This window comes from Zootoca vivipara, chromosome 12, assembly GCF_963506605.1.
Source record: "Zootoca vivipara chromosome 12, rZooViv1.1, whole genome shotgun sequence".
Taxonomy (NCBI): Eukaryota; Metazoa; Chordata; class Lepidosauria; order Squamata; family Lacertidae; genus Zootoca; species Zootoca vivipara.
In genome coordinates, this window is record NC_083287.1 from 58,117,265 (window position 1) to 58,188,317 (window position 71,053).

Sequence of the window (71,053 nt, forward strand, 5' to 3'; positions counted from 1 at the left end):
AGCGAGATATTAAAGGGCAGCCCCCGGGGAAGACAGGAGCTGACAGTGGGTTGCTTGTGGAGGGAGCTCTGAGCTGACTCGGTTGCTGTGTGTAGCGGATCAGATTTAAGAGAAGCTGATGTTGGCCCGGTCAAGTGCGGCTGACAGCTTACATGGCAAAGATCGGGCCCAGACTATCTAAAAGTAGGAGGCATTTTCTGACATGGTGGGATCCGTGTGATAACCAGCATCCTATAACCAACATGATTAAGTTTAATTAATGCATGAAGGGGTTGATACCATAGAGTAAGCTGCCCTGCTAGGCCTAGCGAGGTCACTTCTCCTTACTTAGTTCGGCTTCCAGTCTACAGGTGAACTTCAGCAAGCGAAGAGGTTTTGAGCTGGTTGCTGCAGCTCAGGTTGCCTGGTTCTTACAAGCCTCTTGGAGTTGTTAACCAATAGAATCATAGAATCATAGAATCATAGAGTTGGAAGAGACCACAAGGGCCATCCAGTCCAACCCCCTGCCAAGCAGGAAACACCATCAAAGCATTCCTGACAGATGGGTGTCAAGCCTCTGCTTAAAGACCTCCAAAGAAGGAGACTCCACCACACTCCTTGGCAGCAAATTCCACTGCCGAACAGCTCTTACTGTCAGGAAGTTCTTCCTAATGTTTAGGTGGAATTTTCTTTCTTGTAGTTTGAATCCGTTGCTCCGTGTCCGCTTCTCTGGAGCAGCAGAAAGCAACCTTTCTCCCTCCTCTATATGACATCCTTTTATATATTTGAACATGGTTATCATATCACCCCTTAACCTTCTCTTCTCCAGGCTAAACATACCCAGCTCCCTAAGCCGTTCCTCATAAGGCATCGTTTCCAGGCCTTTGACCATTTTGGTTGCCCTCTTCTGGACACGTTCCAGCTTATCAGTATCCTTCTTGAACTGTGGTGCCCAGAACTGGACACAGTACTCCAGGTGAGGTCTGACCAGAGCAGAATACAGTGGTACTATTACTTCCCTTGATCTAGATGCTATACTCCTATTGATGCAGCCCAGAATTGCATTGGCTTTTTTAGCTGCTGCATCACACTGCTGACTCATGTCAAGTTTGTGGTCTACCAAGACTCCTAGATCCTTTTCACATGTACTGCTCTCAAGCCAGGTGTCTCCCATCCTGTATTTGTGCCTTTCATTTTTTTTGCCCAAGTGTAGTACTTTACATTTCTCCTTGTTAAAATTCATCTTGTTTGCTTTGGCCCAGTTGTCTAATCTGTTAAGGTCATTCTGAAGTGTGATCCTGTCCTCTGGGGTGTTAGCCACCCCTCCCAATTTGGTGTCATCTGCAAACTTGCTCAGGATGCCCTCAAGCCCATCATCCAAGTCATTGATAAAGATGTTGAACAAGACTGGGCCCAAGACAGAACCCTGTGGCACCCCACTAGTCACTACTCTCCAGGATGAGGAGGAGCCATTGATGAGCACCCTTTGGGTTCGGTCAGTAAGCCAGTTACAAATCCACTGAATGGTAGCATTGTCTAGCCCACATTTTACCAGCTTCTTTACAAGAATATCATGGGGCACCTTGTCAAAGGCCTTGCTGAAATCAAGATAGGCTACATCCACAGCGTTCCCTTCATCTACCAGGCTTGTAATTCTGTCAAAAAATGAGATCAGATTAGTCTGACATGACTTATTTTTCAGGAACCCATGCTGACTTTTAGTGATCACAGAGTTTCTTTCTAGGTGCTCACAGACTGTTTGCTTAATGATCTGCTCTAGAATCTTTCCTGGTATTGATGTCAGGCTGACTGGGCGGTAATTGTTTGGGTCCTCTCTTTTCCCCTTTTTGAAAATAGGTACAACATTTGCCCTCCTCCAGTCTGCTGGAACTTCGCCTGTTCTCCAGGAATTTTCAAATATTATTGCCAGTGGTTCTGAAATCACCTCTGCCAGTTCTTTTAATACTCTTGGATGTAGTTCATCTGGCCCTGGAGACTTGAATACATCTAAACTAGCCAAGTATTCTTGTACTACCTCCTTACTTATTCTGGGCTGTGTTTCCCCTGCTGAATCATCTGCTCCATATTCTTCAGGTCGGGCGTTGTTTTCTTTCTTGGAGAAGACTGAGGCAAAGAAGGCATTGAGGAGTTCTGCCCTTTCTCTGTCCCCTGTTTGCATTTCACCATCTTCTCCTCTGAGTGACCCCACTGTTTCCTTGTTTTTCCTTTTGCTACGGGCATACCCATAAAAGCCCTTTTTGTTGCTTTTAACCTCTCTAGCGAGTCTGAGTTCATTCTGTGCTTTAGCTTTTCTGACTTTGTCTCTACACGTGCTGGCTATATGTTTGAATTCCTCTCTGGAGATTTCCCCCCTTTTCCATTTTTTGTACATATCCCTTTTAAATCTTAACTCAGTCAAAAGTTCTTTAGATAGCCAGCCTGGCTTCTTTAGGCACCTTCCATGTTTCCGTCTCATTGGTATTGCCTGAAGTTGTGCTTTTAATATCTCCCTTTTAACAAACTCCCAACCATCATGAACTCCCTTCCCTTTTAGTATTACTGTCCATGGGATTTCACCCAGCGTTTCCCTAAGTTTTCTGAAGTTGGCTTTCTTAAAGTCTAGAATTTGGACCTTAGTATGCTTGGTTGCTCCTTTCCGCTGGATAATAAACTCCAGAAGAGCATGGTCACTCCCACCTAATGATCCTGCCACTTCTACCCCACTAACCAAGTCATCACTATTGGTTAGGACCAGATCTAAAATGGCTGATCCTCTTGTTGCTTCTCCCACTTTCTGGACAATGAAGTTGTCTGCAAGGCCAGTGAGGAATCTGTTCGACCTTATGCTCTTGGCTGAGTTTGACATCCAACAAATATCAGGATAGTTGAAATCCCCCATTACTACTATCTCACTTCCTTTGGAATGCTTGGCCATCTGTTCCAGGAAGGCATCATCTGTGTCCTCAGTTTGGCTTGGGGATCTATAGTAAACTCCCACAATGAGATCACTGTTGTTTTTCTCTCCCTTAATTTTGACCCAGATACTCTCAATTTGGCTTTGAAGTTTTACATCCTGGATCTCTTCACAGGTATACATATCCCTAACATATAAAGCTACTCCTCCTCCTTTCCTGTTTGGTCTATTTCTCTTAAATAGATTGTATCCCTCTATTACTACATTCCAGTCATGAGACTCATCCCACCAGGTTTCAGTGATGCCTATTATGTCATATTTAGTTTGCTGTACCAAGAGCTCAAGTTCATCTTGTTTATTTCCCATGCTCTGTGCATTAGTATACAGACATTGAAGACCGTTGATCATTCCCCCATGTCTCTTATTTAAGGGTATTTTCGTCCCACCACTAGGTCTGCATGCTGCTTGCTCCATTTGGTCCTTGACATTTGGATGATCATCTTCAGCATTTGATAGACTCCTACCTTCAGGACCACTGTCTCCCTCCCCCACATAAGTCAGTTTAAAGCCCTCCTGATGAGGTTTTTGAGTTTTGTGGCAAAAACATTCCTCCCAACTTTTGTGAGGTGCAGTCCATCACTTGCCAGAAGTCCATCTTCAAGAAACTTCAGACCGTGATCTAGGAATCCAAACCGTTCCTGTTTGCACCATTTGCGAAGCCAGTTGTTCACTTCCCCTATTTTTCCCTCTCTCCCTGGGCCATGTCGTTCAACTGGGAGGACAGAAGAGATGACAATTTGTGCATCTAATTGCTTCAACTTCCTGCCCAGAGCCTCATAATCATTTTTGATCTTCTGTAAGCTATGGCTTGCAGTGTCATTGGTTCCCACATGCACCAAAAGGAAGGGGTATTTGTCGGTGGGTTTTATGATTCCTTGCAGCCGTTCTGTTACATCTTTGATCTTGGCCCCAGGTAGACAGCACACCTCTCGAGACATCTTGTCAGGCCCACAGATCACTGCTTCTGTACCCCTCAGTAGGGAATCCCCTATCACCACTACACGCCTCTTCATAGGCTTGGTTGGGATTCTTCCATGTGCTGTCCCTTCCAAGGTTACCTGCATATTCCCGGAGGACTGAGTTTGCTGCTCGTCTTCATATTCCTCATCAACTGTGATGAGGGAGAGATCCTCAGGTGGAGTCTGTTCCTCGTCTTCCATGAGCACTTCAAAACGTTTGTGTAATTCTAAGCACTCAGAGCGATCCCTGGGCCTTCTACTTCTATGAGTCACGTTCCTCCATACATCTGGCTGCTGTGTTGGGGAACTGACCTCCTCCTCAGGGAGATCCCCTGTCTCCTCCTTGGTGCAGACAGTGTGCTCTGCTGCATCCAAGAAAAGCTCCAGCTCTTTAATTCTCTGGAGCGTAGATACACGCCCCTGAAGCTGCTGCACCTTCTCTTCCAGAAGGGCAACCTTGTTTTCTAGTAGGGCAACCAACTTGCAATTGTTGCACGTGTAGCTACCCACATCCTTTGGCAAGAAAACAAACATTGCACAGGAATTGCAGGTGACAACGGTTGTTCCCTCCACCTCCATCTTGAAAACCTTGAAGTCAAGGGGGAAAGAGAAAGAGGCCTAGGTCCCCCCTAACAAACGTGTGAGACTTGCTGCCCCAGATCAAAAAGATGGGTCAAACCTACAGAGTGTCTCCCAAGCTCAGCTCACCTTCTGCTCCTTCCTCAGTCGTTGCACTCCAAGCTCTGACTAGCTCCGCCCACAGTTAATCACCTGTCCCTCCTGACTCACACTTCTAGGTGAAGGGTCACAGCCAGAAACAAACAAGGTCACAGCCAGAAACAAACACCCACACAAGCCTGGACAGTCACCCAAATCCAAGAGGCAGCAGCCCTAGAAAACCAGCACAAGCACACAAACAAGTAAGAAAACAAATAAGCACACAAACTTACTAACACACAGCCCCAAAAGACAAAGCTACAAAACCTACAGAGTGTCTCCCAAGCTCAGCTCACCTTCTGCTCCTTCCTCAGTCGCTGCACTCCAAGCTTCATTTGGGAACTTTCACCACTTTTCAACTAAGCCAAGTTTTTCTGCCTTTGCAACTTTTCTGACTGTATGGGAAAGCACAGGAACCCGACCTTTGAAGAGTTTGTAAGTAAACCATTTTAAACTTACCAAACATGTGGTCTTTTTCTATGTCAAAGGAAGAGGGGAACTTGGAAGGGCGTATTTTAAAGGTCTAACAGCCACTCTTTACTTTCCTGTATGTTTTGTGATTTATTTTTATTTTTAAAAAGTATTTTTATTCATTTTATAAGATATAAAAGACAAACAAAACACAAGCATACACGAAACAAACAAAATCTTATAACTTTCACATTATTTCCTTAACATTTTGGGGTGACCTCCTCTGATATCTCCCTCCTGGGTTCATTTCTATATGTTTTGTGATTTTAAAGGTCCGCTGGGGTTCTCTCAGCCAAGAGTACTAGTCTCTAACTTGGATCTTGGCATCCCGGGAATTCTCCTTTTTATACCTATTTTTTCCTTGAACCAACAGAACTGAGACACCCCCAACCATTGCAACTGAGAGACCTGACCTCAACAACATTCTCCCCTCCTGTGCTTTCTAGCAACTGATATTCAGAAGCATCGCTGCCTCCAACTGTAGCAGGACTTCAGGTGTGGTCCAAGATTCCATTATGCATTTATCATGGGGCCAGGCTGCCTAACCCCTCTGTCTCAGGAGACAATGGAGGAGAGCACCTTTGGGGGTGAGGTCAAGCTGTTGGAAGGTTGCAGCGCCTGCTGTGGCTGCAGAGACCGATGCGGGAGAGACATGTTTTGTTGCAGCTGGGGCAGATGAAGGCATCCGGTTGTGCTGCTGCAGACGCATCAGAGCGTTTCTTCTCTCTGTGCTCCTCCCAGCGGCCATTCCTCCTCTGGTCACTGCTGTGGATGCACAACATGACTGTCTGTCTCCAAGCACTGGGGTTGTCTGCAAGGGATTCCCACATGACAGGGTTGGTGTTGCCAACCTTCATTTTATGTTTGCAGACATCTATGTGAGGCAGAGTTATTCTGCCCATTGGTCTGGTGCCAGAAGCCAGCTCCCCGTGGAATACACCCTTTGGTGCCTAACACCAAACAAGCATTTATATCCTCATTGGTGCCATCTTACTTTAGACACATGGGAAGATTGGAAACTGCCTAACACTTGGTCAAGCCGTTGGTCCCAACTAGCTCCAGATGCTGTTCAACAACTGACAGCTGTGACTCTCCAGAGTCTGAGGGCAGAAGACATTCCCAACCCTACCTGGAAATGCCAGAATTGAACATGGGATCTTCTGCATATGAAACACGTGCTTCTACACTAGGGCTTTCCTGCGTCCTGGACGCATCTGGGAATCGGGCTGCAAAACAGCATCCAGGTGGATTTTCGCTGAATCAGCAAAATGTCCAGAAAGACCCAGACGTAGGGCAGCCCTAGTGTGGAAGCAAAAACCCTTCGTCGGAATTTTCGCTTTGGGGTATATGGCAACCTTATTCTACGCTCACCTGCAGCCCTGTGCATCTCTCTCTGTTGTCTCCTGGTGCTGCTGCTGCTGCTGGGGGCAGGGGGCACAGAACTACACAGGAGTCAAGGGTGGGGGGGGGAGCCTTTGTGATAGGTTCCTGTCCCACAGGATCAAGGAGAAGCCTGACAGGAAGCTGTATGACAGACTGCCGGGCCCAATTAGCCGGGAGCTGGTTCTGCGGCTGGAAGATGGGGAGTGCTTCCAGGAGGACTGTGCCTTCGTGAAATGGGGCTTCCCCCCCCCCTCCCCATGCTCCTTCTTAACTCAGTGATTTGATCTCTCTTAATGGCACCAGTGGGCGGGAACGGAAGAGCGACTGGGCTCCACAGCATTGCCTCTGCAGGGCTGATTCTGCAGAGTTTCTTTTTCTCCCCAGCTGGGCCTGTGCTTCGCTCTTCATTTCCAAAATGCAGAGCAAAGAGGACCTCTTCCAGGTGAGCACAAGACTACTAATAGATGGTGCAGGGATGCGGGTGGCGCTGTGGTCTAAGCCACTGAGCCACTTGGGCTTGCTGATCAGAAGGTCAGTGGTTCGAATCCCCACGACGGGGTGAGCTCCCATTGCTCTGTCCCAGCTCCTGCCAACCTAGCAGTTCGAAAGTACACCAGTGCGAGTAGATAAATAGGTACCGCTGCGGCGGGAAGGTAAATGGCATTTCCATGCACTCTGGTTTCTGTCATGGTGTCCCAGAAAGCTGTCTGTGGACAAACGCCGGCTCCCTCGACCTGAAAAGCAAGATAAGTGTCGCAACCCCATAGTTGCCTTTGACTGGACTTAACCATCCAGGGGTCCTTTAGCTTTACCTAAAAGGTGGCAGGTGATGCAAGGCAAGGCACTGCTGTCCCGTGGGGCTCCCTGTCTCAGAATCACAAGGGGTCTGAGAGGGGCTCCTCCTGGCGGTGCCATCAGCTGGGGAACTCACTCAGCAGAATGAGATGGAGGGTCCCCAAAGATAGCAGGCAGAGCTTGACCACAGCTAGAAGTGGAATCACAGAGAGGGAAAGGAATATTGACAAGCTGGAAGGTGTGCAGAGGAGGGGAACTAAGATGACCAAGGGTCTGGACATGAAGCCTTGTGAGGAGCTGGGTATGTTTAGCCTGGAAAAGAGGAGACCGAGAGGAGATTCAGGAGCCATCTTCAGATATCTAAAGTCACATACTTGATTGTGCATACTCTTGATCACTCTTGGCCAAAGTGTGGGCATTTTGACTAATGTCCAGCCTAGCTTCCAGTGCAGAGGCATTCCCCCTGAAATGTGTCTGTGGAGTTGTTCACAACTATTCATTTGTATTTATTTATTTATTATTATTTTTTCAAGTCTGTATCCTACTTTTCCATCTCTTGCAAAACACCAGAGGGTGCTAAAAATAGCAAAAATTGCACATGGATTAAGGAATCATAGAATCGTAGAGTTGGAAGAGACCACAAGGGCCATCCAGTCTAACCCCCTGCCGAGCAGGAAACACCACCAAAGCATTCTTGACATATGGCTCCAAAGACCTCCAAAGAAGGAGACTCCACCACACTCCTTGGCAGCAAATTCCACTGCTGAACAGCTCTTACTGTCAGGAAGTTCTTCCTAATGTTTAGGTGGAATCTTCTTTCTTGTAGTTTGAATCCATTGCTCCATGTCTGCTTCCCTGGAAACATTGGCAAAAGCAGCAGGTAAAACCTAAACTGAAAGCACCAGAAATAATAATGTTCTTTTGTACACCTCATTCTCCAGGTGGTGAGAGACTCTGGGGCACCTGTTCAGTTTCCTTGGACTGAAGGTCAGCAGAGTCTGTGGTTTCTGTAGGCTATATGGTTTTATTGACAAATATATATACAACCTGAGCCATAGCTGCCAAGTTATCCCTTTTTTAAAGAAATTTTCCCTTATGCTGAATAGGCTTCCTCGCGAGAAAAGGGAAAACTTGGCAGCTATGCCTGAGCATAGGGACCTGGGTAGAGGGACTCATAGCATTAGCACCCCAGCAGAACTTGCTTCCCCACTAGGCTTCATGAAGAAACCCCACAAATTCACAGCTCTGGATAACTGGATTCATTCCCCAGAAAAGTCTGTTCTTTCCAACCAGCTCCCAGCCCAGCCAAAAACTCCCAGGCCAGAACTTTCCCCCTTTAGCCTCTTGATCTCCTTCGTGGTTCATGTGACATCTAGCCATGTGAGGTGGGAAAGGGCTGTGTCCCTCTTCTCTGGAGAGCAGCATCACTCAGTTGTCACTATGGCAACATGGCTCACTCTTCAAGATGCTGATGAGAGCACTTTGTTGTTGTTGTTTAGTCGTTTAGTCATGTCCGACTCTTCGTGACCCCATGGACCATAGCACGCCAGGCACTCCTGTCTTGCACTGCCTCCCGCAGTTTGGTCAAACTCATGTTCGTAGCTTCGAGAACACTGTCCAACCATCTTGTCCTCTGTCGTCCCCTTCTCCTAGTGCCCTCAATCTTTCCCAACATCAGGGTCTTTTCCAAGGATTCTTCTCATCTCATGATGTGGCCAAAGTATTGGAGCCTCAGCTTCAGGATCTGTCCTTCCAGTGAGCACTCAGGGCTGATTTCCTTAAGAATGGATAGGTTTGATCTTCTTGCAGTCCATGGGACTCTCAAGAGTCTTCTCCAGCACCATAATTCAAAAGCATCAATTCTTCGGCGATCAGCCTTCTTTATGGTCCAGCTCTCACTTCCATACATCACTACTGGGAAAACCATAGCTTTAACTATACGGACCTTTGTCGGCAAGGTGATGTCTCTGCTTTTTATAATGCTGTCTAGGTTTGTCATTGCTTTTCTCCCAAGAAGCAGGCGTCTTTTAATTTCGTGACTGCTGTCACCATCTGCAGTGATCAAGGAGCCCAAGAAAGTAAAATCTCTCACTGCCTCCATTTCTTCCCCTTCTATCTGCCAGTAGGTGATGGGACCAGTGGCCATGATCTTGGTTTTTTTGATGTTGAGCTTCAGACCATATTTTGCGCTCTCCTCTTTCACCCTCATTAAAAGGTTCTTTAATTCCTCCTCACTTTCTGCCATCAAGGTTGTGTCATCTGCATATCTGAGGTTGTTGATATTTCTTCTGGCAATCTTAATTCCGGCTTGGGATTCATCTAGTCCAGCCTTTCGCATGATGAATTCTGCATATAAGTTAAATAAGCAGGGAGCACTTTACCACCCAGATAAGGCATTATCTTACAAAGAGACTGGTTTGGCCAGTTCAACAGGTTCTCCCTCAATGAATTGAAATTCATCTTGTTAGCTTGCGCCCAGTTCTCCAATCTGTTCAGGTCATTTTGAATTCTGATTCTGTCTTCTCCATCATTAGCTGCCCCTCCCAGTTTGGTGTCATCTGCAGATTGGATGAGTCTCTCCCCCCCCCCCTCAATTCCTTCATCCCAGCCATTTATAAAGATGATGAACAACAATGGGCCCAGGACAGAAACCTGCCGCACCCCCCTTGTCACTTTTCCCCAGGATGACGAAGAACTCTGAATGTATTATCCTTGTTTGGCATATTCCATGTGCTACTTTTCTGCTCTTTCTACATCTGATTTGATGTCATTTCCCTTATTTTTAATTTATTTTACACACACAGCTACCCAAGATTAGCCTTTAGTCCCGGGTTACCATTCTTAAGTCCTGGTAATGGCCAGTGAGCTTTGTGCAACACGACAGAGACTCAACATTCCAGCGGGAAGAGGGGTGACGTTGGCAGAGAGCTCGGATATCAGTGCCAAGCAGTGCTTTTTTTCCTTTGGGTGCACTGCTCAAGGCTACGCACCATTTATCCTGAAGAAAAAGCACTGGTTAGAAATGTGGCACTTGCTGTAAAAACTTCATGGTGTGTCCTCCTGGCACCTTTTTCCCCTGGAAGAAAATCATTGGTGCCAGGCAGCCTGCTTTGGGTGCCAACCGAGCAGTGAAGCCTCTGCAGTGGCTGACAAATGACCAGCCAACGCCGCCTGAGTGGCATCAATTTGCATGATCTTTAAATCCTGGAATATGAATGAACGGGACACAAATGCCCAAAGGGAGTTGGCTAAAGCAATTTGTGCACTTAGTAGCATTAACAAACACGCTTTGAGGAATTCACAAGGAAATTCGCTTCCCAGGTGAGAAGTGTCTTTGAGTGCTTCCTTCCTTCCTTCCTTCCTTCTCTCTCTCTCCCTCTCTTTCCCTCCCTGTCTTTGCTAAGCATTACTTCCACCCCAGTGAGGAACATGCTTTGGGAACATTCAGCAGCAGAAGAGCCCTTTCTGATTGCCAGCTTGCCCACGGGCTTTAAGCTGCAGGGCCAGGAAAGAGGAGGGTGGAGGGGTGCAGTGTCTCGGTGTGTGAGGGGAAGGGGGTCAGGAGCGTAACGTCGGTCGGTGCATGAAGGGGCAGCTGAGGCCATCCTGGAACAAGGAGGTGCATTTGCAAATAGGGCAAACGGCTAAATGCATTCTCAACGGGAAACTAAAAGCTGCTTAAAGTTTTGCTGTTAAATCGTTTTGGTAACCGCAACAAACAAAGCTTGCTGGGCAGAGCGCTGAAAGGCAGCAGGAGCAGGTTGATTCCTTATTTCCTGAGAGAGGGGGCAAGACCCTGCTTCTCCCTTTGTACAGGTAATCCCATAGGTAAGGAAAACAGCCCACGAGATCTGCCTTTTGCGTGAGGGAATGGCGCAAGTTTGGCCTGGATAAGAGGTGGGCATCCCTGTTGGGTGAGCAAGGTCTACCCAGGGGCTTTCATTCTAAAGATTCCACCTAAGATTCCACCTAAACATTAGGAAGAACTTCCTGACAGTAAGAGCTGTCCGACAGTAGAATTTGCTACCAAGGAGTGTGGTGGAGTCTCCTTCTTTGGAGGTCCTTAAGCAGAGGCTTGACAGGCATATGTCAAGAATGCTTTGATGGTGTTTCCTGCTTGGCAGGGGGATGGATTGGATGGCCCTTGTGGTCTCTTCCAACTCTAGGATTCTATGATTCTCAAAGAGCCTCTAAGGATGCAATCAAGATCAAATCTTGCCAAACCAGTGTGGGTGGGTGGGATCATAGGAGAAAATTTAAATTAGCAGGATGAGCTAGCTACTCTCCTTAATTTAGACCAGTTCCAAAAAGAAAAAGGAAATGTATTTATACCATGTTTAAGCACATTAATGGATATGCAGATTTGTGGGATTAAAAAAAGGTTTAGAGAACAACAAAGAGAAAGCAAACCACCCTACAGAGGATAAAACAAATCTATATGCAGAGGATGCGTTCTGGATTCGGATACTCCTGTAGTGGCGGCAACAGAAGAACTTCAACCTTGCACCAAAGTCTCCCGGTGTCAAAGGAGTTCAATTGAACAGCATCTCTGGGGAATTACTGTCTCAGGCACACGATAAAAGAAAACTCCTAGATGAAGCTCTTCCTGAAGCAGAGCGCACAATATCTATCCATTTACAATGTCAAATCCCCATTCTACAATCCCCGTAGAGCAGCAGTTTATACAACGAAGGAGCAATTATATACTTGGTCAACAATGCGTGCGATCCTGGACAAGACATGCAGGGAGGAAGGAAGGAAGGAAGGGCTGAGAAGTCAGAGTGAAGGGGAAAAGGGCACGAAAGCAGGTGGGAGAAGGAGGAGAGATGGTGAGCGAGAACAGCCTTCGCAGTGTAGTGGTTAGAGTGCTAGGCTAGGACCCAAAGAGATCTGGGTTCAAATCCCGCTCTCAGCCGCAATGCTGACAGGGTGACCTGGAGGCAGCCACTGCCCTTATCTACCTCGGATATTTGTTGTGAGGCCTCAGTGGTGGTTCTCCGCTTGTGGAATGCCCTCCCCAGTGAGGTGTGTGTCTGTCCCCCTCACTGCTGACTTTCAAGAAGGCTTTGAAAACATCTCCGCTTGGCTAGGCACTTGTTGGCTGAAGGATAATGTTCCTGGCAACCCTGAGATCAATACAGCGGTACCTTGGTTCTCAAACGCCGAAAACCTAGAAGTGTTGCGGTTTTTGAACGTTTTGTGGAAGCCAAACGTCCAATGCGGCTGTTGGCTATTGTTTCTGGGGCGCCTGCACCAACCAGAAGCTGTGCCTTGGTTTTTGAACATTTCGGAAGTCACTTTAGTTTTTGCTATTTATTTTGCGTTCTTGTTTTTAAGACTTTTTCGGTTAATTTGTTTTTGTGACTGGGTGAAACCCAGTTCAGCTACTGATTGATTGTGTGACTGTGGAAGTGGATAAAAGCCCCCCATCCAAACTACTACTATCATCAGTGCAGGTAAGAAATTAAGTTAATTTTAATTTTTATCATCTACAATACTCTTTTATTTATTTTATAGTACAGTACGCTGATTATTGCTTTCATTTTATGGATCAATGGTCTCATTAGATAGTAAAATTCAGTGCTTTTTTCTAAAAAAAAATGTTTAGGGGTACTCTCATTTTCCTACTCATATTGAAATACTGCCCCTCAATTCACAAAATCTAGATTCACCCCTGCATCCCCTCCAGAAATAAGTACTGATGAAATTCATGTTAAATTGCTGTTTTAGGGGTTGTTTTTAAATGTCTACAACGGATTAATCCATTTTGCATTACTTTCTATGGGAAAGCACGCCTTGGTTTTGGAATGCTTTGGTTTTGGAACGGACTTCCAGAACGCATTAAGTTTGAAAACTAAGGTACCACTGTAGTAGCAAATGTTTCAAACGGCTTTTAAGAAATGTTTTGAATCATATTGTTTTAATGATTTGCTCGCTGCCCCAGCAGAAATGACGATAACGAAAAAGGATGTCATTTTTATCCTTTCATCTCCCCCCGCCTTGCTTAAGGGGCGACTCCATTCTGCAATCTCCCTGCCCCCCCCCTAGCCAAAGCCATTTTTCTGCCGTTGCTGGGAAAGAGGTTAGCTTTCAGCAGGGAGGATGGCGTGAGGAATGAATGTGGCATCTCATCCGGGAACCACAAACCCACCTGGATCTAGGTCACAAAGATCCTTATTAATTGCCTCTTCCTTGCAGCTGCCAGCAGCTACCCAGGGCGGCTTATTAGGGAGATGGATGTCTCCGACAATCCGACATGCCGGGAGAGTCGTTCCCAAGAGGAAGCCAGGAAACCCCGTCTCCTTTCCTCCTTCCTATGAAAAATCCAAAGAAGTGACTCAGATGCCACCAGGAAGGTGAGGGCCAGCGCTTAAGTGGTTTCCTAAACTCTCAGGGTGTCAGGAAGGCTGGACTCCTGAGCAGAGGCTCAACCAGACCTGGTCACCCCCGGGGCAGATCTTTTCCTCTTTCTATTGAAACCCATTTTTATTGGTTTTACAAATACAAAATACAGATAAAAAAAAGTAAGAAAAACATATCTATGTGAAGAGATTCTCCGAATCTGAGAAATTCCCCCATCCCCTCCATGGAACCTCATTTTAATCATCTACAACTGCATATTCATCCATACTCCAATTTTTATATCAAACCACAATATCCATAGTATTTTTTACACTACAAGTGAGTAGAAAACCTGCTCTTGTTTCCATCTGCTTACAGTGGTCTCCTATGTAGTTTATAAATTTTTCCTATTCTTTTGTAAAGTCTTTATCCTCTTGGTTCCTGAGTTTTCCAGTCAGCTTTGCCATTTTAGCACAGTCCATCAGCTTGATTTGCCATTCTTCTTCTGGCCCGGACTTTATCTTCTTTCCACCTCTGGGCTAGAAGCATTCGGGTGGCTGTTGTTCCATACATAAAGTGTCTTTTCTTTTCCTTTGGTATGTCAGTACCTGTAATTCCTAATAAAAAAAGCTTCTGGTTTCTTCTTCTTCTTCTTCTTCTTCTTCTTCTTCTTCTTCTTCTTCTTCTTCTTCTTCTTCTTCTTCTTCTTCTTCAAAAAACCCCAGGGAAAGCTCCTGATGTGCCCCCTCTGCATTTCCCTTCCCCAGCCTCCCCGTTGGGGTCTGAAGTGGGGTCTGTGTGGCTGCAATGAGAAGACTGAGCACCCTCTGGCTGGGCAGGTCACCAGCAGCCCCCTCCCCTCCCTAGGGGGCGAGGAGGCAGCACAGCAGGGCAAAGGACACTTCCGCTTGGCTCAGTGGGAGCCTTGAAAGAGCAGCCGGAAGCTGAGGGTCCTCTGAGGCCTCTCCTCTCTCCTGCGCCAGCCCTGGAGGTGCAAGGCATGTTTATTCTGGGAGCGCAGTTTATTATCAGTCTAAGGACTGCTCAAGCAATCAGCACAAAATGCATGTCCAGGAGAAGAGGCTGTGTGGAATCGAGGTCAGGCTAATGAAGGCATCATGGGGGGGGGGGCAGAGAGAGAGAGAGAGAGAGCGCTCCTGCAAGATGCCTTTGCTCATCGGATGACTGGGACAAAGCCACCCCAAGACAAACTCTCCCCAGCTAACCTGAAATACACTACACGGCACAAGCCCCATTGAAAGGAGCCCAGAGAGGGGAAGGCAGGTGGGGAGGCCCCCAGGCAGAGGGCCCTCTTGGTAGCAGCACCCACCCTGTGGAACGCCCTCCCATCAGATGTTAAGGAGATGAGTCATTATATAACATTTAGGAAACATCTGAGGGCAGCCCTGTATAGGGAAGCTTTTTAGGGTTTAAGGTTTTGCTATGTTTTTGATATATGCTGGAGCCGCCCAGATTGGCTGGGGAAACCCAGTCAGATGGGCAGGGAATGAATGAATGAATGAATGAATGAATGAATGAATGAATGAATGAATGAATGAATATCCAGCTGGGGTCATGGAATCATAGGACTGTAGAGTTGGAAGGGACCTTGAGGGTCATCTAGGCCAACCCTGTGCAATGCAGTTGCCCCATACAAGGATCGAACCTGCAACCTTGGCATTATTGTGGGAATGTTCAGGGAGGCAGGAGAGGATATATTGTTTAATAATATCCTCCCTACAGTAACTTGCACTAGCAAGTTCTATAACGCTGCAGAGTTTTAACATCCCCCTTTTTAAATACACATCGGTTAGCTTGTTGCAGGCTAGTTTTAGCCTCTCAATATAAGATTCCTGGTAATTCCCCTTTACTCCCCCTTAAAAAGAATAGACACGACACAATCTTGTGTAAAAAGTATAAAAGAAGTTTACTCACATTCACTCAGTTCACAGATGGATCCCTGAAGGCAGACTTAGGTTACATGTGGAACTATCCCATAAGGGGGTTTAGTCCCTTTGTGCTCTGTTGGCTGGAAGCCAACAGGCCATCTCTAGCTCAAGAGATGTTGCTTCGAGGAATGGAATTCGGGAGGGGGGGCCTTTGCTCCTGGTCCTTTTGTCACCTGGACATGTAAGGTCACGCCCATCTCTAGTCACATGCAAAGGAAGTTTGTCCCAGCCCAGGAGGAAACAGGAAGTTTTCCCTTGAAAGCATCCCCTTGCATGTCCACTCTAGGAATGTAGCACTTGACTGCTATGTGTTTCACATCCCACATTTATGAGCACCATGCTCTAACCAATTGAGTTATCTAGGCAATGACCAGTGTGAATGTAAAACTCTGCAGGTGGTGAGACCACACCAACAGCAGCGCACGGAATGCCAGCCCAGCCCAGGCCATGCACTGCTGCTCAAAAGGGGGGGGCGCTGCACCTGCCCCCCTCCATTCAATGCACCCTCCATGAAGTTTAACGGAGGGCTGAGGAGACCCTTTGCCCAGAGGGGGGGTTAAACTCACTCACAGCAATTGGAAGCAATGGGGGGGGGAGAGAAGCTGTGGGGTTTTAGCAAGGGGGGAAGTAAGGCAGGGGTCGAAAATGGAGTGAACAGGGGCAAATCCCCTGGTGTAGAATGTTTATGTGTGTGTGTATATCTATACCTACATTTCCATACACACAAAATGCAGGATAATAGCATATCAAACTATATTCAGTGCAAAATAAACTAATTAACAGTAAGAACTCAACACAGCAGGGTAGCTACAGAAACTGCTGCTGACGAAGGTCTGGCTTGTTGCATTTTGTTGCTTTATTGCTTGCGGTTAGGTGTTGTGTTGTGTTCTTATTTTGCAAGCTGCATTGTAAAATAGTTTTGAAAGCTGAGAAGTGGAGGGGACTCCCTCGCGAGGAAGTGGACTCTCCTTCCTTGGAGGCTTTTAAGCAGAGGCTGGATGGCCACCTGCCAGGGATGCTTGAGCTGAGATTCCTGCATTGCAGGGGGTTGGACTGGATGACCCCTGGGGGTCCCTTTACAATCCTCTGATTCCATGAGTCTGTGACCTGCTCACAAACAGGGACTGATCACAGCAAAGAGCAGATCCTAACAGAACCCCCCCCTGCAAAAGTCTGCCAAGCAGCGCCCATTCCCACCACTGGACCATCCCAGCTCCTGCCATCTGCTGGCCTGCAGAGGGACGGGTCATTAAGCAGGGAGGCTGCCATCTGGGGACACACTTGGTGGTCAGCAGGCCTAGGGGTAGGAAGCTTCCTCAGAGCAAAGCCAGCCTTACTATGGGGCAGCCACTCCAGACCACAGATCTGCAGAGAAGTGTGTTTGCATGGTACATGGGTTTCCTGCCTCCAACTCTGTGGGTCAGCAACAAAACCTGGAGTCCCAACAATATGCAAAAATGACCACGGCTGCCTGTCTCTCAAGTCTGTCTTTGCCTTTATTTCTCCCCTAACTCAAGGCAAGACCCCTCCCAGAAGAACACACAGAGAGAGACACACTCTTTCCTGTCTTGCCTGGATTGTGGAGTATGGGGCTGAGGATCCCTACCCCCCCCCCACCATGCCCCACACCTTCAACTGCCCTGCCCCTCTTTCGCCCCCCCTGCCAGGGCAGTTCAACCGACTCCTGTGATGCTCTGGACCCGACCTCAGCATGGGGGCAGGGAAAGAGCTTTCCTTTTGACTTCCAAGAAAGAAACGGTTCAGCCGTTGGAAATAATTGCTGCACTTTAGAAATCTTGAAGGATTTCAAGAATAATCCAAGGAGCATGGAAATCCTTTTTGGAGGACTCTCAAGGGGACTGACTCTCTCCTGTTTGCTTTCGCTTAAGCTTAAAAAAGAGAGAGAAGGGGAAACCGCCTCCTGCGGGCGCAGTGACCTCAGAATGCCAAGGACTGGCACCATAGCTGCCAAGTTCTCCCTTTTTTTAAGGGAAATTCCCTTATGCTGAATAGGCTTCCTCGCGAGAAAAGGGAAAACTTGGCAGCTATGACTGGCACTAGTGAGGCTTCTCACTGGCCTCTTCTCCCAAGGATGGTCTGCGGGGGGAGGGGGTCTGCCCCCACTTTGGGGGGAGCAGGGGCAGGATGGGGGGTGGCTGGGACTTCCGCCCAGAGCCCTAAAAATGACAGAGTCCTCAATGCAGCAGAAACAGGGAGGGGGGGGGGCTCAGCCTCGCTTCCTGATTTGCCCACCACCCACCAGCACACACCTTGAGCCCTCCTGGGCACCTAGTCTGACACCTCCTCCTCCCAGGCTTCTCCCTCTTCTCCCTCGCTCACTGTCCCCAGGCTCTGAGCCTTCTTCCCTTGGGGGTTCCTAGCTGGTGCCCCCCCCCACGCCTCTGCGTCCATGACAGTACATTTTCCATGTGGCTGCGGCTGCTGTGCGCTTAGGGCCCCTCCCGTCCCCGCAAGGAAGGAAGGAAGTAGGACTCTAAGGAGGGAGCCTCTGTTTACATCCTGGGCAGCCCCCCCCCCCTTAGACAGAAAGAGAACTGCACATTAAAGGACGTCCCAAGAACGAGCCTTAAATCACTGTTTGCCTAAAACAGCTGGAAATGTGGATGGAGAGAGCGTTTGTGGAACAGAACACAGATTAATTGGGTCTCTCATGCCTTAAAACCACCCCACACATTGCAAGAGAAGATGAAGGGCACCTTGGGGTGCTTTGCTGTGTGTGAAGACACCCCAAGTCCCAAGGCCTTTAAAGCTTGGATGTGGGCCCCTTCCAGAATGTGACAATTTTGCAGGGATGGTCTAATTGTAGGCCAGCAAATTTAAGCTGCACAATAAAAATGGATTTGGCACACTCTTGTGGGAGAACACAGTTTTAAAGTGTGTGTCTACCGTAAGAGAATCCTGGGAATTATAGCTTGCCTATCACAGACAGAGCTGCCATTCCCAGTGTCCTTAAGGAGCTGCAGTCCGGTCCCCAGGATTCTGTGGGGGGGTATGTGTTTTTAATATACCGTAGGGTGTGATCCTGAGCCAGTGCCTCCTTGCACCAGCACCAGCAGTTCACCATTCAGGCACGCCTGCCCTTGTTGATGCCAGCTGCTTCCATGTGCTCCCCATCTCCCCACAAGCCACTTCTGTGTAGCATCTTCACCCCCTGAAGAAACTGTTCTAGCATCCCTCCTTCCTTAACCTCACAATTAATCCAGAATGCGGCAGCTATACTGGTGACTGAGAGTGGCTGCCGGGACCCAGTACGTTTCCGAGCACAATTCAAAGTGTTGGTGTTGACCTTTAAAGCCCTAAACGGCCTCAGCCCAGTATACCTGAAGGTTCTGCTCAGACACTGAGGTCCAGCGCCGAGGGCCTTCTGGTGGTTCCCTCATTGCGAGAAGTGAGGTTACAGGGAACCAGAAAGAGGGCCTTCTCGGTAGTGGCACCCACCCTTTGGAATACCCTTCCATCAGAGGTCAAGGAAATAAGCAGCTATCCTAATTTTAAGACATCTAAAGGCAGCCCTGTTTAGGGAAGTTTTTAATATTTAACGCTGTATTGTTTTAATACTCAATTGGGAGCCGCCCAGAGTGGCTGGGGAGAAGTGGCATGCTGTTGCAGCAGGAGACAAGAGTGTCTTCATTGTGCGCTCTTCTCCCACACTAGAAGGAACATGCTGCCATCTCCAGGCCACTTGAGAGCCCTAAGAGAGGCTGCATTGCAAGAGCTCTGGGCGGGGGGGGGGGGGGAGAGGAAGGGGCTGTGGGAATGTTGAGGACAGTAGGAGAGGATATGTTGATTAAATATTATCCTTCCTCAGGCAAGTGAGCTAGTAGCAGAGCACATTCCCTTGCACATTGCAGGAAGTGAGTTGATGGATTCGTTAGAACCATTTGAGTTAAGCAACCCAGTCTGGCTTGTCCAGATTGGATTGTTCCTGGTAAATCCCCTTTAGTTCCCTCTTAAAAACAATAATAATAATAATAATAATAATAATAAATTTTTATTTATACCCCGCCCTCCCCAGTCAAAAACCGGGCTCAGGGCGGCTGACACCAACAGAACCACAATAAAACATAAAAACAATTAATTAAAATACAGATTAAAATACAGTATTAAAATTTAAAGTGCAGCCTCATTTCAAGTAGGCCATAAGTGGCTGACACCAACAGAACCACAATAAAACATAAAAAAAATTAGTTAAAATACAGATTAAAATACAGTATTAAAATTTAAAGTGCAGCCTCATTTCAAGTAGGCCATAAATCCAAGCCGTGAGGGAGAAAAACACAGGGGTCAGGCTGAGTCTAACCCAAAGGCCAGGCGGAACAGCTCTGTCTTGCAGGCCCTGCGGAAAGATGACAAATCCCGCAGGGCCCTGGTCTCCTGGGAAAGAGCGTTCCACCAGGTTGGGGCCAGTACTGAAAAGGCCCTGGCTCTAGTAGAGGCCAATCTAGCCATCTTATGACTCGGGATCTCCAGAATATTATTGTTTGTGGACCTTAAGGTCCTCCGCGGGGCATACCAGGAGAGGCGGTCCCGTAGGTACGAGGGTCCCAAGTCGCATAGGGCTTTAAAGGTCAAAACCAGCACCTTAAACCTGATCCTGTACTCCACCGGGAGCCAGTGCAGCTGGTAAAGCACTGGATGAATGTGATCCCACGGCCGGGACCCTGTAAGGAGCCTCGCCGCGGCATTCTGCACCCGCTGGAGTTTCTGGGTCAGCTTTAAGGGCAACCCTGCGTAGAGCGAGTTACAATAGTCAAGCCTGGAGGTGATCGTCGCATGGATCACTGTGGCCAGATCGGGGCGAGAGAGGTAAGGGACCAACTGCTTGATGCGGCGGAGATGGAAAAATGCCACCTTTGCTGTGGATGCAACCTGCGCCTCCATGGAAAGGGAGGCGTCAAAGGTTACACCCAAACTCTTGACACAACAGTCTTGTTTTAATAGTAATGATAAGGTTTATTTACATTCAGTTCACAGTATGGTCCTGAAGGCAGGCTTTAGCTTGTAGTTACAGTTACAAAGTACAGTGGTACCTCTACTTACTAATTTAATGCGTTCCAAATGCACATTCGTAAGTCGGGAAAAAAATTAAGTCGAATCCCATAGGAATGCATTGGGAGAAAAAATTCGTAAGTAGAAGCAACCCTATCTAAAAATTCGTAAGTAGAAAAAATCCTATCTAAACCACATCCAAGATGGCGGACGGAGCTCCATTCGTAAGTAGAAACATTCGTAAGTAGAGTTATTCGTAAGTAGAGGTACCACTGTATGCGTTCATCCTCTGTGAGGGATGAGCCCATGTGCTGCTGGCTGAGAGCCAGCAGACAGCAAAAGGCATCGAGTAAGTCAAAAGAGGAAAGGAAGATGGCTGCATGTCCAGCCCTTCTATACGGTCTCCCAGGGTCACACCCACCTACCTGGTCACATGTAGGAGGAGGATGCTCCAGACCAGGTGTGACAGGAAGTCGTCCTGGCTGGAGCAACATTCCCCCGTGTGTCCACTCTGGGCAAACAGGAAATGTTGTATTTGACTGCTTTCTGTGATGTTATATCCCACAGGAGCCAGCCTGCTGCGTTTGAGCTAAGGGGGAGCAGGGAGAGAACAGCAACAGACGGTGCCTCAATATCACTAGCGTGGCTACGTTTTCGGAGAATGATTGGGAAACCTGGTCCAAATGACTGCATTCACACAGTCATAGAATCATAGAGTTGGAAGAGACCACAAGGGCCATCCAGTCCAACCCATAGCTGCCAAGTTATCCCTTTTTTTCAGGGATTTTCCATTATGCTGAATAGGCTTCCTCACGAGAAAAGGGAAAACTTGGCAGCTATGGTCCAACCCCCTGCCAAGCAGGAAACACCATCAAAGCATTCTTGACATATGCCTGTCAAGCCTCTGCTTAAAGACCTCCAAAGAAGGAGACTCCACCACACTCCTTGGTAGCAAATTCCACTGCCGAACAGCTCTTACTGTCAGGAAGATCTTCCTAATGTTTAGGTGGAATCTTCTTTCTTGTAGTTTGAATCCATTGCTCCATATCCGCTTCTCTGGAGCAGCAGAAAACAACCTTTCATCCTCCTCTATATGACATCCTTTTATATATTTGAACCTTCTCTTCTCCAGGCTAACCATACCCAGCTCTCTAAGCTGTTCCTCATAAGGCATCGTTTCCAGGCCTTTGACCATTTTGGTTGCCCTCCTCTGGACACGTTCCAGCTTGTCAGTATCCTTCTTGAACTGCGGTGCCCAGAACTGGACACAGTACTCCAGGTGAGGTCTGACCAGAGCAGAATACAGTGGTACTATTACTTCCTTTGATCTAGATGCTATACTCCTATTGATGCAGCCTAGAATTGCATTGGTTTTTTAGCTGCTGCATCACACTGTTGACTCATGTCAAGTTTGTGGTCTACCAAGACTCCTAGATCCTTTTCACATGTACTGCTCTCAAGCCAGGCGTCTCCCATCCTGTATTTGTGCCTTTCATTTTATTTTATTTTGCCCAAGTGTAGTACTTTACATTTCTCCTTGTTAAAATTAATCTTGTTTGCTTTGGCTGACTTTTAGTGATCACAGTGTTCCTTTCTATGTGCTCACAGACCGTTTGCTTAATGACCTGCTCTAGAATCTTCCCTGGTATTAATTGTTTGGGTCCTCTCTTTCCCCCTTTTTGAAAATAGGGACAACATTTGCCCTCCTCCAGTCTGCTGGGACTTTGCCTGTTCTCCAGGAATTTTCAAAGATTATTGCCAGTGGTTCTGAAATCACCTCTGCCAGTTCTTTTAATACCCTTGGATGTAGTCCAATGCAGCAGCAGAGAAAGTGAATGTTGTGTCGAGTTCTGGGCACTACAGTTAAGATGAATACCAACTGGGACATGTCCAGAGGTCGGCCACCAAGATCCTCAAGGGTCTGGTAACCAAGCCTCTTGAGAAATGGTTGAGGGATCTGGGTATGTTTAGCCTGGAGAGGAGGAGACTGAGAGCAGATATAAGAGCCATCATTTGAAAAGAATCAGTACATCTCCCAGTTGGAGAACTGGGCCCAAACTAAGAAAGTGAACTTCAATAGGGACAAATGTCAGGTTCTGTCAGGAGTATGGGCAGGAGTCAGGCTCTGGGGCCTGTAGTGCTTTGCAGGACTGGGGCCTGCCTCAGCTTGTGCTGGAGAAGCAAGGAGTGGCCACACAGGTGAAGACCTCAGCTTGTGCTGGAGAGGCAAGGAGTGGTCACTCAGGTGTCGCCACTTGATAACTCACTGCACCTGGTGGCAAGAGCTGGGAGGGATAAAAGCTCAGCATTTCCCTTCAGCTCTTTGCCACAGCAACGCTTTCCCTGCCCGGTTGCATCTGGCCTCCTGTTCCTTGGACCCTTGCCTTGCCGACGCCTGAATCCTCGACCCTTGGACCTTCGCCTTGCTTCTTGTTCCTTGAGCCTTCGCCTTGATTCTTGCTCCTTGGACCCTTGCCTTGCCGACGCCTTGATTCTTGCTCCTTGGACCCTTGCCTTGCCGACGTCTTGATTCTTGCTCCTTGGACCCTTGCCTTGCCGACGCCTTGATTCTTGCTCCTTTGACCCTTGCCTTGCCGACGTCTTGATCCTTGCTCCGTGGACCCTTGCCTTGCCGATGTCTTGATCCTTGCTCCTTTGACCCTTGCCTCGCCGACGTCTTGATCCTTGCTCCGTGGACCCTTGCCTTGCCGACGCCTTGCTCCTCGACCCTTGGACCTTCACCTTGCTTCTTGTTCCTTGAGCCTTCACCTTGCTTCTTGTTCCTTGAGCCTTCGCCTTGCTTCTTGCTCCTTGGACCTTCGTCTCTGCCTTGCTCCTTGACCCTGCAACTGCCTGCTGCTGGACCCTCAGCCCTGCACCTGTTCCTGCTTCTACACCACCATCTTGCCTCTGGTCCTGACGCCCGCCGACCAGACCGTGACAGGTTCTGCACATAGGCAGGAAAAACCAGATGCACAAATATCAGGTGGGGCACATCTGGATTGCCAGTGGCATATGAGAAAAGGGTCAAGGGGTCCTAGCAGACAATTAGCTTAACATGATTCAATAGTGTGATGCAGCAGCAAAACAAAATATACAGTAGGATTTGGCGTTATATTCCATAGGGCCGGACCTGGGAGGGGAGGCAAGAGTCGCCACGAAGCTCAGTGTATGACCTTGGGCCAGTCAGCCAGTCTCTCACCCTAAACTACCTCACAAGCATGTTTGTTTGTTAGTGTGGGGGTGTCCTCTTCAAGGCCTGCCACCCGTCTCATCCTCTGATCCAACCTCCAACCATCTCTACTGAAGACGCCACACACCATCTTGGCATACATGACGGTGTATGTTTTCATTCCACAGTGTAGGAAGTGACGGAGACAGGATGTTTGTATTACTGTGTTTCCATGATGTAGGACGTTTGTTCCTTTGTTTTGTTCTCTTTGCTGTCTGATGCTGAAGGAGCTGAGTTACAATGCTCCGAGTGTATATATGTAAAAAAAAGTAGTTTAGCCAAATGCTGTGCTACTGAGTCTGTATGCTGGCTACGCATACTCTGCGGATCCTAAAGTGTGCTGATGTCTCTAAGGCATCAGTCACTGTGATGTTCGGGCTGGAGAAAGATTTTGAGTCTCCCAAACAACCGACCAGAAGGGAGAGATCATGCCAGTCGGGCATGTGTCTCTGCTGGTCTACTCATGTGTAGGGCCTCCAGACAGACACACCCAGGTGTCCCGTGAGAAGAACGTTCGGGACAAAGCGGTTTCCATATCTAGAGAGGAAGAAGAAGAAGATCAAAACTTCCTGGGAGGCACAAGGCCTCCTGTCAAGAGAGTTTCCCTTCACACTGGGGCGGAAGGAGAACAGGGTCATGCGCTTGAGGAATATATGCCAGACCCTGACAAAAATGTCCCCCTGGCCAAGATCTGGTGCTCTGTCCACAAGGCATGGAAAAAAGGGCGCCAGGCGCTGTCGCAGGGGTGGAGTTGCATCTGCTCAGAGCCTCTATTCCATCTAAGGCTCCTTCCCTGTGTTGGACGTGGGGAGAAGAGAAGTGGATTTGGCTGAAGAAAGAAAACTCTGTTTATTGTTGCTCCCAACCACCTTTGATGCCTGAAGAACAGAGAACTCTTTCTTCCTCATGGACACTCCACCCCTTTCCTCAGCAGAGTTTCTTTTTCTTTGAGAAAAACAAGTGGCTCGCTTAAACTCCGCTTTAATAATAAATAAAACTGTAACAGAATGACTAAATACAACAGCATGAAGCACAAAGAGGCCGTTGGTCCCTCTTGCGGAACCCCCTGAAGGGAGGGGCTGGTTCCGGAGCAGAACACACAAGCCCCGCCCACCAGATCCCAAACATTCTACGGATCCAATTAGGCCTCAGTGATTTTGATAAATTCAACACTTGGCCAATGACTTCCATCTTGGAGATCTGGATTCGTAGTATGAAGAAATATTGGGCACCGGGTTTGCACCCCATGGCTCTGAGAGGCAAGACTGACTTCTCTGCTGGGGTTACGAAGCACAAGAACACCGTTGCACTCCTCACCCAAATACTAATTAAAGTCTCTTAAAATTTAACTACTACATAGCAACTGGTGTGTTTTTTTTAAAAAACATTTTTATTAAATCTCCAAAAGTATTTCAGAACATTATATAATATTTTTACCCCATAAATTTTCTTCTTGATGTCCCACCTCCCTTTCCTAATGTTTGTTTTTTGCTCCATTTTATTAGTTGTTTTACAGCACATATGTTTTTACTTTCTAAACTCCAGGATTGTTAATTCTTTCACCTCTCCATTAATATTTCAAATCCTGCCAACACCTTCATGTCTGGTTCATACAATATATAATCCATCAATGGTCTCCAATCCTCCTTGAACACTTCATCATTATATCCTCTTAATTTGGCAGTTAATTTCACCATTTCAGCACAATCCCTCAGTTTCAGAAGCCATTCCTCCTTTGTTGGTAATCCCTCCTCTTTCACCTCTGTGCATATAAAGTTCTAGCTGCTGTTGTTGCTACATAAATAAATTAGCTTTCTCAGACCTCTGTCCCCATTGCTCCATTGCTCCTAGCAGAAACACTTCAGGTTTTTTAAGGAACTGTCATCTTAAACATCCTTTTCAGTTAATTATATATCATCTCCCCCAAACACTTTGCCTTTTCACAGGACCACCACATATTATACAATTACCCTTCCTCCTGTTGACATTTCCAACATGTACATTTTTATATATCTTTGCTAGTTTATATGGTGTTAAGTATACTGTATTTAGATTATTTTCATATAGTTTTCTCTCAAGGTATAATATGCAGTAAATTTCAAATCTACCTTCCATAGTCTCTCCCAAGCAGTCATCACTACACAGCAATTGCTATGGTTTCTCCGCACTGTGAGTTAATTGATGGGAAATGAGATGGGAGCTCTCCCCAAAGCACTGATAGGGTTTCTCGCCTGTATGAATTCTTTGATGGCAAGTGAGGTTTTTCTTCACAGTGAAACTCTTTCCACACTCCAAGCACTGATAGGGATTTTCACCTGTATGAATTCTTTGATGGCAAGTGAAACTGTCCTTCCACCTGAAGCTCTTTCCACACTCCAAGCACTGATAGGGACTCTCCCCTGTATGAATTCTTTGATGGGAAGTGAGACTGCTCTTCCACTTGAACCCCTTTCCACATTCCGAGCATTGATATGGTTTCTCCTCACGGTGTATACTTTTATGTCGATGGAAGTTTGGCCTTGTATTAAAGTTCTTCCCGCATTCCAAGCACTTATATGGTTTCTCTCCTGTATGAATTCTTTGATGGGTGGTGAGATGGGCCCTCTGACTGAAGCTCTTTCCACACTCTAAGCACTGATAAGGATTCTCCCCTGTATGAATTATTTGATGGGAAGTGAGGCTGACCTTCCACCTGAACCGCTTTCCACATTCCAAGCACTGATAGTCTTTATCCTCATAGTGAATTCTCTGATGTCGATGGAAGCTTGTGCTTGTAGTGAAGCTCTTTCCACAGTCCAAGCACTGATAGGGTTTCTCCCCTGTGTGAATTCTTCGATGGGCCGTGAGGCGGGAGTTCCGAGTGAAGCCCTTTCCACATTCCAGGCACTGGTAGTGTTTCTTCCCAATGGGGTTTATTTGATGGGAAGTGGGAAGGGAGCTCTGACTGAAGCTCTCACCACACTCCATATATTGATATGGATTCTCCACTGTGTGGATTTTGTCATGGTCTCCCATATTCTTCCTTTCCAATTCATCCCCTCCTACAATGAAGAAAGAAACTAATTAGAGCCCCAGGAAGAAATGGGAGCCCCAAATTATCGAACAATGCTAATGAATGCTTGCAATAGGGGAAAAGAGGGAGGGAATTAGATGTGAGCTCCTACTACAGGGTTCACTGCCTTTATTGACTGGTATTAACTGACATATTTATGGGAGCCTGAGATTTGAAAATCCTGACTCTTTTCTGGGATGTATTTCATTTCGGCCAATCATGGAAGCCACTCCATCTCCAAGGTCAGTCGTCCCTTTGGTCAACCAAAAACAGACAGAAGCAAAAACGAAAGCATAAATCCCGAGAGAAATTACTTCTCTTACCACTGCAAAGCCTACATTTAAAAATGCTTGGGCAGTTCAGACCAGCTTCATCATTGTTTTTTAAAAGGAACAAAGGAAGCATATTTGCAAAGAAACCAGGAGATACCCGTCCATTCAAGGTGAGCTGTAGGAGTGTTAGAATCAGAGGTGCTGGAGGTGGCCCTGTTGAGCACAATCATTTATTTTTTAATGCATTGTACATGCATTAATCCTTTATACATCATATAGTATTCATCATTATCGTTTATCCTCGGACTTTCCAGTCCATCTCTCCATGGAATTCTAGGGAGCCTTGTCAGAAAAACCCAGGACACATTATCAAAAGCCATGATATGCCGCCTCTTCTGGTCTCTTTCTCCCAGACCACTCCTTCTATACTTCCACCCTCCTTTCAGTTTTCAAAAACAAAACAAAATACCACCCTTAAATAGAATTCTGGACATCAAGAAATGGGAAGCAGGGGAAATATAAACTAATTCCCCCCCCCCAACAAAACTGATAAAAAGCTTCTTCCTTCCTTCTCCCTTCAGTCTTAAGCCCTCTGCTTTTATCTGTCCTCCTCTCTCCTTGCCTTACAGTCCATAGTCCTCTTTTGGCTTCTTCTTTCCTTAGGAGAGTTTTAATGTTACCTGCCCCCTTGAAAGTTTAAATCAACCCCAAATCCACCCAAGTTCCACAATCCACATTTGTCCAATAGTCCATTCAGGTCTTGCTGTATTCCAACATCCACACTATTTATTCAGTCTCTCTAATATGTTTCCCCCCCCCATGCATTCACTCTTAGAATCATAGAGTTGGAAGAGACCACGAGGGCCATCCAGTCCAACCCCCTGCCAAGCAGGAAACACCATCAAAGCATTCCTGACATATGCCTGTCTTGTCTGTAGTCTGTTTTATACTCCAATTTTAGCCTCAAATTTATTGAGTGGAAATCTGTGTTTTCTGGGGTGGTCTTTTTCAGAGAGAGAATCCCTTACGCCGAAGGGGCTGCTTCACAGATCTTCCCCTTCTTTCCGCCTTAGCGCTATTTTCCACAGCGAGAGAGTCACTCTCTCTCACACACACAAATACCCAGTCTTTTTATTCCCCCCTGCTCCACTCCTGCCTTTCCAATCCTCTCTTCCACCTCTTATCCTTTCCATTTTCCAGTTGTTTGAGCTTCAGAAGTTCATCTCTCTCTTTCTCATCCCTCTTGCTTCTTGCCCCTCTTCCTCTTCCCTCATACTCACAAGCAGGTCTGTTTTTCTCAACAGTAACCACAGTCAGTTTCCCCCCAGGCAGGGTAGTGCCATTTTGATATGGGCTTCCTTTTTCTTAAGTCCTTTTGGGGGTCCTCTGGCTCCTCCTCCCAGACCCAGCTCTTGTTTCTGGGGTGCTACCACTCGGCTAGGTCCACATCAGGGGCTTTCTGTCCTGGAAGGAGCATAGCTCCCCTTTGCCATCTTAACCCGCCCCGCCCCCCGATCCTTCTTGGAGCTTTCTCAGCCCCGTTCGAGGTCCTCTGCACTGTGGTCTGTCCTTGGAGGCTCCCGATTCCCCTGGAAGTTTTGGGGGGAGTCGCAGAGCCCCCACTTTCTCCCCTTCTCCTCCAAGACAGGCAGCTCTCGCTCAGTGAGTGCAACCAGCTCCATCAACATATTGCAGATTTCTCACAAAGTTATACGTATGGAATTTCAAAACAAATAACTGATAATCTAAGGGGAAATACAAAGAAGGCGTTTGCGGGAAAATGGGATGCCTGCAGGAAAACAACAGCTATAATGTAATTTCCATGGCAGCCTTGGAATGACTGGCTCATAATATAAAATTATAAACAGGGAGCCTTACTGAGAGAGACCAGGATCCCACAGTTATCCTCCATGACTTCCTTATGCAGAGCTCTCTGGCCAGGATCCAGCAATGCCCACTCCTCATCTGTGAAATGAACAGCTACATCTTCAAACCACACCGGAACCTAAAATAAAAAGGGAAATGTCCTCCTCTTAGACAGCGTAAGTATTATCTACTACACATTGCTCTGGTATTTTGTGCCGGTTAATGGCTGTCTTGTTTGAATGGGATTGTTTTGCTGCACATTTTAAGTATGAATGCTTATTTTGGTGTCTCTGCGGAATTTCCCCCCGTGTATTTTAATGATGGGTATTAATCATTGTTTAAATGCGTGTAACTTCACATTGTGTTCTTCAAGTCATTTTGTTAGCACAAACATTCCCATTTGCCAGATGGAAAGATCCTCTCTCTCATGGAAGGGAACCTTCCCAATGTCCTAAAGCGAACTTTAAGGGGTGCATGGCAGCCTAGGCATGAGAAGGAGAGCTGGGAGGCCCTGTTGTGCAACTCACAGAGCCGGGTAGGTGAATCCGGGCCACTCTTCATAGTCCGCCTACTGCTTAGAAGCCAGTTTTAGCATTCATTGTTAAATATATGAAGAAAATGGCAACAAATGGCGACCAATTACAGTATATACTAATGACATTCCAGCCTTTGTTCAGGGCAGCTTTGACAGAAGCCAAGAGGAGGGAAAGGATTTGTTTGGGCTCAGAGGCACCTGGCTCTGGCACCCCACCCCTCGGCCTCTCCCCACAAGGCTCCTTCCCCGGACCTGATCTGGTTCCACAGCTGCTGCTTCTGCTCCACCACCAAGAAAAGAGGGGTGAGGAGGTCTTGTCGGCATCCTTCTGTCACCTGCAAGACACAAAGGTAAGTGGGAAGACATTCCTGCATGCTTCTCTCAGAGGTTCAGCTGTGCCTCTCTAAGACTGGCATTAGAAAAAGTCTCACGTGATGAGCACATTTCTACCCATTTCATATTTTATTTGTGTAAAAATACATCTCCCCTCTTCTGGGCTCTTGGTCTCAACTGTCTCCACCCACCCCAAAGATGAAAACCCAAAGATTAGTTTCAGTATGAATAGAATGAGACCAAAATGAGAAAACACTCCGTCCTCCTTACCCAGCAGCCTCTCTCTGGTGTCCAATGGAGTCCTCTCTGCCTCAGAGGAATCAGGGCCCATTTCTGCTAATAGAAACTTTCCCTGAAGGAGCAACAAGGATTCAAAACAGGGAATGAAAATAAGGATTACAATAGGAATGGCAGAAGCAAACACTTCAAGGCTATCAGATCTCATTTCTTGCTTTCCAAAAAAAAAAAAAGGATGGGCCATTACTAGAGTATTTTGGGGTCCTCTTCCTCCTGTCTGGAGCCCCTTGGGAGTATCCAGAGGAAAGTCTCTCTCACCTGCTGCTCTGCCTGCTTCCTCTCCTCTGCCTGACTCAGGAGGAATCCTTCGGCCAGGGCCACTGCCTGGGAACTGGTCTCCGCTCCACATTCTCTCACCCAGCTCTCCATCTCCAGTGGAAGGACAGCCAGGAACTGCTCCAAGATCACCAGGTCCAGCATCTCAGCTTTTGTGTGCCTTTCTGGCTTCAGCCACTGATAATAAAGGTGGTGGAGTCGGCTGCAAACCTCACGGGGTCCTTTGGCCTCCTGGTAGCAGAACTGCCTGAGCTGCTGGCTCTTCATATCTGAGCAGAGGGTGTCCTCCTCACGCAAGATCTTCTGCATGGAGCTTTCCCAGAATCCCCCACTGCTCCCAGTGTTGATGGCATGGCCTCTTCCCACTTCAGCACCAGCTGAGTCTTGCTCATCCATCTGAGCTCTCAGGAACCTCCCAAGAGATCGGCAGGAGCCCCTTGGTCTTCTGCCCCGTTCTGTCTGTCCTAAGTAGAGGTGTTAGGAAATCCTACAAAGCAAGTGCATTGTCGTGATCAGCAGAAGACAAAGGTTCCCTGAGCAAGATTAGATGAGTCGTGCTAGAAACAAGGGCTGGACTGCACCAAAGCCCAGACACTGAATTTTCTTTTATTTAAAAAAAGGAGGACAGGGCCGCCTTAAGCACCTCTGGCGCCATGGTGCGACGGATCCCTCCGGCACCCCGTTTTCCACCCTCTCTGTATTAATGGCATTTCTACCCCACCTTTTCCTCCAAGGAACTCATTGAATCCCCACAGCGTTGCTTGAGAACACATTTAACTCCTGTTTCAAAACAGCTGCATCAGATGTCATTTCCAGGCCCAATTCAAGGGGCTCACATAGGCCCCCAAATATCTGAAGAACCGCCTCCTTCCCTCCTGGTAGTTTCACCTGAGACACATGTTTTCAGGGCCCACCCTTTCCTGTAAGTGTGCAATTTGTTTAAACTCTTTAATACTGAATTTCAAAATGGTTGTAACTCACCCTGAGTTATAAATGTATTAATAGTAATAGTAATAATAATAATAACCAAAGCATTGTGAGGGGAAAACAAAGCCTTAAGAAAACACCCCCATCAGCATTGGGCTCAATCTGACTGCTTTAAATTTAAATTTGAACATAACTTACCTTCTTCACATTAAACCCCGCTCCCATGTTTATCAATAGAGCAACACTATATACCGTTTCATTGGTAACAGAAGAGGAAACACAACCATTCCTTGCACTTAATCTATACGCAGGCTCCTGACTGGAAATTTAGTCTGCTTTTTTTTATTATATGCAGATGACACGAGAAGACTCGGTCTATTTATTTGTATCTTTCATTAGTCCCATGATCCAAAAAGACTGGCCACTTTTATGGGTTTGGGCTTCCTCCCAAGACTCATGGGAACTGCACCTTGTTCAGGATGCTGAGAGTTGCTAGGAGACCCCCACTCTGACACCTAGAGTGGCTTTGCAACCCCTCCTCCTTGCCAGGGCAGAGGCAGCTGGTGAGAGAGGGTCTCCCAGCCACTGTAAGCCCTTGGGGGGGGGCTGCCTCTTTCAAGCCCACTTCTCTCTCTGTATTGGATTCCTTGGATTATGAGACCTCCCGTGTTGTCGTCAGGGGTGTCAAGCGTCACCCAGTCCATCTCCCTCTCAGCAGGGCTTCCTGTCCCATCTCAAAAGATCCTCTGAGCATGCAGGGCCTGCAGGTCTGAATAGGTGCCAGTCTGTGCCAGCCAGGAGTCTGGATAAGACCCCTGTCCTATCTGAGAGTGGTGGGAGCTTGGATGATAAGGGGAGTGCAAAGGAGAGGTCGCTTGCATCTGCAGGAACTCAACTTCAGAAGAGAAGAGGAACCCGGCAGGATCAGGCCAGTGCCCCCCCATATTGAGGCATACCGCCTTCCCCCGACCCCAAGACCCCTCTCCAAAGGGGCAAGGGGCACGAATAGCGTTGCATCCCTCCTGCTCGCCTCGTCCTCTCTCCGGCTTTGCGAAGAGGAATTGGGGGGAGTAGGCCTCTCCGCTCCCTGACTTGGGGGTCCCCCTATTCCTCAGCTGAGCAGGACACACCCCCATGCATCCTTCCCCTGCAGCCCTGGGGGCCCCCTTCTCCCCATTGCAGCCTATGGGGGAAAAGAGGCGAGACTCACCGGATCCCACGAGGGGCAGCGAGGAAGCTCTTGGAAAGGAGAAAGTGGAAAGCAACCCCCCTCTCGCAGGAAGAGACGGGGAAAAGGGGGGGGGGTTCTGCTCCGGAGGACCTGCTCTCCTCGTCGTCGTCCCCGCCTTTCTTTCCCAGCCCCTCTAGGAATGCAGCTCAGTTCCTTTTAACCCTCAAAAAGGCAAGCACAGCAAGCTCAGCCCTCCCTCTCCGTCTCTGCATTCCCTCTCTCCAGCACAGGAGCACCACCGGAGAGATGGAGGGGGGGGGGGGAGAGAGAGAGAGAGAGAGAGAGAGAGAGAGAGAGAGAGAGAGGGTTGGGGGCTTCGTCTGGCTCCAAGGAGCAGATCATTAAGCAAACGGTCTGTGAGCAATCTTACTCGGATACGAGTGGTCGCAGAAGAAGAAAAGGAAGGGGGAGAAGAAGTAGTAGTACTATGAATAAATTATTATTATTATTATTATTATTATTATTATTATTATTATTATTATCATACAGTCATAGAGCTGGAAGAGACCACAAGGGCCATCCAGTCCAACCCCCTGCCAAGCAGGAAACACCATCAAAGCATTCTTGACATATGCCTGTCAAGCCTCTGCTTAAAGACCTCCAAAGAAGGAGACTCCACCACACTCCTTGGTAGCAAATTCCACTGGCGAACAGCTCTTACTGCCAGGAAGTTCTTCCTAATGTTTAGAATCATAGAATCATAGAGTTGGAAGAGACCACAAGGGCCATCCAGTCCAACCCCCTGCCAAGCAGGAAACACCATCAAAGCATTCCTGACAGATGGGTGTCAAGCCTCTGCTTAAAGACCTCCAAAGAAGGAGACTCCACCACACTCCTTGGCAGCAAATTCCACTGCCGAACAGCTCTTACTGTCAGGAAGTTCTTCCTAATGTTTAGGTGGAATTTTCTTTCTTGTAGTTTGAATCCGTTGCTCCGTGTCCGCTTCTCTGGAGCAGCAGAAAACAACCTTTCTCCCTCCTCTATATGACATCCTTTTATATATTTGAACATGGTTATCATATCACCCCTTCACCTTCTCTTCTCCAGGCTAAACATACCCAGCTCCCTAAGCCGTTCCTCATAAGGCATCGTTTCCAGGCCTTTGACCATTTTGGTTGCCCTCTTCTGGACACGTTCCAGCTTGTCAGTATCCTTCTTGAACTGTGGTGCCCAGAACTGGACACAGTACTCCAGGTGAGGTCTGACCAGAGCAGAATACAGTGGTACTATTACTTCCCTTGATCTAGATGCTATACTCCTATTGATGCAGCCCAGAATTGCATTGGCTTTTTTAGCTGCTGCATCACACTGCTGACTCATGTCAAGTTTGTGGTCTACCAAGACTCCTAGATCCTTTTCACATGTACTGCTCTCAAGCCAGGTGTCTCCCATCCTGTATTTGTGCCTTTCATTTAGGTTTAGGTGGAATCTTCTTTCTTGTAGCTTGAATCCATTGCTCCGTGTCCACTTATCTGGAGCAACAGAAAACAACCTTTCTCCCTCCTCTATATGACATCCTTTTATATACAGTATTTGAACATGCCTATCATATCACCCCTTAACCTTCTCTTCTCCAGGCTAAACATACCCAGCTCCCTAAGTCATTCCTCATAAGGCATCGTTTCCAGGCCTTTGACCATTTTGGTTGCCCTCCTCTGGACACGTTCCAGCTTGTCAGTATCCTTCTTGAACTGAGGTGCCCAGAACTGGACACAGTACTCCAGCCTTTCCTTGGGATCCAGCAGTCTCTATTTTGGGGAAGGGAGAAAGCCAAGTAACTCCCCCATGACCACCCTCGTCTCCCTTGCTGTTAGTCTGCTTAGATGTGGGCTCCTTGGGGCAGAGTCCTTGGCACAGAGGGAGAAACGGGGGTGGGCAGCCCCTTGAGCGCAGGCGTAGAAGCAGGAAATCTGCAGGGAGGGAAGGGCGGTCTCATTGCCCTCGGCTTTGGAAGGGTTAAAAGGAGCAGAGCTGGATTCCTAGAGAGGACAGGAAGTGAAGATCCTCCCTGGCCAAATTCCCTCCCTCTCTTCCGGCTGCTTTCTTCTCTCTCCTCGGTGAGTCTCCTCTCTCTCTCCCCTAAGGGTGCAATGGGGAGAAAGAAGGGGGTCCCAGGGCTGCAAGAGAGGCTTCATGGGGGTCCCTGTTCAGATGATGCCTCGTGGGGGGAGACCCATAAGTCAAGGAGCGGAGAGTCAGGGCAGAGGGCGAAGGAGACGCAGCAGCGAAGGGGAGAAATTGGAGGCGTCGCTCGAGGAGTTTGGGCGAAAGGGGCGGAGAGGAGGAGGCTGGAAAGGGGGGAGAAAAGGAAGCGTAATTCGGGATAACACGGAGGGATCAAGGAGGCCAAAACAAGCCGGGGAAGGAAGGGGGGCGCCCGGTGGTGGCGGGAAGCGCTCCCCGCCTCGCTCCGTCCTAGCCTGGAGGTCATAAAGCGCCTTTTGCTGCTTCCTTCCTCTGCTTTAGGTAGGGCTGCCACCTTTGGTTGGGCAAAATATAGAGGGGTGTAATGGGGGGGGCTACACATTCCTTTACCTGGTGCAGAAATCACTTCAAAGCAATGGATCCAATGGAAGCTCACAGTCACTGCAAACATTCCAGCAACAATATTGACAGGAAATCCTCCTCACCTGATGGATTTCTGCCTGCCAGGAGGATGTAGAAACCCAGCCAAAAGGGGGGGGGAGGTGGAAGAGAGAGCAACAAATTCTGCTTCTCATCCTCTCCGATTCGCATAACCCCAGGGCACCGATGTCCCTTTGGTTCCCCCATGAAATATTTGACCCCCTCCCCCCAGTTAATGGGCATTGCAATTCAAATGGTGTGTGCACGCTGCATCTAGTGATCAGTTTTGCAGGGCGGGGCTTACTTGGGTCCATTAAAGAGAATTAAATCCTTAATTGAGATTCTGCCCTTTAACATAAATCCTGGCTATGCCCAATGCCTGTTCCCCCCTAATATTTTTTTCCAAGTTGGCACCCCTGACTGCTGCTATTATTATTATGATTATTATTATTATTATTAAATTTGTTTTAAAATCTGTATCCTTCCCTTCATCCAAAGTTTACAGGCGATTCACAACATAATAATGCAAAATTAGAACACAAAATGCATAATAAAACAAAGACAAAGGCAAACCAATTATCTCTCCTCCCGCAAACATATTTAAAAGGCCATAGAATGTTAACCAGCCAAAGGCCCAGTAATAGAGACACGATGTAAGGAAATTTACACGTGGGGGGAGGACAGGGAGAAGAAAAGCCCTTTTGCATCCAGCAGCACAACTGAACCACTTCCTCTGTCCCAGATGCAACAACACATGTCTCTCCCCTATTCAGGCTAAGCAAGTAAACAAAGTAATGTGAAAGCAAATTTCAGATCTATCCTCAGGAAATGCTAAAGCAAGGATAAAAGACTCCCCCCAACCTTCTGGGACAAATGAGGAGGGATTATCAGTCATTGGGTGGCTTGTACTACTAATAACAGAGGACATGGAAAGCATAAAATCCTTCTTGGCTGACTGTAATAAAATCCTTACCATCCTGATAGGTGCTTGTAAAACCTTCTGGACAAAATCTAGCAGAGAGTCTGTGGGTTTTGATAAACAAGAAATGGAAATTGGTGTAATCTCAAAAGAGGCTAGTTCTATCAAGCTACTCTAAGCCTTTGGGAATCTTGTCACAAGAGAAGCGTAAAGCTCCCCTCTGAAGTTTTAAAAGGGTCTGCATGCCTAGTGTTCTTAAGAACATGACAGATTTAGGACATGTGGAAGATCTATACTGTGATGGCTTCCATGCCAGACTAGGGACCACATTTTGAGACTGGAGACTTGCAATGATGGTGTATAAACACAGACAGTATCTAAGGAGGAGTGGTGTTAGGGGCGTCGCTAGCCTTCTGGCTGCCCAGGCCGGCAAACCAGAAGGCACCCCGGCGGGGGCGCGGCGTCCGTCGTGCACATGCGTCATGTTGCACGACGCTCACGCCCTGCCCCTCGCATGACACCGCTGATGCCCCTTGTGTCCCCTCCATAGGCGGGAGGAGCGCGAGCCAAAAGGAGAGTTCAGCGCCCTCCTGCCTGTGGAGGGGACACTGTGAGCTCCTCAGCGGCTGCAGCGAGTGAGCGGCAGTGGCGGGCCGCCCTGTAAAACTCGCTCCGCGCCGCAGCTTGCTCGGCTCACACTTTCTTTCTCCTCAGGCGAGGCGAGGGGCGGGCCAGCCCCTCACCTTGCCCGAGCAGAAAGAATCAAAGCGCGAGCCAAGCAGGCTGCCCTGTCTGCTCCGGTGAGGCGAGGGGCAGCAGGCGCATGCAGCGGCCATCGGTGGAGGTGGCTGCAGCGCTGCCCCCCGCAAAGTGGAGCCCAGGGCACCCAGCCCCCCCTATTGCGAAGCCACTGAGTGGTGTATTCGTCTCATGATACTTCAAAAATGTGGCATCACCAGCTCCTGCTTCCATATACAGTAATACCTCGGGTTACGAACAATAAGAAAGAAAAGAATGAACAAGAGTTAATTTGGAACTTTGATATGATGGGTTTTGAAATTGAAAACCAAAACCAAAAAATGAATGGGAGATTGGGGAAAGATGGGAATCAAAGATTAAGAGGTGGCAGAAAGAGGGGAGGAACAAAAGAAGGATTTCAGACTGGGAAAGAGTGGTGGTGGGATGAGAAAGGTTGTGTATATCTGTGACAGGACAGAAACTTTAGGTTTTGAAATCTTGGCTGTACTATGGTTTGCTGTATTGAATGGGGGGGGAATTCTAGGGGGGAAAGGATGAGATAGAGTTGTAATATTAGGTTTAATGTCTGAATGGTGAAGTTTAATTTAGGAAAATCCTCTTGGAGGAGCGATTAGGCTGGGGGGGGGAATTTTATAAATTTTATAAATTTGAAAAAGAAAAATTAGAGGTAAGAGATGGAAAGTTGAATAGTTAAGCAATCAAACAGTGGATTATAGAAATGATAGCTTGGTGGCCTGCTGTCTCTTTCCCTCTCTTTCCTCTGGGCTTCTTGGTGGCAGGGAGGGGCTCTAAGGGGGGGGAGGGGAGGCGGTGAAAAACCAGGCTATAAAATGGATCATCTTCAACTGCCCACCACGCATGGGGCCTTCTCGTGGCAGGAGGGGTCCTGTGGGATGGGGGGATGGAAGAAGATGAATTTTATGGTAACCAGAATAAGAGATAAAGTATAAGGATAATTATTAGCTGTATGAATTTATGTTAAAGATTGAGTGGAAATCATCATAATGAAACTGCAATTAATAAGTATAATAAGATATGAAACTCAAAAAGGGAAAGATACGGGGAAGTCACAAAAACAATGTTAAACAAAGGAGGGATGAGTTTATATGAAGTTTTTCTTTTTTCTATATTTTTTCTTCTTTCTTTTCTTTTTTCTTTTTATTTTTTAAGGACATGTATAGATGGAGGGCTGGGCGGACATCCTCCCTTGTCTTCTCTCATCACCCTAGGGCCCACTGGTGGCAGAGGTGGGCTCAGGAGCGGAGGAGGGGGGAGGGGATAAACCCAGCTACAAAATAGACCACCTTCGACTGCTTGCTCTGCATGGGACTCTCTCGTGGCAGGGGGGGCTCGTGGGGGCAGTGGAAAAGGGTGGAGGAATTTGATATGTCTGTTTTGTTCTATTTTTGTAAAATTAATTAAACTTATTTTTTTATTAAAAAAAGGAGGGTGACTGGCCCCATTTGTGCTTCTCCAGGGGCAGGAGAACATCTAGGGCAGGAGAATCCCTGCAGGGCATCTGAGGCTCCCTTTGCTTCTTCCTCTCTCCCAGGACCCTGCAGCTTGTTTTGGCTCCTTGACTCCTCAGGAAGGATGAAAGAGACGGATCCTCCCAAGCTAGCAAGGATGGAAGGGGGAAGATGGACGGTTGACCTGGTCAGGTTGTCTCCTGCATCCCTCCTCTCAACCTCTGAGCGTTCCCTCCCAGGGACCTCCGAGAGATCTGGTGAGTTCCAGGGGAGTGGAGATGGGGACATGGATGGATGGAGCCAGAGAGGTATTGGGGCTTGCTCAGCTTGGGGGTGGGTGGGGAGGCAGGCAGGCGGATGGAGATGGAGAAGGGGAGCACCTTTTCGGGCTCCTCCACCTGCCTGCCTGCCTGCACCTGCCTGCCTAAAACTCCACTGACTTGGCCTTTTACCAGGTCTGGAAAGGTCACGCCCACCCTCTAGTCCCATGCAAGGAAGGATGCTCCAGGCCAGGAGGAACAGGAAGTTTCAACTGGCTGGACCAAAGATTCCCTTGCATGTCCACTCTAGCAAAACAAGGAATGCTGCACTTGACTGCTCCCAGTGGATTACATCCCAGTCTGGGATTCTCACACCCCCACCATGATCCCTGAATGGAGGGATATCATCTGCGAATGTTCTTCATCTATTCATGCCTTTTTACACAATGACTAGACTTGTCTGAACCTCCCAGGCCTTCTTAAATGTTGGCTTCAGAGCTTTTAGGGAAGTTGAATGTGAGGTCTGCTGTTTTGGCTTCTGTCTGCATTTGACTGACCTTGGAGATGGAGTGGATTCCAGGATTGAGCCAAGCAAAATCTATCCCAGATAAAAGCCAAGCAACATGTCAGTTAATACCAGCCAACAAAGGCAGTGAAAACTATAGGAAGGCCTCACATCTAACTCTCTCCAGTTCTTTCACTATCACAGGGGTCCCCAAACTTACCTGGCTTCAGGCTTCCGAAAAGCACCGAAAATAGCTTGTGAGCATGCACACAGGCGTCCTCCGACCCGGAAATGCACCGGAAATGACACTTGTGCATGCGTGCAAGCTATTTCTGGGGTTTTTCGGACCCAGAAGTGCGCAGCCGTGCCACACCGCGCCGGTAAGTGCAGGCTGTGGCAGTTGCCGGGGGCCGCATAAATGAGCCTTGCAGGCTGCATCCGGCCCCCGGGCCATAGTTTGGGGAACCCTGCTCTATCACAAACATTTATTAACTTTGTTCAGTAATGGATGTGAACGATGTCCCCTTCTTTCTGAGTGGGGTTGGGGTCCGGGGCAGCGATGCAGAGTTAGCATGACTTACGCTAACATGGCAGTGCATTGCTGGGGGAGGGGTCAGGTGGTGGGTTTTATGGTTCCGTGTCATATGCGCCCGTCACAGTATGCTGGCAGCGTCGCCCCACTGGTTTCAAGAGAGTCAGGCGCCCTGCAGACATGTTAGTGTGCTGGGGGGGGGGTTGAAGATGCCACACATCGACAATGACATTAAGTTAGACTTCAAGGATGTCCGCTTGAGCACTCTCATATCTTGCAGTGAGGGGGGACGGACATTTTTCAATGGAGCTCCATTTCTTTCTCAGGCGATAATTAGCTTCTCTCTTCATTGCAGATGGTGACGAATTGGAAGGGGAGAACAAGGGGGACCACAACAGAACCCACATATTGGAGAAGTCAAATAAATATTCAGAGTGTGGAGAGAACATCCGTCAGAGCTCCCAGTCCACCTCCCATCAACGAAAGAGCTTCGTTTGGAGGGATAGCCTCACTTCACACAAAAGAACTCACAGTAGAGAGAAATTGCATGAGTGCAGAGAATGTGGAAAGAGCTTCAATCGGAAGTATAGTCTCACTTCCCATCAAAGAATTCATACGGGGGAAAAACCCTATCAGTGCGTTGAATGTGGAAAAAGCTTCAGTCACAGTAGTGGTCTCACTTGCCATCAAAGAATTCATACAGGGGAGAAAGCCTATCAGTGCATGGAGTGTGGAAAGAGCTTCAGTCGAAAGGATCATCTCACTTCCCATCAAAGAACTCATACAGGGGAGAAACCCTATCAGTGCTTCGAATGTGGAAAGAACTTCAGAAAAAGCTCCCATCTCACTTCCCATCAAAGAATTCATACAGGGGAGAAACCCTATCAGTGCTTCGAATGTGGGAAGAGCTTCAGCGAGGCGTCCTATCTCAGTTCTCATCAAAGAATTCATACCGGGGAGAAACCATATAAATGCCTGGAATGTGGAAAGAGCTTCACAAATAAGCGAAGTCTCACGTCCCATCAAATAATTCATACAGGGGAGAAAACATATCAGTGTTTGGAATGTGGAAAGAGCTTCCGGAAGGAGATTAAGCTCATGAGCCATCAAATAACTCATAAAGGGGAGAAACCTTTTCAATGCCTTGAGTGTGGGAAGAGCTTTCGTCACCGGCTGAGTCTCACTTCCCATCAACGAATCCATACAGGGGAGAAACCCTATCAGTGCTTAGAATGTGGAAAGAGCTTTAATCAAAGCGCACATCTCACTGCCCATCAAAGAATTCATACAGGGGAGAAACCCTATAAGTGCCTAGAATGTGGAAAGAGCTTCAGTATCAGGCAGAGTCTCAATACCCATCACAGAATTCATACCGGGGAGAAACCCTATCATTGCTTAGAATGTGGAAAGAGCTTCCGGGAGCGGACTAAGCTCTCTTCCCATCAGAGAATTCATACAGGGGAGAAACCTTTTCAGTGCCATGAGTGTGAAAAGAGCTTTCGTCACAGTTCTAGTCTCACTTCCCATCAAAGAATTCATACCGGGAAGAAACCCTTTCAGTGCTTCAAATGTGGTATGAGGTTCAATCGAATGGATAGTCTCACTTCCCATCAAAGAACTCATACAGGTCAGAAACCATATCAGTGCTTCGAATGTGGAAAGAGCTTCAGTCAAAGCTCGAATCTCAGGACCCATCAAAGAATTCATACAGGAGAGAAACCCTATCAGTGCTTGGAATGTGGAAAGAGCTTTCATCAGAAAGGTGATCTCACTTCCCATCAAAGAATTCATACAGGGGAGAAACCCTATCAGTGCCTGGAATGTGGAAAGAGATTTCGTATCAGTCACGGTCTCACTACGCATCAGAGAATTCATACAGGAAGGAAACCCTATCAGTGCTTGGAATGTGGAAAGAGCTTCAGTCACTCTAACCATCTCACTTCCCATCAACGAATTCATACAGGGGAGAACCCTAAGAGTTCATACAGAGGGAAGACCAAAAAAGAAAAGCAATAAAGCCAAATTAAGCAACCCGTAGAAAACACAGTTGTATGTGAAAGAGAAAGGGGCCAAGGAGAATAACTAAAATACCCTTTATCACGTTTGTATCATATTACAATAGAATGGGAAACACCAGAGATCTGTTCAAGAAAATTGGACACATGAAAGGATTATTTTGTGCAAAGATTACCATAATAAAGGACAAAAGTGATAAGGACCTACAGTGAGGGGGGGGGAGTATTTGATCCCCTGCTATATTTGCCCATTTGCCCTCTGATGAAAAATGACCACTCCATAATTTTAATGGTAGGTTTGTTGTAGCTGTGAGAGACAGAATAACAACCAGAAAACCCTCAGAAAGCCAGAAGACAAAAGTCAGAGTTTGATGTCCATTATAATGAGTGAAATAAGTATTTGATCCCCTATCAACCAGCCAGATGTCAGGCTACCTTGTATCTTCACTGTATGTAACGAGCTGAGATTAAAAGCACCTGCTGGAGGAAGAAGAGGAAGAGGAAGAAGAAGAAGAGGAGGAGGAGGAGGAGGAAGAGTTTGGATTTGATATCCCGCTTTATCACTACCCGAAGGAGTCTCAAAGTGGCTAACAATCTCCTTTCCCTTCCTCTCCCACAACAAACACTCTGTGAGGTGAGTGCGGCTGAGAGACTTCAGAGAAGCGTGACTAGCCCAAGGTCACCCAGCCGTTGATATTTGTTTGTTTAGATGTATATTAGTAATTTAGTTCGAATATTAATAAGACCTGGTTTATACCACCAGTGAATGTATTAAACATAACAGACAGCAGAAGGAGAAACTACTGAAGAAGCCCATCATATGGGCGAAACAGGTGAAAAACGATGGCAGCCTGCCTATCATTGACACTTCGTTCGACCTGCTGCCACTTTGCTCACCGCTAAATAGCCTCAAAGACCATAAAGACTGGTTTGCCTTTCGGTATTTATCTGTATATGCTAGCTGCTTGACATTTGGTTTTGGCTTCTGTGTCAGCATTTGTATATGGTTCTCTTATTGTTTTCTTTTTGTACTAATAATACTTGATTGAAACTTGATTGAATCTTGTGCCCTTGCATGCTGCTTGTATTGTATTGGACTCAAGGTAACCCAGCAGCTGCATGTGGAGGAGCGGAGACACGAACCCGGTTCCCCAGATTACGAGTCTACTGCTCTTAACCACTGCACCACACTGGCTCTCGACAGGTCTTACCTGTAATCCCAGCTCGTTACAGTACCTGCACAAAAGACACCTGTCGACAGAAGCAATCAATGCTTGTCTTTCTTTTTTTGTATTTTGTGTGAAAATAAAATAAAATATTTTAAAAATTAAAAAAAGTGAGAACAACGTCGATCCAGTTCACAAAGTTCTCAAGAAGGTAAACAAAAGACTTTTTTAAAAAACAACAACAACACCAGTATAAGGCGGGTTTGCCTGTTTTAAGTCAGGCACAAAAAAAGGCTGACATTTGCTCAATGTCCAAAGAAGCATTTTATCTGCACAGCATGTCCTTAATTTATGGAATGTATTGCCGGAACATATGGTGGTAGATACTGGCTTAGCTGGCTTTAAAATCAAAATAAAAGGATTAGAAAACCAATTTAAAAACAAAAACAAATCAGCGATAAATTTTAAAACAGATTTTTTTCATACCGTGAAGTTCAGTTTACAGGAGGGGGCAACATGCCGAAGCAGAGCCCATCTTTTTCATGGGATCCTTATGAAATTTAGGAATGTCTGCATTCCCACATTTGGGAAACCCTGAGAGCGTGGGACCCACGAGGCCACAGGAGAGCCATGGCGTCTCTGAGAGCAGCTGGGGCTTCCAGAAGAAACAGCATGGCGTTCCCGCCTGTTTTGGAAAAGGGTGGGAAATGCCATCTCCTGGCCCTGTCATCTCACTGGGCTCCTCCTGGGCCTGCCTGGACATGGGGGGGGATCCAACTGCCCCAAAACAATTGGGGGGGGAGGAAGAGGAGGAGAAGAAAGGAGAAATGAAGGAGAAGCTGGGAGGGGGAGCAGCCAAGAGGGAAACTCAGGATGAAAACTCCCTCAGGAAAGTGGGGCCAAGGAGAGGACGGGACCAAGGGGAATCTGTGCAATGGAGAAGCTTCTGATTGGTCTAGCTCTGTTCTGGGGTGGGAAATGGGGTCATATGGTTCAAGGAGCCCAATATAAACTGGTTTTCTGACTGGAAACACAGGGAAAGGATGGCAGTGGTCCCTCTTGCTTTGAACTGGGAAGAGTCCCAGGGCAAGGGGCTGTCCTGAGCAACATGCGCTCCCTCTCCCATCCTGGGCTTCCCCTGTCCTGCCTGCGGCGATTTGGGGGGGGGGGGGCTTCCACATCTGCCATCCCTTGAGTCCTGCTTCCCCCAGGATCCTGTGTGTGTTTCATTACTGGCATGGGACACTTCCTCATCTGTCTCTTCCTGGGATAAAAAGCGGCTGGAGAAGCAGGAAAATCCGCTTGCGGAGGGGAGGAAATCCTCTGTCTAGAAAGTCCCGTCCCCCCCCCCACCTAGCTGAGCTGGAGGGTTTTCCCCCCAGGGTGTGTCTTGATGGAGCCATTTCTGAGCCCAAGACACCTCCTGCCACTAGGCAGACTTTGGCCTCTTCTCCATCCCAGCCTTTCCTTGGGATCCAGCAGCCTGGAGGCACTAGGAGTGTTGTGTATAGAAGTTCTCACCCTGGGCCACTAAGGGTGTTGTGTACAGTATAGTTTCACTCTGCCTGCCATGGCTGCAGGTCTCACTCAGGTCCGCCCATGCAAATGAAGGATTGGGTAGCTAGAGAGAGAGTTGTTACTCTTGCATGTTACTGAGTACTGTATAAAGAGCAGGCTGGCTCAGCCGGAGAATAAAGAGAGCTGCTTGAGAATCACTGTGTCGTCTATGTCCACCCACTATTTCATAGGGAGAGCCAAGGTAACCTCCCCCCCTCATGGCCACCCCCATCTCCCTTGCGGTTGGTTTGGCGCAAAAGCAGGGATTCTGCACGAAGGGAGAGGAAGCGGCGGGCTCTATGTCCTCGGCTTGCCAAGGGTTAAAAGGAGCAGAGCTGGATTCCTAGAGAGGACAGGAAGTGAAGGTGGGGCGAAGGTCCTCCCTGGCCAAATTCCCTCCCTCCCTTCCGGCTGCTTTCTTCTCTCTCCTCGGTGAGTCTCCTCTCTCTCCCACCTGAGGGTGCAATGGGGAGAAAGAAGGGGGTCCCAGGGGTGGAGGGAGGGTGTATGCATGGGGGTCCCTGTTCAGATCAGCAGCGAAGGGGAGAAATTGGAGGCGTCGCTCGAGGAGTTTGGGCGAAAGGGGCGGAGAGGAGGAGGCTGGAAAGGGGGGAGAAAAGGAAGCGTAATTCGGGATAACACGGAGGGATCAAGGAGGCCAAAACAAGCCGGGGAAGGAAGGAAGGGGGGCGCCCGGTGGTGGAGGGAAGCGCTCCCCGCCTCGCTCCGTCCTAGCCTGGAGGTCATAAAGCGCCTTTTGCTGCTTCCTTCCTGTGCTTTACGTAGGGCTGCCACCTTTGGTTGGGCAAAATATACAGGTGTGTGTGGGTGTGTGGGTGTAATTGGGGGGATAAAAATTCCTTTACCTGCTGCAGAAATCAGTTCAAAGCAATCCATTACAATGATCCAATGGAAGCTCACAGTCACTGCAAACATTCCAGCAACAATATTGACAGGAAATCCTCCCCACCTGATGGATTTCAGGTAGAACCCAGCCAAAAAGGGGGGGCGGGGAACGGTGGGGGAGAGAGCAACAAATTCTGCTTCTCTTCCTCTCAGATTCACATAACCCCAGGGTACCGAGGTCCCTTTGGTTCCCCCATGAAATATTTGAGCCCCCCCCCAAAGTTAATGGGCATTGCCATTCAAATAGTGTGTGCACGCTGCATCTTGTGATCAGTTTTGCAGGGCGGGGCTTATTTGGGTCCCTGGGCCTCCAATGGGGAGAATTAAATCCTTAATTAACCGAGATTCTGCCCCTTCACATAAATCCTGGCTATGCCCAATGGCTGCTGTCATGAGATTTGGGGAGCCACTGGACACCGTAAGGCAGAAACGAAGTGCGCTCTCCCGCTTTTATACTTCAAACACAAATCTTACGGTTTAGCTGCCACCACTGAATTCCCCTTAGGGCAGGGGTCAGCAAAGTTTTTCAGCAGAGGGCCGGTCTACTGTCCATCAGACCTTGTGGGGGGGCGGGCCATATTTTGAAATATATATATGAATGAATTCCTATGCCCCACAAATAACCCAGAGATGCATTTATTTATTTATTTTTTAAAAGGAACACATTCTAATTTAAAAACATGCTGATTCCTGGACCATCCGCGGGCCAGATTTTGAAGGCGATTGGGCTGCATCCGGCCCCTGGGCCTTAGTTTGGGGTGCCTGCCTTAGGGTAATTCAGACAGAAGGTTGGCCTGGTAGGGTGGGAACAGTCTAGGACTGGATTCAGCAGAGCAGCCAAAGGAACAAAACTCAGACAATTGTCCTTTAACTATTCAGATGCAAGATTAAACAAGAATGGTTATACATTTCTCAACAAAGGTTACAATAAAATAACAAAGGTATAAACTCACTAACTTATACATACATATAGAAAGCTAACAGAAGAAAACGAGTCCAAGCCTTCTCCAGCATGGCAGGCGAGAGCGCATGGTTTACATCCACTCCAAGATAGAGCACAGACAATGGCATTCAGCAAGGTGCTCAAGCGATTAAGCATTCCAAAACCTTCAATTCAAACTTCCAATTTGTGGATTAACATATAGGGGTTTTAGAAAGGCACTTTTCTTTCAACTGGTCAGGAGTTAAGCCAGATGGCCCGAGTTTACACATCAAAGCCTCGGACCAGGGCAACTCCCTCTCTTAGTTCTCACACAGGTTGGAGTCAGCAAGCCAATTAAGTGATAGCCTGTTATGGCCCCAGCACTTCCCAAAATAAACATCCTTTCACACAGAGCAGAGAAATTCCTCTTAAAGTGCAAATGGACACTTTCTCATGAATACAGGTTTTTATATTATGTTATATATGTGATGTTGCTTATTCCATGACACCTTGTTGTTGTTTAGTCGTTTAGTCGTGTCCGACTCTTCGTGACCCCATGGACCATAGCACGCCAGGCACTCCTGTCTTGCACTGCCTCCCGCAGTTTGGTCAAACTCATGTTCGTAGCTTCGAGAACACTGTCCAACCATCTCGTCCTCTGTCGTCCCCTTCTCCTTGTGCCCCTTCTCCATGACACCTGCTCCCCCCCTAATATTTTATTCAAGTTGGCCCCCCTGATTGACTGTAGCTGTTCACTGCTGCTATTATTATTATTATTATTATTATTATTATTGAATTTGTATCCTGCCCTTCATCCAAAGTTTACAGGGCAATTCACAGCATAAAAATGCAAAATTAGAACTCTAAATGCATAATAAGACAAAGACAAAGACAAACCAATGATCTCTCCTCCCACAAACATTTTTAAAAGGCCATAATATATTAACCAGCCAAAGGCTCAGTTATAGAGAAACGTTTTTGCCTGGCACAGGCTACCGCCAGACCTTGCTATGCCACTGCCAGGTGGTGCAGGGAGGGTGCATGGGGGGGTCACTGTTTAGATCATGCCTGGTGAGGAAAGACCCCCAAGTCAGGGAGCAGAGGGTCCCCCCTTGTTCACTCTGCCAAGCCAGGGAGGCGGTGGGATCGCAGAAGGTCTGCAGCTCTGTTCTTCTTTTGGATCCAGATGCTGCCTTCCTTTTGGGGAGGGGGCTTTGGGTCAAGGAAAACTGGGCATGCAAAGAAACCCCTTCAGATCTGGGGATAAGTCACATTTGTTAAGAGAAGCTGCAGCCAGATGGGAACAATTGCAAGAAAACATGTCTCTCCCCTTTTCAGGCTAAACAAGTAGACCAACTAATGTGAAAGCAAATTTCAGATCTATCTTCAGGAAATGCTAAAGCAAGTATAAAAGACTCATTCTCCCAACCTTCTGGGACAAATGAGGAGGGATTATCAGTCATTGATGCCTTGTACTAGAGGACTTGGAATGCATAAAATTCTTTTTGGCTGACTGTAATAAAATTCTAACCATTCTGATAGTTACTTGTAAAACTTTCTGGAAAAAATCTAGCAGAGAGTCTGGGTTTTGATAAACAAGAAATGGAAATTGATTCTATCTTAAATAAGGCTAGTTCTATCAAGCTGCCTTAAGCCTTTGGGATTTAAAGGGTCTGCGTGCCTGGTGTTCTTAAGAACACTACAGATTTAGGACATGTGGAAGATCTATACTTTGATGGCTTCCATGCCAGGGTGGGGGCCACATTTTGAGACTGGAGAATTGCAAAGATGGTATATAAAAACAGACAATATCTAAGGAGGAGTGGTGTATTCGTCTCATATTTCAGAAACATGGCATCTCCAGCTCCTCTGCTTCCACATACAGATTTGGTCCTCATGGAACCCCAGACAGAGGCAAATAGGGCCACAACACCTGCCTGGCTTGCCATGAGAGCTCAAAGAGCGTCAACAGGGCTCTCCATACAAAGCAACTAGCATGGGGGCACCTACATGTAATAGCTACTCGTCTATTTTGTGCCCATGCTCTGGGGTTGCAGTTTTCAGGGTTAGAGAAAGAATGGTGACTGGTTTTGACACCAAGTTCTGTCCATAAGCCCCATTGAGTTCAATGGGATCTGCACTCAGGTCACTACTGTGCAGACCATGCCAGCCTTATGAAGTGGAGTGAGGAGGAAACAGGTGAAATTGGAACCACTGGAGATGTTTAGAAATAGGGCTTCTGTTGGGAAGGGGCTGCCCCATTTGTGCTTCTCCAGGGGCAGGAGAATATCTAGGGCAGGAGAATCCCTGCAGAGCCTCTGAGGCTTCCTTTGCTTCTTCATCTCTCCCAGGACCCTGCAGCTTGTTTTGGCTCCTCGACTCCTCAGGAAGGATGAAAGAGACGGATCCTGCAAAGCTAGTGAGGTTGGAAGGGGGAAGATGGACGGTTGACCTGGTCAGGTTGTCTCCCGCATCCATCCCCACAACCTCTGAGCTTTCCCTCCCAGGGACTTCCAAGAGATCTGGTGAGTTCCAGGGGAGTGGAGATGGGTACGTGGATGGATGGAGCCAGAGAGGTATTGGGGCTTGCTCAGATTTGGGGTGGTGGGAGGCAGGCAGGCGGATGGAGAAGGAGAGTACCTATTCGGGCTCTTCCACCTGCCTGCCTGCCTGTGCCTTTGTCATCTGCAGGCAATTTGAGCTAGGAATACATCACAGCTCCCCGGCCACCGCAATGTATTGGCAGCAGTTGGCTCCATTTCTCCTTGACATATGCAGGTGAGGTGGTGGAAGTGCTGGACCAGTGTCTTGCCTTAGTGGTTTGTTCCCTAGACTAGATGGCTGGGAGGTCGCCTGCTCTTGACGGTGTTACACTTCCTCTGAAGGAGCAGGTTCGTAGCTTGGGGTCCTCCTGGATCCCTTGTTGTCGCTCAAGGCTCAGGTTGCCTCAGTGGCCCTGAGTGCCGTCCATCGCCTTCGGTGGTGGCCCAGCTACGCCCCTATCTGGACAGGGATAGCCTAACTACTGTTGTCAATGTTCTGGGATCCTCAAGGGTAGATTACTGCAATGTGTTATATGCAGGGCTGCCTCTGAAGACATTTCAGAAACTTCAGCTGGTGCAGAGCAGAATTCAGCAGCCAGATTGCTCACCAGAGCAACACAGTTTGAGCATATTACACCAATCGTGGTCCAACTGCACTGGCTACCGATTAGTTCCGGGCCCAATGTTTTCTTTTCACCAGGCCTTTTGTTAAAACATCCAACACCAACAGCCTTTTAAAATGTGGCTTTTGCCGGGGGGCGGGAGAGAGGTAATCTTGGGTTATTGTTTATTGTTTGATTTTACATGCTGTGATATTGTTTGTGAACCGCCCTGAGACCTCCAGGTATAGGGTAGTGTATAAATTAAAATAATAATATAAAACCAATACCATCATCTGAATGCCCTACCAATATCTGACTATTTACCAGTCCATTGCACAGTAATATTTAAAGTAACCTGATGCTAATTTCAGGATTCTGTGTGTTGCCATTTTCTTTTCTTTTTGGAATAACTTTATATTGCTTTTAAAAACAAGGATCATAGGACTAATAATGATACAAATACCCAGTCTTCTCATGTCATTTGTATATCTCAAAAGTAGCAGAATAAATTTGCAGGAATAACATGTCGTTCAGCATTAGTGGTCAGTGTATGAGTTCTGGTTCATGAATTGGTTTAAATTGAAACAGAAAAGGGTAAACAGCAGAGAACAGAGAACCTTCAACATCGCATAGCCAAATGCCTAGTCAGGAGCTCTTGTGACCATTGTGCTTAGATTAAGTGTGAGTCATAGTCATTTCCCCTCTGTTGTCAACAATGAAACAATACAGAGTTGATCTCATGAAAATGGGAAGGTGGTTCAAAGTGAAGAAGGTGATTTATGTATAAATTTAAATTGAGACCTTATTTAGATTGAGGCATAAGGTGATGGGGAGAGTGAAGTTGAAGATGTTGCCGTTTGTTTCATAGATGAGGCGTGGACGTTCCTGGATATTGAGCAGAGAGCTCTGCATAAGGAAGTCGAGGAGGAGAATCGTGGGATCATGGACCATCTTGGTAAAACTCCCTGTTGAATCATAAGATCAGTTTTGAAATTCCATAAATACCTCTATGGGATGAACCTCCACTGTTTAGATGCGGACCAACAGCATCTGGGATTCTAACATCCCCACCATGATCCCTGAATGGAGGGATATCAATAGTCTTCTCTGTGAATGTTCTTTGTCTAGTCATGCCTTTTTAAACAATGTCCAGGCTTGTCTAAACTGCCCAGGCCTTCTTAAATGTCAGCTTCAGAGGTTTTAGGGAAATTGAGGTAACTTCTGTCAGGTTTGTTGTTTTGGTTTTTGCTTCTGTCTGCATTTGGTTGACCAAAGAGATGACTGACCTTGGAGAAGGACTGGGTTCCATGATTGAGCCAAACAAAATCCATTCCAGATAAAAGCCAGGCAATATGTCATTTAATACCGCCCAACAGAGGCTGTGGAAACTATAGGAAGGCCTCACATCTAACTCAGTTATTCCTCTATCACAAGCATTCATTAACATTGTTCATTAACATTGTTCAATAATCTGGAGCTCCATTTCTTCCTGAGGCTCTAATTAGTTCTCTCTTCATTGCAGATGGTGTGACACAGAGTAGTGAGAAATTGTATCAGTGCTTGGAATGTGGAAAGAGCTTCAATCAAAGCGCACATCTCACTTCCCATCAAAGAATTCATACAGGGGAGAAACCCTATCAGTGTTTGGAATGTGGAAAGAGCTTCAGTCAGAGCAACAGTCTCACTTCCCATCAAAGAATTCATACAGGGGAGAAACCCTATAAATGCCTAGAATGTGGGAAAAGCTTCAGTCACAGGCAGAGTCTCACTTCGCATCAAAGAATTCATACAGGGGACAAACCCTATCAGTGCTTGGAATGTGGAAAGAGGTTCCGGAAGGTGAGTATGCTCTCTTCCCATCAAAGCATTCATACAGGGGAGAAACCTTTTCAATGCCATGAGTGTGAAAAGAGCTTTCGTCAGAGCAACACTCTCACTACCCATCAAAGAACTCATACAGGTCAGAAACCATATCAGTGCTTCAAATGTGGGAAGAGCTTCAGTCAAAGCTCGAATCTCAAGACCCATCAAAAAATTCATAAAGAGGAGAAACCCTATCAGTGCTTGGAATGTGGGATGAGGTTCAATCGAACGGATAGTCTCAGTAGCCATCAAAGAACTCATACAGGTCAGAAACCATATCAGTGTTTCGAATGTGGGAAGAGCTTCAGTCAAAGCTCGAATCTCAGGACCCATCAAATAATTCATAAAGGGGAGAAACCTTATCAATGCTTGGAATGTGGGAAGAGATTCGGACGAAAGGATGGTCTCACTTCGCATCAAAGAATTCATACAGGAATGAAACTCTATCAGTGCTTTGAATGTGGAAAGAGCTTCGGGGAGGGGGCTAAACTCTCTTCACATCAAAGAATTCATACAGGTGAGAAACCATGTCAGTGTTTGGAATGTGGAAAGAGCTTCAGTTTCAGGGAGAGTCTCATTTCTCACCAAAGAATTCATACAGGGGAGAAACCCTATCAGTGCCTGGAATGTGGAAAGAGCTTTCGTCAGAGAGGTGATCTCACAACCCATCGAAGAATTCATACAGGGGAGAAACCATACCAGTGCTTAGAATGTGGAAAGAACTTTAGTCAAAGCGCACATCTCACTGCCCATGAAAGAGTTCATACAGGGGAGAAACCCTATAAATGCCTAGAATGTGGAAAGAGCTTCAGTTTTAGACACAGTCTCACTACCCATCAAAGAGTTCATACAGGGGAGAAACCCTATCAGTGCTTAGAATGTGGAAAGAGCTTCAGTCGGAAGAATCGTCTCACTACCCATCAAAGAATTCATACAGAGGGAAGACCAAGAAAGAAAAGTAATAATAGCAAAAGTAATAAAGCAAAAATTATTAAACAATCTGTACAAAACACAGTTGTATGGGAAAGAGAAAGGGGTGGAGGAGAATAACTAAGAATACCATTTATCACGTGTGTATATATATACACACACAAACATAAACAATATACATTCAAACACAACTAACAATTATAAAATGTTAATCTTACTTTCCTCATATCTTAGTGGGACTCCCCATCCCATCCCACCCCCTTCCTTTTTTAAAAAAATAATAATTTTTTTTAAAAAAAGCTTTATTTAAATTTGGGTTAAAAATACATTCAACACACACTTGAAAGCATACAAGCATACCAGACAGACGTTAATATGTAAATGATAATATACAAAATCATATAGAAATAATAATAAAGCAATCCATAATTTCGTCTCCAAATAATAACAAGTAGAATAATCATAATATAAATAATAAACGTAATATTCATAAACATAAAAATTCTCAACAATACCTAAACAAAGAAAAAGAAAAAAGATAAAAATAGAAAGAAAAATATGAAAAAAGAAAAGAAAAAACTAGAAGAACATACACTCGTCTCGTCATACATACCCAAAGAAAAACCAATAACAATATTCCATTTATTCATCAAAGATCCTGATCTTGTACCTGTATTTACCCCGCTATAGACTTCCACTTATCTCTAACTGAGATTACATTAAGTGTTGATTTCTAGTACTGCATTCCCAATTCTGTATAATTAAGTAGGCATCTCCAGTGATCTTCAAATAGCATATAAACTCAAATGACAATCAAAATCAAAATAAAATATGGTAGAATAATATAATAAGTCACCATATTTCAATTGTCTCTGTGTGATTTAACTCAGTATGGCTCAATATGAGGTGCTAAAAATAAACCCAAGACTTTACCATGGGGCATTGTCCCTTTATATACTCCCCAAACTTTTCCCAATTTTGTTGGAATTTTTTGTTGGTATATCCTCTAATTGAGTTAGTAAAATTATCCAGATCTAAATAACTAAATAACTTCTCCTGCCATTCTATGATGCTGGGTACTTCTTTCTTTTTCCAGTAGGATGCGATCAAAGTTCTCGCTGCTGTTATCGCGTATAGGAACAGTGTCTCATCCTGTTTTTTAATTGTGTTATCTATTATTCCCAGCAGAAAGGATTCTGGGGTTTTCTTTATGTTATACTTAAGAATTTTTTTAATTTCTTCAAAAACTTGACTCCAGAAATTTTTAATTCCCCTACAATGCCACCACGCATGTATATATGTCCCCGCCTCCCTCCTACATTTCCAACACAAGTTGTCTTTTGTCTTGTACATCTTATGAATTTTAACTGGGGTTAAGTGCCACCTGTAAAACATTTTAATCATGTTCTCTCTAACTCCCCCCGAGGCTGTAAATTTCCATGTTTTCCTCCACAATTGTTCCCATTGGTCCATTTGTATATTTTTCCCTATATCAGGGGTCTGCAACCTTTAAGACAAAAAGAGCCACTTGGAACCGTTTCCGAAGAAAGAAAAAACTGGGGCCGCAAAACCATTGTGACATTTAAAACAAATATAACACTGCATATATTGTTTCTTACCTTAATGCTATATATACAGGATCGTGCAGTCAGCTGTTAATCTGAACAAAAAAAAGGACTTTCACTTAACAATGTAAAATATATTTTTGCAAATTAATAGCTAATTAAAATATTTAATTTACATGGTTAATGGGACTTTTGCTCCTGAACCTCAGTGCTCAGTGTCTGCACATGAGGACTGTAAGACGTCACCTTCATTTTCACACAGGCTTGCAAGCTGTCTTCTGTGAGGCGTGATCGATGTTTGTTTTTAATATAGTTCATGTTGGAGAAGACCTGCTCACATACATATGTGGAACCGAAGATCGACAGGATTCCAAATGCATACTTTTTCATGTTTATATAAGTGTTGGGGGTGGCATTCCATGTTTCGAATACAAGTTTGTCCTGTTTGGGAAGGTTTTCAATATCACTCCATTTATGATTCTGAGCCAGAATGGCCTTCTGACGGGCAACATCCTCAAGAGTAGCGATCAAGCATTTGAACTTGGACACCCATATATCTTTGTCGGCTATATCGGCCAGTTCCATCTCAAGATCAGGTTGACTTACACCTGCAAATGCAGTCATATTCAATAGGGATGGATCGATCGCCAGGGGACTGACAGGGAAGGATAATGTGGTTTTTTCCTCTCTGAACTCACAGAATCATTTCCCAAACGAGCTTTGCATTGCGGTGATTGCAGACTTGAAATATTCCAAATTTATCGTATCATGACTTTGTTTGAACTCTCTCAAAGAGGGAAAGTGAGACAGTGTATCTCTCTTGAAATCTTTGACAAACACTGTCAACTTGCGCTCAAATGCCAAAACCTCCTCCAGCATGTGCAGGGCTGTGCCTCCTTTCCCCTGAAGGGTTGTATTTAGCGTGTTTAGATGGGCTGTCATGTCTACCATAAAATGTAATTTTCCCAGCCACTCTGGCTGTTCCAGCTCAGCAAAGGTGAGCTCTTTGCTGGCCAGGAAGGTTTTTACTTCCAAACATGTGACAAAGCGTTTTAGCACCTCGCCTCTGGACAGCCACCGGACCTTGTTGTGGAGCAGGAGGTCAGAATATGTGCTTTCCACCTCATTCAATAGCAAACGAAACTGGCGGTGGTTTAAACCCTTTGCCATTATCTTATTAACAATCTGAATGACCACATCCATCACTTTTGTGCATTCGGGGGGAAATGTTTGAGCACACAATGCCTCTTGGTGCAGGATGCAATGAAATGACAGCAGCGTTCTACCCAACGCCTTCTACAGTAGAGCCACAAAGCCCTTCTGGGCTCCTCTCATGCTCGGTGCCCCATCAGTAGCCACTGAGACCAGGTGGTTGGTGTTTATTTTTTTAGCACTTAAAAAGTCCAGGACAGCCTTAGAGATATCCTCACCCCTTGTTTGGTCTTTTAGTGGTATCAGCTCAATCAGTTCTTCCTGTGGCCCAAAAGAGTTCACATATCGGCAGAACAGCGCTATTTGTTCAATATCACCTTTATCTTTGGACTCAACACAGGCGATGGAGTACGCCACAGCTGAATTAATGTCGTGAATTTGCTGTTTGCTAATGTTTTCTGCCATTTTTAGGGTTCTGTCTTTAACAAGTCTTCGCAGAGAGAGGCATGTATTTGATTTTCTGCACAATTTCATTCTTGTTTTTGAAGTCTATGTATAGATGTTTCGAAATCTTAAATGAATGCTTCTTTTATATACTCTCCATCTGTGAACGGCTTCCCGTGCTTGACTATTTCCTGAGCGGCTACAAAACTAGCATATGTTGTGGAATTTGCAGACATCACCCTGGCTGTGGGGTGGGCGGAGGGAAAGCCCCAGAGCCGAGCAAAGCGTTTGGCTGGCTTTCCCTCCACCCGCCCCACAGCCAGCCAGGGAGAAGGGAGACGTCCCCTCTAGCTGGCGATTGCGGAGGGGGAGGAGGGGATCGGAACAGCCCGATTTCGGGCTGATCCTGGCGCCCCCTCGCCCCTGCCGATCGCAGAAGGGGAGGAAGGGGTCGGAGCAGCCCAATTTTGGGCTGATCCTGCCGCTCCCTCGCCCCTGCCGATCGCGGAGGGGGTCGGAGCAGCCTGATTTCGGGCTGATCCTGGCGCCCCCTCGCCCCTGAACGACCATGGCTTTCCCTGCCCCACTGTGGCCCCTCCCCTCCCGTGCCTTGGCCCTGCCCCTCCTAATTTTGATCCTGGCTACGCCCCTGGATGAAAGTCCTCTACTTTCCGTCTTTATTGTACAACCTACTTCTCAGATTATAAAAGGATTTAATAGGGATGTCCTGAGGTAAAGTTCACCTCCCACTATCCCAGTTGTTCTCCTTATAAACTCCCTTATAACGCTTGGGGTTTAAAGATAAGATGAGAGTACTCTTCCAGCCCAAAACGTGGCCCGGTTTCTTTTAAGCTCTGAGGGGAATATGAGACTATTCTTACGGTAGTGCACACAACAGTAAGGGGTTCTCCTCAACTCGAGCTTTCCCCACAGCGAAGCTTTCCTCCCACCTGAGGAAACTTTGCGATACCCTCGAACCAGTCTCCCTCTTCCTCCTCCTCTCGGTGCACTCAAGGGACAACAACCTCTCCTTCCTGCCTTAGGTGAGGGGTTTTGTCCTTTTAATGAGTATCCCCACCAGGTGAGCAATAGACCCCTCTGCTGGATCGATCCCACAGATGAAACTTTAATTTAACGTTTAATGTCTTAAGATCTTAACGGTTGCATTCAAGGTTCATGTGTACAAGCATGTGGTTTCAATGGAACTGTTCTTGTTAAACATATAATTTCAAACCTCACCCATTCCTCACCTAACACTACTCTATAAACCTATTCCACCATTCCCCAAGCTCACACGCTCCTGCTTCATCTCCCTCTCTCTCCCAACTGTCACTAACTGCCATTTTCTCCTCATAGAATGTTCATAACCCCGCCCCCACAAGCATGTGATGTAACTCAGGGTAGGAGATGCATTAACCCTTATACATCCAGGCTGTGACCAAATATATCATCCTAGGGTTATTTCCTTGGGGGGAGCAGCCAAGAGGGAAACTGAGGAGGAAAACTCCCACAGGAAGTGGATGAAGGAGAGGACGAATCCAAGGGGAATCTGAAAGTGGATTGGCCAGCTGTCCAATGGAGAGGCTTCTGATTAGTCCAGCCCTGCTCTGGCGTGGGAAATGGGGTCAGATAGTTCAATGAGCCCAGTATAAACTGGTTTTCTGGCAGGAAAAGCAGGGAAAGGACGACAGGTGTCCCTCTTGCTTTGAACTGGGAAGAGTCCCAGACCAGAGCCAGGGGCTGCCCTGAGCAACATGCGCCCCCCCCTCCATCCTGGGCTTCCGCTTTTCCTGCCTGTGGGGATTTTACAGGATCCTGTGTGCGTTTCATTCCTTGCGTGGGACACACACTTTTTCATCTGTATCTTCCTGGGATGAAAAGCGGCTACAGAAGCAGGGAAATCCACTTGGCGCGGGGGAGGGGGCATTTTCGGGAGGGGAGGGAATCTCCTGACTGGAAAGCCCCCCCCCCATCCTCCCCCACACACTCGCTGAGCCGGAGGTTTTTTTTTAGAGGGGTTTCTGGATGGAGCCAATTCTGAGCCCAAGACACCTCCTGCCACTAGGCGGACTTTGGCCTCTTCTCCATCCCAGCCTTTCCTTAGGATCCAGCAGCTTCTATTTTGTGGGAAGGGGGAGAGCAAGGTAACCCCCCCCCTCAATGACCACCCCCGTCTCCCTTGCGGTTAGTCTGCTTAGATGTGGGCTCCTTGGGGCAGAGTCCTTGGCACAGAGGGGGGCAAGGGGGGGCAGCCCTTTCAGGGCAGGCGCAGAAGCAGGAAATCGGTAGGAAGGGCGGGGCGGGACTCGGTGTCCTCGGCTTACCAAGGGTTAAAAGGAGCAGAGCTGGATTCCTAGAGAGGACAGGAAGTGAAGGTGGGGTGAAGGTCCTCCCTGGCCAAATTCCCTCCCTCCCTTCTGGTTGCTTTCTTCTCTCTCCTCGGTGAGTCTCCACTCTCTTCCCCCTGAGGGTGCAATGGGGAGAAAGAAGGGGGTCCCAGGGGTGCAGGGAGGGTGTATGTATGGGGGTCCCTGTTCAGATCATGCATTGGGGGGGAGAGACCCCCAAGTCAGGGAACGAAGGGTCCTGCCCCCAATTCCTCTCTGTCAAGGCTCCTCTCTCTCCCCCCTGAGGGTGCAATGGGGAGAAAGAAGGGGGTCCCAGGGGTGGAGGGAGGCTGCATGGGGGTCCCTGTTCAGATCATGCCTGGTGGGGGGGGGGAGAGAAATTGGAGGCATCGCTTGAGGAGTTTGGGCGAAAGGGGCGGAGAGGAGGAGGCTGGAAAGGGGGGAGAAAAGGAAGCGAAATTCGGGATAACACGGAGGGATCAAGGAGGCCAAAACAAGCCGGGGGAGGAAGGAAGGAAGGGGGGCGCCGGGTGGTGGAGGGAAGAGCTCCCCGCCTCGCTCCGTCCCAGCCTGGAGGTCATAAAGCGCCTTTTGCTGCTTCCTTCCTCTGCTTTAGGTAGGGCTGCCACCTTTGGTTGGACAAAATTTACAGGTGTGTGCGGGGTGTTTGTGTAATTCGGGGGCTAAAAATTCCTTTACCTGCTGCAGAAATCACTTCAAAGCAATCCATTACAATGATCCGATGGAAGTTCACAGTCACTGCAAACATCCCAACAACAATATTGACAGGAAATCCTCCCCACCTGATGGATTTCTGCCTCCCAGAAGGATGTAGAAACCCAGCCAAAAAAAGGGGGTGGTGGAAGAGAGAACAAATTCTGCTTCTCTTCCAGGGCACCGAGGTCCCTTTGGTTCCCCCATGAAATATTTGAGCCCCCCCCCCCCGTTAATGGGCATGGCCATTCAAATGGTGTGTGCACGCTGCATCTTGTGATCAGTTTTGCAGGGCGGGGCTTACTTGGGTCCATGGGCCTCCAATGGGGAGAATTAAATCCTTAATTAACTGAGATTCTGCCCCTTCACATAAATCCTGGCTATGCCCAATGGCTGCTGTCATGAGATTTGGGGAGCCACTGGACACCGTAAGGCAGAAACGAAGTGCGCTCTCCCGCTTTTATACTTTAAACACAAATCTTACGGTTTAGCTGCCACCACTGAATTCCCCTTAGGGCAGGGGTCAGCAAAGTTTTTCAGCAGGGGGCTGGTCTACTGTCCCTCAGACCTTGTGGGGGGGGGAAACATATTTTGAAAAAAAATATATGAATTCCTATGCCCCACAAATAACCCAGAGATGCATTTTTTTTATAAAAAAGAACACATTCTACTCATTTAAAAACATGCTGATTCCTGGACCATCCCCGGGCCAGATTTTGAAGGCGATTGGGCTGCATCCGGCCCCTGGGCCTTAGTTTGGGAGTGCCTGCCTTAGGGTAATTCAGACAGAAGGTTGGCCTGGTAGGGTGGGAACAGTCTAGGACTGGATTCAGCAGAGCAGCCAAAGGAACAAAACTCAGACAACTGTCCTTTAACTATTTATTCAGAAGTAAGATTAAACACCTTCTAGAAATGACACCAAAGAAGGATGTTCTTCTCATTACAGGGGATTGGAATGCTAAAGTAGGGAATCAAGAGATAAAAGGAACAACTGGCAAGTTTGGCCTTGGAGTTCAAAATGAAGCAGGGCAAAGGCTAATAGAGTTCTGTCAAGAGAACAAGCTGGTCATCACAAACACTCTCTTCCAACAACACAAGAGACGACTCTACACATGGTTATCACCAAATGGGCAGCATCGAAATCAGATTGATTATATTCTCTGCAGCCAAAGATGGAGAAGCTCTATACAATCAGCAAAAACAAGACCTGGAGCTGACTGTAACTCAGATCATCAGCTTCTTATAGCAAAATTCCAGCTTAAACTGAAGAAAGTAGGAAAAACCACTGGGCCAGTAAGATACAATCTGAATCAAATCCCTTATGAATACACAGTGGAAGTGAGGAACAGGTTTAAGGATTTAGATTTGGTGGACAGAGTGCCTGAAGAACTATGGATGGAGGCTCGTAACATTATACAGGAGGCAGCAACGAAAACCATCCAAAGGAAAAGGAAATGCAAGAAAGCAAAATGGCTGTCCAACGAGGCCTTACAAATAGCGGAGGAGAGGAGGCAAGCAAAATGCAAGGGAGATAGGGAAAGATACAGGAAACTGAATGCAGATTTCCAAAAAACAGCAAGGAGAGACAAGAGGGTCTTCTTAAATGAGCAATGCAAAGAAATAGAGGAAAACAATAGAATGGGGAAAACCAGAGATCTGTTCAAGAAAATTGGAGATATGAAAGGAACATTTCGTACAAAGATTACCATAATCAAGGACAAAAGTGGTAAGGACCTAACAGAAGCAGAAGACATCAAGAAGAGGTGGCAAGAATACACAGAGGAATTATACCAGAAAGACATGGAGGTTTCGTACACCCCAGGTAGTGTGGTTGCTGACCTTGAGCCAGACATCTTGGAGAGTGAAGTCAAATGGGCCTTAGAAAGCACTGCTAATAACAAGGCCAGTGGAAGTGATGATATTCCAGCTGAACTATTTAAAATTTTAAAAGATGATGCTGTTAAGGTGCTACACCCAATATGCCAGCAAGTTTGGAAAACTCAGCAATGGCCAGAGGATTGGAGAAGATCAGTCTACATCCCAATTCCAAAGAAGGGCAGTGCCAAAGAATGCTCCAACTACCGCACTATTGCGCTCATTTCACACGCTAGCAAGGTTATGCTTAAAATTCTACAAGGCAGGCTTAGGCAGTATGTGGACCGAGAACTCCCAGAAGTGCAAGCTGGATTTCGAAAGGGCAGAGGAACCAGAGACCAAATAGCAAACATGCGCTGGATTATGGAGAAAGCTAGAGAGTTCCAGAAAAACATCTACTTCTGCTTCATTGACTATGCAAAAGCCTTTGACTGTGTCGACCACAGCAAACTATGGCAAGTTCTTAAAGAAATGGGAGTGCCTGATCACCTCATCTGTCTCCTGAGAAATCTCTATGTGGGACAAGAAGCTACAGTTAGAACTGGATATGGAACAACTGAGTGGTTCAAAATTGGGAAAGGAGTACGACAAGGTTGTATATTGTCTCCCTGCTTATTTAACTTATATGCAGAATTCATCATGCGAAAGGCTGGACTAGATGAATCCCAAGCCGGAATTAAGATTGCCGGAAGAAATATCAACAACCTCAGATATGCAGATGACACAACCTTGATGGCAGAAAGCGAGGAGGAATTAAAGAACCTTTTAATGAGGGTGAAAGAGGAGAGCGCAAAATATGGTCTGAAGCTCAACATCAAAAAAACCAAGATCATGGCCACTGGTCCCATCACCTCCTGGCAAATAGAAGGGGAAGAAATGGAGGCAGTGAGAGATTTTACTTTCTTGGGCTCCTTGATTACTGCAGATGGTGACAGCAGTCACGAAATTAAAAGACGCCTGCTTCTTGGGAGAAAAGCAATGACAAACCTAGACAGCATCTTAAAAAGCAGAGACATCACCTTGCCGACAAAGGTCCGTATAGTTAAAGCTATGGTTTTCCCAGTAGTGATGTAAGGAAGTGAGAGCTGGACCATAAAGAAGGCTGATCGCCGAAGAATTGATGCTTTTGAATTATGGTGCTGGAGGAGACTCTTGAGAGTCCCATGGACTGCTAGAAGATCAAACCTATCCATTCTGAAGGAAATCAGCCCTGAGTGCTCCCTGGAAGGACAGATCGTGAAGCTGAGGCTCCAATACTTTGGCCACCTCATGAGAAGAGAAGAATCCTTGGAAAAGACCCTGATGTTGGGAAAGATGGAGGGCACAAGGAGAAGGGGACGACAGAGGACGAGATGGTTGGACAGTGTTCTCGAAGCTACGAACATGAGTTTGACCAAACTGCGGGAGGCAGTGCAAGACAGGAGTGCCTGGCGTGCTATGGTCCATGGGGTCACGAAGAGTTGGACACGACTAAACGACTAAACAACAACAACAAGATTAAACAAGAATGGTTATACAGTTCTCAACAAAGATTACAATAAAATAACAAAGGTATAAACTCACTAACTTATACATACCTATAGAAAGCTAACAGAAAAAAACGAGTCCAAGCCTTCTCCAGCACGGCATCCACTCCAAGATAGAGCACAGACAATGGCATTCAGCAAGGTGCTCAAGCGATTAAGCATTTCAAAACCTACAGGTCTTAAGGATTTAGCACACGTGTGTATCTTAGCGTTAAGCCAATCAATTCCAACTTCCAGTTTGTGGATTAACCTATAGGGGTTTTAGAAAGGCACTTTTCTTTCAACTGGTCAGGAGTTAAGCAACTCCCTCTCTTAGTTCTCACACAGGTTGGAGTCAGCAAGCCAATTAAGTGATAGCCTGTTATGGCTTCAATACATTTCCCATTAGCATGTAAATCAGAGGGAGGGGGCTGACAGCAGAGAAATTCCTCTTAAAGGGCAAAAGGACACTAAGCTAAGAGAAAAATGAGTCCAAGCCTTCTCCAGCACGGCAGGCGAGCGCAGGGTTTACATCCACTACAAGATAGAGCACAGACAATGGCATTAAGCATTCCAAAACCTTCAATTAAAACTTCCAATTTGTGGATTAACCTATAGGGGTTTTAGAAAGGCACTTTTCTTTCAACTGGTCAGGAGTTAAGCCAGATGGCCGGAGTTTACACATCAAAGCCTCGACCAGGGCAACTCCCTCTCTTAGTTCTCACACAGGTTGGAGTCAGCGAGCCAATTAAGTGATAGCCTGTTATGGCCCCAGCACTTCCCAAAATAAGCATCCTTTCACACAGAGCAGAGAAATTCCTCTTAAAGGGCAAAAGGACACTTTCTCATGAATACAGGTTTTTAGATATTTCCCAGCAGCCCTCTGTGGTACTCCCAGGATGCACCACAATAAACCAACGTTTATGTTATGTTATATACATGATGTTGCTTAATATTTTACTCGTTGGCACCCCTGATTGACTGTAGCTGTTCACTGCTGCTATTGTTGTTGTTGTTGTTTAGTCGTTTAGTCGTGTCCGACTCTTCGTGACCCCATGGACCATAGCACGCCAGGTACTCCTGTCTTGCACTGCCTCCTGCAGTTTGGTCAATCTCATGTTCGTAGCTTCGAAAACACTGTCCAACCATCTCGTCTTCTGTCGTCCCCTTCTCCTAGTGCCCTCAATCTTTCCCAACATCAGGGTCTTTTCCAAGGATTCTTCTCTTCTCATGAGGTGGCCAAAGTATTGGAGCCTCAGCTTCACGATCTGTCCTTCCAGTGAGCACTCAGGGCTGATTTCCTTAAGAATGGATAGGTTTGATCCTCTTGCAGTTCATGGGACTCTCAAGAGTCTCCTCCAGCACCATAATTCAAAAGCATCAATTCTTCGGCGATCAGCCTTCTTTATGGTCCAGCTCTCACTTCCATACATCACTACTGGGAAAACTACTGGGTATAGCACCTTAATAGCATCATCTTTTAAAATTTTAAATAGTTCAGCTGGGATATCATCACTTCCACTGGCCTTGTTATTAGCAGTGCTTTCTAAGGCCCATTTGACTTCACTCTCCAAGATGTCTGGCTTAAGGTCAGCAACGACACTACCTGGGGTGTACGAGACCTCCATATCTTTCTGGTATAATTCCTCTATGTATCTTGCCGCCTCTTCTTGATGTCTTCTGCTTCTGTTAGGTCCTTACCACTTTTGTCCTTTATTATGGTAATCTTTGTACAAAATGTTCCTTTCATATCTCCAATTTTCTTGAACAGATCTCTGGTTTTCCCCATTCTATTGTTTTCCTCTATTTCTTTGCATTGCTCATTTAAGAAGACCCTCTTGTCTCTCCTTGCTGTTTTTTGGAAATCTGCATTCAGTTTCCTGTATCTTTCCCTATCTCCCTTGCATTTTGCTTGCCTCCTCTCCCCCGCTATTTGTAAGGCCTCGTTGGACAGCCATTTTGCTTTCTTGCATTTCCTTTTCCTTGGGATGGTTTTCATTGCTGCCTCCTGTATAATGTTACGAGCCTCCATCCATAGTTCTTCAGACACTCTGTCCACCAAATCTAAATCCTTAAACCTGTTCCTCACTTCCACTGTGTATTCATAAGGGATTTGAATTAGATTGTATCTTACTGGCCCAGTGGTTTTTCCTACTTTCTTCAGTTTAAGCTGGAATTTTGCTAGAAGAAGCTGATGATCTGAGTTACAGTCAGCTCCAGGTCTTATATATTTAAAACCAACACCGTCATCTGAATGTCCTAACCAAGTCTGACTACTTACCAATCCATTGCACAGTAAAGTAACCTGATCCTAATTTCAGGATTCCGTGTGTTGCCATTTTCTTTTCTTTTTGGAATAACTTTATATTGCTTTTAAAAACTAGGGTCATAGGACTAATAATGATACAAATACCTAGTCTTCTCATGTCATTTGTATATCTCAAAAATAGCAGAATAAATTTGCAGGAATAACATGTTGTTCAGCATTAGTGGTCAGTGTATGAGTTCTGGGTTCATGAATTGGTTTAAATTGAAACAATAAAAGGGTAAACGGGAGAGAACAGAGAACCTTCAACATCACATAGCCAAATGCCTAGTCAGGAGCTCTTGTGACCATTGTGCTTAGATTAAGTGTGAGTAATAGTCATTTCCCCTCTGTTGTCAACAATGAAAAAAATACAGAGTTGATCTCCTCATGAAAATGGGAGGGGGGTTCAAAGTGAAGAAATTTATGTATAAATTTAAATTGAGATTGAGGCAACAGGTGATGGGGAGAGTGAAGTTGAAGATGTTGCTGTTTGTTTCATAGATGAGGCGTGGACGTTGCTGGATCTTGACCAGAGAGCTCTGCATAAGGAAGTCGAGGAGGAGAATCGTGGGATCATGGACCATCTTGGTAAAACTCCCTGTTGAATCATAAGATCAGTTTAGAAATTCCATAAATACCTCTATGGGATGAACCTCCACTGTTTAGATGCAGACCAACAGTATCTGGGATTCTAACATCCCCACCATGATCCCTGAATGGAGGGATATCAATAGTCTTCTCTGTGAATGTTCTTTATCTAGTCATGCCTTTTTAAACAATGTCCAGGCTTGTCCAAACTGCCCAGGCCTTCTTAAATGTCTGCTTCATAGGTTTTAGGGAAATTGAAGTAACTTCTATCAGGTTTGTTGTTTTGGTTTTTGCTTCTGTCTGCATTTGGTTGACCAAAGAGATGACTGACCTTGGAGAAGGACTGGATTCCATGATTGAGCCAAACAAAATCCATTCCAGATAAAAGCCAGGCAATATGTCATTTAATACCGCCCAACAGAGGCTGTGGAAACTATAGGAAGGCCTCACATCTAACTCTATTCAGTTATTCCTCTATCACAAGCATTCATTAACATTGTTCATTAACATTGTTCAATAATCTGGAGCTCCATTTTTTCCTGAGGCTCTAATTAGTTCTCTCTTCATTGCAGATGGTGCGACACAGAGTAGTGAGAAATTGTATCAGTGCTTGGAATGTGGAAAGAGCTTCAGTCAAAGCGCACATCTCACTTCCCATCAACGAATTCATACAGGGGAGAAACCCTATCAGTGTTTGGAATGTGGAAAGAGCTTCAGTCAGAGCAACAGTCTCACTTCCCATCAAAGAATTCATACAGGGGAGAAACCCTATAAATGCCTAGAATGTGGGAAAAGCTTCAGTCACAGGCAGAGTCTCACTTCGCATCAAAGAATTCATACAGGGGAGAAACCCTATCAGTGCTTGGAATGTGGAAAGGGGTTCCGGCAGGTGACTATGCTCTCTTCCCATCAAAGAATTCATACAGGGGAGAAACCCTATCAGTGCCTGGAATGTGGAAAGAGCTTTCGTCAGAGAGGTGATCTCACAACCCATCGAAGAACTCATACAGGTCAGAAACCATATCAGTGCTTCGAATGTGGGAAGAGCTTCAGTCAAAGCTCAAATCTCAAGACCCATCAAAGAATTCATAAAGAGGAGAAACCCTATCAGTGCTTGGAATGTGGGATGAGGTTCAATCGAACGGATAGTCTCAGTGCCCATCAAAGAACTCATACAGGTCAGAAACCATATCAGTGCTTCGAATGTGGGAAGAGCTTCAGTCAAAGCTCGATTCTCAAGACCCATCAAATAATTCATAAAGGGGAGAAACCTTATCAATGCCTGGAATGTGGGAAGAGATTCGGACGAAAGGATGGTCTCACTTCGCATCAAAGAATTCATACAGGAACGAAACTCTATCAGTGCTTTGAATGTGGAAAGAGCTTCGGGGAGGGGGCTAAACTCTCTTCACATCAAAGAATTCATACAGGTGAGAAACCATGTCAGTGTTTGGAATGTGGAAAGAGCTTCAGTTCCAGGAAGAGTCTCACTTCGCACCAAAGAATTCATACAGGGGAGAAACCCTATCAGTGCCTGGAATGTGGAAAGAGCTTTCGTCAGAGAGGTGATCTCACAACCCATCAAAGAATTCATACAGGGGAGAAACCATATCAGTGCTTAGAATGTGGAAAGAGCTTTAGTCTGAAGTCTCGTCTTACTTCCCATCAAAGAATTCATACAGGGGAGAAACCCTATAAATGCCTAGAATGTGGAAAGAGTTTTAGGCACAGTCTCACTACCCATCAAAGAATTCATACAGGGGACAAACCCTATCAGTGCTTAGAATGTGGAAAGAGCTTCAGTCGGAAGAATCGTCTCACTACCCATCAAAGAATTCATACAGAGGGAAGACCAAGAAATAAAAGTAATAAAGCAAAAATTATTAAACAACCCATACAAAACACAGTTGTATGGGAACGAGAAAGGGGCGGGGGGAAATAACTAAAAATACTCTTTATCACGTTTGTATCATATAACAATAGAATGGGAAACACCAGTGATCTGTTCAAGAAAATTGGAGATTTGAAAGGAACATTTTAGTGCAAAGATTGCCATAATATAGGACAAAAGTGGTAAGGACCTACAGTGAGGGGGGAAAGTATTTGATCCCCTGCTAAATTTGCCTGTTTGCCTCTGAAGAAATGACGAGTCCATAATTTTAATGGTAGGTTTATTGTAGCTGTGACAGACAGAATAACAACAGGAATAATCCCAGAAACCCAGAAGACAAAAGTCAGAGGTTGATGTGTATTATAAAGAGTGAAATAAGTATTTGATCCCTTTGCAAAAGATGACTTAGTACTTGTTGGCAATAACAGAGGTCATACGTTTCTTGTAGGTGGTCACCAGGTTTGCACACATCTCAGGAGGTATTTTTTCCCACTCCTCTTTGCGTATCCTCTCTAAGTAAGTAAGATTTCGAGGCTGATGTGTAGCTACCCAAACTATGCCCCCCTCTATGTTTTCCGGCGGGGGGGGGTATTCTTGGGGTCGTAGGCAGCATTCCTCCTCCTCCAAACACGGCGAATTGAGTTGATGCCAAAGAGCTCGGTTTTGGTCTCATCCGACCACAACTCACTCACTCTTTCTTTCAAATCATTTTTATTCACTTTGTCATGTATAACAAACCAAACCTAACCACAATAAAACATATATATATATATATATATATATATATATATATATATATATATATATATATATATAACATAAACAACAAGCAATATGCATTCAAACACAACTAAGAATTATAAAATGTTAATCTTACTTTCCTCAAATCTTAGTGGGACTCCCCCCCCCATCCCGGTTTTCTACATCTTATTCTCAATTTAAAAGCATTTTATTAGCCGTCTTTTCTCATTGTTACAACTTTTGTTCCCTTTTCCAATCGGGAACCTCCAGGCACTTTCCTAGATTCTCAAAGGTTTTCAATATGACAATATTTCTTTAAATATGATTTAAATTAACAACAGAGAACATGCACAAACAATGCTGACACCGAACCCCTACATATATCAAGGGAAATAGAAACATCGGCACCCCACCCCACCCACCTCCTCATCCCCCCCACCTCCCCCTTCTCTTCCTAATGTCTCAACAAGCAAGATTGATGTGTAAAAATGATACATGGAAAAAATACGAGACATTGCACTACCTTTGTAAACCAAGAAAATCCTCAAAAAACAAACAAACAATTTAAATTTCTTCCAATCTTCTTGCACCGTTTCCTCCTTTTGTTTGCGCTGTCTTGCTGTCAGTTTGGCGAGTTCCATAAAGTCAATCATCTTCATTTGCCATTCTTCCACTGTTGGTAATTCTTGAGTTTCCAGTTATGTGCAATCAATAATCTGGCTGCTGTTGTGGCATACAAAAAGAAAATCCTATCTATTTTGGGGATTTCTTCCCCTATTATTCCCAAAAGAAAGGCTTCCGGCTTCTTTGGAAAGGTGTATTTTAGCACCCTTTTCATTACGTTATGAATTCCTTCCCAGAAGTCCTTTATTTTGGGGCACGTCCACCACATATGGAACATAGTTCCTTCTTTTTCTTTACATTTCCAACACTTATTGTCTGAGGTGTGGTACATCTTGGCCAGTTTTACCCGAGTCAAATACCATCTATACATCATTTTCCTTTAAAACTGTACATGCTGTAAATTTCCAACTTTTTCCCCACAACCTCTCCCAGTCACTCAACATTATATTGTGCTCCACATCTTTGGCCCAGTCAGTCATAACTGATTTCACTTGTTCATCTTTCATATGCCACTCTAGCAATAAGTTGTACATTCTGGAAAGGTTCTTATATTTAGAGTCCAATAATTCTGTCTCTAGTCTGGATTTATCAGTCTGAATACCAGGGTTTTTATTATCCATTTTAAACATCTTGTTGATCTGATGGTATTGTAACCAATCCGTCAACTTATCCTTAAGTTCATCATATGTTTTTAGCCTGAGTTTGTTATCTTCCTCCCCCAGCAATTCACTATTTCAATCATTTAAACTCAATATTGGTCCTTTTCTGTGCTTTGGCTTCCAAAGTTGAAATCCACCTGGGTGTCTTATTTGCTAAGAGATCTTTATATCTGGTCCAAACCTTAAACAATGCTTTCCTTATTATATGGTTATTAAATCATCTGTGGGCCTTTATCTTAAGGTTTAAACAATTCTGTACATGGGTCCAGAATGTGCATGATCAACATGTTTGTTGCATGTGCATGATCAACATGTTCGACTGTAATCCAAAATGGGACATGGTATTTTTCAGTGTTATCCCATTTCTGATGATGGTGTTACCAAAGAAAAAAAAGAAAAAGGCGGATCCTATTGTTGATGCTAGTAATGATGCAGATGATGCTAATGATAAGAATGCTGCTGCTGCTGCTGATGATACTAGTCATGTAGATTCTGATACTGACACAAACTTTCACAGCACAAAAGCCTCCATTAAAGATGAGTCAGATACTGAGTCAAGTGTACAACCTTTGTTCACAATAGGTAGTCACTCTCCCAAGGTGGTGGAGAAACTAGACAAAGAGGATATGAGACTCATACGCAGATCCGAGAGAGCCACCAAGGGACAACTGGCCGGATCGGGAGCCCTCTGGCTGGATTGGGAGCTGGGGAGGCCGATGGCTGTGGCGGGGAGGACCCGATCGGCAGCTGGGGGCGGCGGGAGGCCAACAGCTGTGGCAACAAGAAACTGGGGAGGCCGATGGCTGTGGTGGGGAGGGCCCGATTGGCAGCTGGGGGGGCGGAGGGAGGCCGGCGGCTGCAGCGGTGAGGGCCCGATCCGGCCCTCTGGCAGGATCGGGAGCTGGGGAGGCAGCGGGAGGCCGGCGGCTGTGGCGGGGAGTGCCTGATCGGCAGCTGGGGGGCGGCAGGAGGCCGACGGCTGTGGCAGCGAGGAACCAATCCGGCGTGAGGCTGATCAGCGAGGTGCTGGGAGCTGGCAGTGAGGTGCCAGCAGCGATCCAGCGGGAGGCCGGCTGAGCGACGGCTGTGGCGGCAAGGGCCCGGTTTGGCCTTCGGATGTCGAATAAATTCGTAAGCACGCCCCAATTTTTTTAATTCGTAAGTCGATTTTTTCGTATGTAGAGTCATTCGTAAGTAGAGGTTCCACTGTAATTGAAAAGTTGGACTTAACACATGCAAATGCTGTTGACACACCCATAGTCACTGGGTAGCAGCATGACACAAATGCTGAAGCATTTCCTGACATCACATTGTTCCAAAGTGTGTTAGGGAAACTCAGTTTTGTAGCACGGTGTACTAGGCCGGATATTGCCATTAGCGTGAATTTGCTAATCGACTTACAACGCCAGACCCTAATCGACTTACAACGCCAGACTTCTAGGCGCTCAAACGCATAGTGAGATACTTGAAAGGTACTGTGCATTACCGATTAAGACTGTAGTCAGAAATCAGGAGGTTTAGAAATTTATGCAGATGCCAGCTTCGGCAGTGACACAACTGACGGAAAAGGTGTATGTTATATGTACAATCAATGCTTGTTTGACTGGTCTTGTAAGAAACAAGCAACTGTGAGTATGAGTTCGTGGGAGGCCTTAACCCTTTCGCTTATGGATGTGGGTTGGCTATTGTAGCTATGCCAGGATATCAGAGTGAAAGTTTCTTGTCCAATTCAGGTGAACCAGGACAATAAAGCCTGCATAGTGTTAATCCATACAGAAGGTTGCAAGCAAAGGACAAAACATTTGAAACTTAAAATGCACCACGCCAGAGAATGTATTCAGAAAGGTGTTGTAAAGGTTTCATACATGCCATGAAAAGTAATTCCTGCAGATGCTTTGACTAAAGCTGTGAACAAGGAACAACTTGGTGTGTATGTAAAGCAATTACAGTTGTGTTAGATTCTCCCGGTCAGAATGAAATGGGGGAGAATGTTAGTATTTCACCCCTCCCTTCTGGGAGAATCGTATGATGTGGTGGTCTGACCGAATGGGGAGGGACTGTGTCTTTATCTTCCATTCCTGCCTCTGAGCCTCATGGCTTAGCATTCCTCATGGCTTGGCTTGGCTTTTCCTCATGGCTTATTCCTCATGGCATTCTGTGTAACTAAGAGAGTCTGCTATGCATTGGATGTGTGTGTTTGAAACTATACCACACAGTCTGTAAATATTCTGTAAATATGAGTTGTAGCTTGTAGTAATAAAGAACTGCTTCACAGCTATTGCAGCCACATCTCTTTATTAAACCTCTGGAGTTGGAGTTGGTGCTCACAGCAATCTGTTGTGGGTCCTGGTAGCGGATTATGCAGAAGGTGATCCAGCCTTCCTGCCTGGCCCAGTCGGGGCACACGGGAGGCTAAAGACGTGGACAGATCCTGGCATCAAATCCACAATGTCTGCATGTGATCCCATCTCTACAGCTCAAATAAACACCATGGAGAAGGTGGCTGTAGCCTGAAAGGCCTTGGCC

At 46.4% G+C, this 71,053-nt stretch overlaps 3 protein-coding genes across 3 annotated transcripts; 2 read left to right on the plus strand and 1 right to left on the minus strand.

Annotated features, from left to right (window-relative positions):
• Nucleotides 1-23,229: 23,229 nt before the first annotated feature.
• LOC118092267 (zinc finger protein 3-like) lies at nt 23,230-32,703 on the minus strand. The gene is made up of 6 exons (XM_060280509.1): nt 32,580-32,703; nt 30,425-30,929; nt 30,140-30,221; nt 29,789-29,871; nt 29,014-29,140; nt 23,230-26,852 (listed from the first exon to the last, which is right to left on the minus strand). The coding sequence occupies exons 2-6, from the start codon at nt 30,836-30,838 to the stop codon at nt 25,963-25,965; spliced, it is 1,596 nt and encodes a 531-aa protein (XP_060136492.1). The 5' UTR covers nt 30,839-30,929; nt 32,580-32,703; the 3' UTR covers nt 23,230-25,962.
• A 5,585-nt stretch (nt 32,704-38,288) lies between these two features.
• On the plus strand, nt 38,289-53,745 carry LOC118092290 (zinc finger protein 91-like). Its single transcript, XM_035130201.2, has 4 exons — nt 38,289-38,569; nt 39,965-41,530; nt 43,419-43,425; nt 50,910-53,745. The coding sequence occupies exons 1-4, from the start codon at nt 38,437-38,439 to the stop codon at nt 52,231-52,233; spliced, it is 3,030 nt and encodes a 1,009-aa protein (XP_034986092.2). The 5' UTR covers nt 38,289-38,436; the 3' UTR covers nt 52,234-53,745.
• Nucleotides 53,746-57,665: 3,920 nt separating this feature from the next.
• LOC132591150 (zinc finger protein 135-like) lies at nt 57,666-67,251 on the plus strand. Its single transcript, XM_060280512.1, has 3 exons — nt 57,666-57,716; nt 64,526-64,612; nt 65,185-67,251. Exons 2-3 carry the CDS (start codon nt 64,600-64,602, stop codon nt 66,552-66,554), a joined length of 1,383 nt encoding a protein of 460 aa, XP_060136495.1. The 5' UTR covers nt 57,666-57,716; nt 64,526-64,599; the 3' UTR covers nt 66,555-67,251.
• The last annotated feature ends 3,802 nt before the right edge of the window (nt 67,252-71,053 follow it).

Coding starts and splice junctions, on each gene's coding strand:
- LOC118092267 (XM_060280509.1), bottom strand. CDS start 30,838: ATGGATGAGCAAGACTCAGCTGGTGCTGAAGTGGGAAGAGGCCATGCC. Junction 30,222..30,424: donor GGAAGCAGGCAGAGCAGCAG/GTGAGAGAGACT, acceptor TTGCTCCTTCAG/GGAAAGTTTCTATTAGCAGA. Junction 29,141..29,788: donor CAGCTGTGGAACCAGATCAG/GTCCGGGGAAGG, acceptor TTTTTATTTTAG/GTTCCGGTGTGGTTTGAAGA.
- LOC118092290 (XM_035130201.2), top strand. CDS start 38,437: ATGAAAGAGACGGATCCTCCCAAGCTAGCAAGGATGGAAGGGGGAAGA. Junction 38,570..39,964: donor AGGGACCTCCGAGAGATCTG/GTGAGTTCCAGG, acceptor TCTTCATTGCAG/ATGGTGACGAATTGGAAGGG.